The sequence below is a fragment of the Pyrus communis genome, chromosome 17 (assembly GCF_041283825.1).
Source record: "Pyrus communis isolate YQ-2024b chromosome 17, ASM4128382v1, whole genome shotgun sequence".
Classification (NCBI taxonomy): Eukaryota; Viridiplantae; Streptophyta; class Magnoliopsida; order Rosales; family Rosaceae; genus Pyrus; species Pyrus communis.
In genome coordinates this window covers 12,608,618-12,680,706 of record NC_142581.1, presented here as the reverse complement: position 1 = coordinate 12,680,706, position 72,089 = coordinate 12,608,618, and the positions used below count along the sequence as shown (strand labels likewise).

At 37.6% G+C, this 72,089-nt stretch overlaps 1 long non-coding RNA gene and 1 pseudogene across 3 annotated transcripts; both read right to left on the bottom strand.

Annotated features, from left to right (window-relative positions):
* Positions 1-38,364: 38,364 nt before the first annotated feature.
* LOC148689489 (uncharacterized) lies at positions 38,365-45,025 on the bottom strand. Of its 2 annotated transcripts, XR_015958287.1 has the most exons (4): positions 44,778-45,025; positions 44,139-44,591; positions 43,579-43,655; positions 38,365-38,682 (listed from the first exon to the last, which is right to left on the bottom strand). It is a non-coding gene; the product is annotated as an uncharacterized LOC148689489 (long non-coding RNA). The 2 variants fall into 2 exon arrangements; XR_015958286.1 differs by having other exon boundaries at positions 44,139-44,868.
* Positions 45,026-61,926: 16,901 nt separating this feature from the next.
* On the bottom strand, positions 61,927-68,609 carry LOC137707445 (beta-amyrin synthase-like; annotated as a pseudogene). Its single transcript, XR_015958590.1, has 14 exons — positions 68,375-68,609; positions 66,411-66,596; positions 66,168-66,256; positions 65,668-65,865; positions 65,054-65,138; positions 64,766-64,932; positions 64,373-64,678; positions 64,120-64,239; positions 63,727-64,014; positions 63,471-63,527; positions 63,153-63,343; positions 62,880-63,057; positions 62,611-62,775; positions 61,927-62,404 (listed from the first exon to the last, which is right to left on the bottom strand). The product of XR_015958590.1 is annotated as a beta-amyrin synthase-like (transcript).
* Between the last annotated feature and the right edge of the window lie 3,480 nt (positions 68,610-72,089).

The following is a 72,089-nucleotide window of genomic DNA, read 5'->3' as shown; positions in this document are numbered from 1 at the left end:
GCCTTCTTTGGAGGAGTAGGTTTCTTTTTGGCTGCAATTGTCGTGACCGTGTTGGCCCGTTTTATTGGATGACCCACTGTAAATAAACTTAGGTTAGGATGATAGTTTTGAGTGAGAAATAGAAATAAATAAAAGACGTATACCTTGGGCCACTTCTTTGGATTTTGGGGGGAGAGCTTTTGGGCGATCGTCGAAAATCTTTTTGACAATATCCTCGACCGGTATGCCAAAGAATTTTTGGATGTATGCGTCCCACCAGTCAGCAAAGGTGCTAGTGCTATAAGTTTTAGGGACGTTCGGCAGGAGGCGAAGTTTTGTGCACCGCTCTTGAAATTCTCACTCAGCTTCTTTACACTCTCTCTCAAACGAACCATGGAAACGTTCTCGACTTAGAAGAGAGTGGGAGGTAAGTAGAGGCACAGGGCAGCCGCAAAGGTAGCTAAGTTGCCGAGCAGTAAAGTGGGGGTAGTAGACTTCCCAACTCACACGCCGAGCATCACAACTAAGAGGAAGGTCGCGAGCTAGCACTAACACCTCCTAGTTTTGTAGAAGATCAGCATCTTCGGTCTCATCCCATGCCGAGGATGGAAGCTTGATGGAAGAGGGGTACTCCAGACGACGACAGATTAGGAATTCGGCGTCAGAAAGATCTTTTAGGCAGAAGAAATACTTGAAGACTTCTTCGACCAAATGAGGAGGAGTTGGTTTAGAGGCCAATTGGAGACCTAGCGCTTTGGAGGACTTGAAGCTAGGGATTTTTGGCCTCAGGGTGGCAAAGTAGACTTGCAGCCAGAGCTAGAAAACCCAGAGTGGGTCGTTCTGGTGCGGTAGGCGACGGTCGTTTTGACTAGGCAGTGCATGAGGTTGGCGAGGATGGCCAAACTAAGAGCTAGGGTATGACCACTGGCCAGGGCTTCAGCCACTAGCATGTTTTCGACCAAACATTTATTTGACTTAATGCAAATCATAAATTTGGTATACCAGTAGAATATGAAGGCTTCATTTTCCCTCTTCCGTAGGTCTTCCTCCCCTCGGCCAGCAAAATGGTGGATGAGAGTGTTATAGTTGAAGAAGTTCTTGTGGAGCTTTTGGACTTCCTCTTATGGGGCTTATTGTTTATTCTTCTTTAAAGCTTCGACAGCACGTTCGTCGAATAATGATTTAAGGTCTAAGTCGAATTGATACCCAAGAAAGACGACATCAACTGGAAGACGAGATAGAGAAGTGCCAATGATGGCTGATATGTCGAGCACGGTAGGGCTAATGGGGCCGAGAGGGAGTATCATTGTGTTGGTGGCCGAGCACCAAAAACTCAAGGTTACTGTGAGAAGCTCATGGTCCATGGCAATCTCAATAGTCGAGAGCTTGATAGCATCATAAATGCCAAGAGTTTTCCAGTTTATGCTGAAGAACTTCTTCATTTGTTCAACCCAAGCTACCCAGGTTGTAATGGTCGAATGCCAAGCTCCTTGAGGCCTAGCCGAATCCCACTTCGACCAATCATACACTTGGAGCATGGGCTTCAAGCAGTGGGTCTTGAGCATTTCGATAATGGCCTTTGGGATGACGTCTTTGAAAAACAATCCCATGATCTGGTGGGTAGCATTTGAGTCTCCTTCAAACTGTAGGGTCTTGATGATGTTTTGATGGATGAAGTCTTGCACTTGGAGCACTCATCAGAAAGCTTGGTAATAAAGATGTTGGAGGCCATTGTTGAAGATTCGAGGAACTTTCTGGGTTTTGAAATCTTCTGGGTTGTGATAGCAAATGGCAAGAGGTTTAAGAGTCCTAAAAGCGTAGAATATGAATGAAGAAAAGTCAGATATTTATAGGCATTCTGGGAAGAAGATCAACCGTTTGGTTTTTAAATGGGGGGTAGAATTGACCAGAGAACATGATAATCATGATGGATATTCAGAGAATCCAGGTGAAGGGACTGAAGATCTGGTGGTTTGAGGATGCATGTTTGCGTATGACAGCAAATTTAATGGTGAATAAACATTTCAATGGTTGCACATTTCGAGGCGGATGAGTAAGCTGAGGAATTGCCACACGGCAGAGTATCTGACAAAATTAAGATCGTGAAATCATGCTTCATAAATACGCCTAAGTGGATGGAATATTCGAGACTTTTCGTTGTCTTTCAAAGATACTTAGGTATAATTTTGCTCTTAAAGGTCGAAGCTCAACCAGGAGTTTTAGGCCGAAGACCTCAGAAGCGAGGGGGAAGGTTTGGGCCTAAAATAATATCATTAGGCCGAGCTCAGGTTTGTTCTCGGTCTAGTGCCCTTCCAGAAGTGCTATGAGCTGTCTAGCTGCCATAAGTCGCTCAATCAAATCGGCCGAGTCTTATTGTAAGGAGGATTAATTTGGATAAGGGTAAAGAAATTAAGTTCTGGTGCAACAAAGGGTTTCAGAGTTGAAGCCGCTGAGAACTCGGAAATGAATTTGATTCGTTATAGAGCTTGGTGTAGAAACCTATTAAAACTAGGATTGGCCGAATCTTAATTAGATTAGATTTGAGAGTTTTAGTCAGGATACATCTCCAGTTCGGCCAGGGGTAGGTTCACTGCTATATATAGGGGGAATGCATCATTCAAAGCCTCTCTAATTCAACACAAAAACTGCCCTGCGCAAACTCTTACTCTATGTGAAACCTCTCAACAACCTTGAGATTTTTATTTTCTTTTTCCCGCCAACACATCTTCAGTTTGGATAAACAGCACTGTGAAGGCAACCAGCGACATCTTCAATTTGGATAAATAGCACTAGAGCCATAGAATCAGCCGATCAATGAGCACCTTCAGTTTGGATAAACAACACTACTTCTCGGCCAACTAATTACCTATCCAAGTCTCGATCAACAAGGATTTTCAAGTCCTTGTTGGTAGAGATCATCTCATTAGCCTTCTCGGCGAAGTGAGGTGTTACCAGGTTACTACACTCGGCACATTGAAAGCGGAATCTAATATTGAACTTCGCAAAACTAGCAACCTTGTCTTCAAGCTCTAGAACCTGAAGGTCGAGACGTGTTCCTTTCTCGGCTGCAATCGCAAGATCAAGAAGTCAGCAGATCACTCAACGTGACATCATCATATTTTACTCCCTGGCTGAGCTCGACGGGCGAGTTAGCATGCCCCGCACATAACCAAAGGGCATGGTTAGCTTATTAATTACTCGGTCTATGTGTCACGTAGGCTTGGTAGTTTTTAGGGTCAACAGGTGTCTACAAAAATGTTAATGAAGGGTGGAAGTGGTGGTTAAGGAATTAGTCATTGGTAAAATAGAGAAGACCATAATTGACGGAGACGAGTTTTGATTCGTAGGAGGACAACGAAATAAACAAGTTTGAGTGGTGAATGGGAGTAACTAAATGGGTAAGATTAATCGTGTAAATGCAAAAATAATAGATGTAGAAGCTTGTGATTCATTTTGTTGTTGAGAAATTATTATGTGGAATTGACTTTGGATTTAACTACCAAGTTGTATCTATTTGGAATATTGAAATCACTTACCAAAACAGTGTTCCAACCCTTTCATATAAGGAAGAAAGTATAATCCAACCAATTTTTACAATAGAGGTGAAGGAATTAATAAATTAATATCAAAATAGTCATCACAAAATTCAAATCTCACAAATTTTTTTCACTGAAAAAAATTACTAAATATCATTAGACAACAATATTAAACAGCAGTACCCAACTAACTTAAAAGTAGACAGCTCATGTGTTGTTGCATCATTAGCCAAACGGAAAGTCTGTGATACATCAATGTCTCATGCATTTATTGGGCTGGTACTCGCCCATATCAAGCGGAAGAAAATCTTCGGATTTCCTTAGAGGCAGATTGTTTGCCCCCTCCTGTTTAGATGTTTTTCTCATCTTTTTTTATTTGTATGGTCATGGTTAAGTCACGTTAACATTTTATATTCCTATTGCTTTTGTCTTATTATCTTTATAAAAAAATCAATATAAAATGTTGACATGGCTTAACCGTAACCGTACAAAATAGGATGAGATGGGAAGGGCACCAAACAAGAGGGCAGACAATTTGCCCCCGATTCCCTTTGTGGGAATTTTAAGGATCTCTACATTCTAGCAGTTCATCATACATCGTGCAGTCAATTTTCGTCAAGTATTATTTGTGTTTAATTTTATTAAAAAAATGTCAAATGATTTTTTACCACACGATGCACGATGAATGATCACAATTTGGATCTGGATGGATCCAAATCTATATCAAGCATTCATATGCTTGTGCTTAAACAAATTGATTGAAAGTTGATTTTGTTTTTTTTTTTTTCTGAATAAACGATATTATCTACGCTGACGGGGAGGGGGTGGACTTAGCCTCACAATGGGTTAGCAATAATATGGTTCAAACTTATCTTTGGCGATAATCGAACCTAAGATCTCTCACATATAAGTAAAGAGGAATACAATTAGTACATAATACTAAGTGGTTGATCTAAAGTAACTTAAGGGACACGAAGAATGCCTCATTAGGAGAAATTGTCAAAAACAAGCAATTCTGTGTGTTCAACGTGAAGGGAGGTAGATGAAGGGAGTTAGTATGATTTTATTTTATTATTTTTTTCTTTTTGAATAAACGATAGTATCTACATTAAAGAGATGGGGGGTGAACTAAGTCGTACAATGAGTTTGTCATAATAATGTGGTTCAACCATGCCTTTGGTAAGAATGAAACATAAGACATCTTACTTACAAGTGAAGAAAAATATCATTAAACTCTAGTACCAAATAACAGGATGCTTTAATTATTTGTTCGCAATAGTTTTCATAGATCCATTCACATGGGTTTCATGTTTAAGTCTCACAATATACAATAGATGGTGATTGATCAAATATTCAAAATTGATAATTTTACGTCGGCTTCCAAGTCGTGGGAAAAGTATGCATCGATCGGAGGCTATTGTTCTATATAAAAATACGATGTGTATGCCTATCAATAGTTGGACAATATGTACTACTTTATTTTTATTTTTTATTCTTAAATTTCTGTTTAGTGTATGCCTCAAATATAGTTATCTTTACTAATTAATAAAACATTTATTGTCAACCAAAATCTTATGAAATTATCAGTTTAACTCTCTAATTAAAACAGAATATGAAGAAGTAATATGGGGCAAAAATGTAATTTTACACAACCAAATTTTTTTTTTTCTCAAAAGTCTCATCTACATGTAATCCTAACATATCCCTAATTAAAATTAAAAAAATTAATAAAAAAAACTTTCCACTTCCACATTCTCTACCACTTTCTTCCTCTCTCCTTCTATTTCAAAAACAAAAATAAAAAAAAAATTTCTCTCTCACTTTATGTGTGCCCATATGCTAGTATTATTTACATCATGGTAATGCTACCAACTACAATTGTATGAATATTTAAACCTCGGTTGAACATTTTTGTTGGACAATATTTTTATTTATAAAAGAGGTTGGATGGCCCCTTCAATTCATCGAACCTAGTAATTCGCTTTCGAAATTTATTCTTCCGTTTAAATAACAGAAATCTTTTATTTTTGTTCTAAAGGCAAACAAAAAATAATTTAGAAAAGTCTCATATTTTTTCATTTGAAATATATTTGTTTTTCATTTTAGTCAAAATAGTCTCTGAAATTTGCTTAACACATCACTTTGGTCCATGAGATTGAAAATCAATAGAACTAGTAATGAGATTGTTCACCATCCATGATTTCCGTTGTCTCACTCAGTCTCTATCATGTCATTGTTTATTTGCACACAATATTCAAATCTTTTATCGTATGCAGATCCGTAGCCAGTTTGCAATCAAATATTAAAAGCCTATCGGCTAGCATAAATAAATATATATATATATATATATGAATTTAGATTTCATCTAGATTTAAATTGTGGGGATCCTAAGAGCATCCTTAATGTGGGCTTTATCTTTCTTGTGGCTATCACATTTGTAGCTCTAATGAAAAATTTCATCCCTAATGAACCGAAAAATAAGGTTACATCCATCACATTGGCTAACAACTTTAATTTTTGGACAGCAAAATGTTAAACTACCTCTAGCCCCAAAAAGTAGGAGGGCCCACACCAAATAAAGGCCCCAATCTTAGTTTTTTGTTTGTTTTTTAGTTTAGAAATGGGTAAGCCCCATTTTTAGTTTTAAAACTTGATTTTAAGGGTTTATTTTTCAAGCATTTAGGATTTTAAGGGTTTATTTTGAACCGCTTGTTTGATTAAGAAAACATATACAAACAATGACTATTTTTTGTGTGATTGATTAGGGAAAAATAAAAAAAACATAGTGCTTTGTGTTTAATTTTCTAGATTGAAAAATTCATAAAAAAAGAACAAGTGATGAAATTAACATTGGTAGTTTAGAGACCTAAACCGAAAATATAAACAATAACATAACTAAATTGTGATAAGATAATCCAATCTAATAGTTGTTATGAAATGAAAATCTTGTTTGATTTCGGAGAATGTGTTAATAAGAGAAATAAACCAATTGATAAGATTGAGATAAGATAATCAAATCCAATGGTTGTTATGAATGAAATCTGATCTTGTCTGATTTCATAGAAACAAACCAATTGATGAGATTGAGATAAGAGAGCCTACAATAGTGCATAAGTGATGAAATCTAACTTTGTTAGAATTTGAATTTTTTTAGGTTAAAAAGTTCATAAATTAAATTTAAAATAACACTTCCAAGAATCAAGGTAAGAAAAGTTAAACAAAAATAAATTCATCACGTAATCAAATTACTACATAATTAAAATATATAGCCCCATATAGAGCTTGAAAGATATATAGCCCCTCATTAGGAGAAATTCTTTTTTAGAGCTCCAAAGATTCCTCAGAGCTCTAAATTGGGCTATATCCACCACTTTTCTAGCCCTATATAGAGCCCCTCATTGGGGATGCTCAGGATCCTCACATCCTAACCGTTTATTGTACATCGTGCAGTCATAAATTATTATAAGTTTTTTTATTTAAGAATAAACACAAATAGTATCTAAGGAAAACTGACCGCACGATATACAATGAATAATCATGATGTAATGATTTCTAGAATACCCACAAAGAAGATCCGGAGAAGATCCTCATCCTATATATATGTATGTATGTATGTATGTATGTATGTATATGCTCCTTCTTGGACACAACTTTCTTATCATTTGTCAAGCAATTTCATTGATGCTCGGAACATGCTGAAATTACAGACTCCTGTACTTGTTATTTTTAATTTTTTCGATGGATCTAGAATTGATTGTTCATGATCTTGGGTGATCGATTATTAATTCATATTATATATTATAATTTTGGTCCGTAGTGTGACAAATATATTCCATTTTTTTGAGAGATTAAAGTGAGACGATGTTCCCAACACATTACAACCCAAGATGCTGTGCAATTTCACCAAAAAACAGAAAAAAGAAGTTAACGTGCTCTTTGGTACTACAAAATGGCATCTCTGTAAATGGCAAAATAACCCTTTTAAATTTGTTTTACAGTTAATTTTAAGGCCCAAATCATTGTAGCTAATTGTGATGAATTAGGTGGAATTACTGCAGGAAGCAATTCCTCCTCAACCAATTCAAAATTGAGAACCTAGCCATATTGATCAATATGAAGATGGAGATGTAGAAATAAATTTCAACAATGATAGGTTAATATGGCTAAGTTTAGGTCGTCGAAGGAGTGTTGATTCCTTTAGGCCTATCCCTTTCAGAACTAATTATTTCAGAAAAACAACACCTGAATCAAGCTCGTATGAGCAAGATCATGAAAAAGACTATCCTAGAAGGCCTTAGAAAGACCCATGAACAAGCACACTACCCATTTTATAAGGTTGACATTACTGGAGCCACAACTCTCTCTAGGAACTCTAGGAATCCACCTCAATTAGAATTCACATGGGATGATGTTGAATCTAACATTTGTGTCAGCAAAATTTAATCCAGATAAGGAAATTATTGAGAAAGATTATCTCAATGAAGAAAATGCTATGAAAAGAAAAGGGCTAGAAAAAGCGTACAGTCAAGAAAGAAGAGTTTTATTGGAGAAATGTCACTACACCTTCATGATTGAAAAAGAAATTAATACAAGATTCTCTCCTTGGTATGAATGGTGTGTTAAAAGGTACAAATTTTCTGAATACACTATGTACAAGTACTTTCGATAACCCATTTAAAACTTATACAACGAAAAAAGGAAAAGCAGAAATGGATATACATCCACCAGATAAATCCACAAAGAATAATTGCTTCTCCTTATAAGGAAGTCCCATAAGGAGAAGAGAATGCTTCTCTACAAAATTGAGTTGCAGATTTGATAGCAAAATAATTATACAAATTTGTTTGTCCAATCCTTAGGTCAACAAGCTTCTAGGATAGATAACTCATTAAAGGAAAATGATTCTCTCAAATCTAGAACTTGGAATCCAAGAGAACCAAGAGCATATTTTAGTTCTTCTGAAGGAAAGAAGAATAAAAATGAAAAGGATAAGGTCAGCCAAAAACTCTAACCAATGACAATTTTGTTGATGCTTTAGGCAAAAGATTAAGCTCAATGAAAATAACTGAGCCAAAAGCATCAATCATTACTGAAACCCAAATTGCTGATTTAGCAGATGAATTTACCAAGTCAACCTTAGACCCACAAGTGAATAGGATAAAACAGGGCCGCAAGGTCACAAGAACACTCATTTTAAAAAATTATTATCCTAGGCCAACTCTAATAGATCTTCAATTCCATGATAATGATACGGGTGAAAATGTGCCATATGATGGATGATCAATTGTTGAATGGAACATTGATGGGCAAACAAAATATCAAATCATGAATACTATGAGATAAATGATGATGTTCCCATCTACCAGCAAATTACAACGAAATTGTGATAGAGCTGTTGCACACACAATTGTCACATGATTTATTTGACAACTTCACTGATTGTTGGATTTTCACCTGGCAAACAAGCAAAGGGACAACTTTTTGCTGCTATAAGGACATTTGAAAACGCTAATGGAGAGCGAGTAGTTCATGAGGACGCAGTGAATAGCTTGATTTATACCATTACCCTCTATTTTGGATCTACTAAGCTCCAATGTGATCGTGAGAACTCCTAATGAACCTAAAATGGGCGACTTTGTCTCATTTTAGGTGGTATAAAGATGTTTTTTATGCCAAGGTTTTCACTATATCTGATTGTAATGCTGATTTATGGAAAGAAAAGTTTCTTTTTGGATTACCTTCCTTATTTGCCGAAAAGGTGCGAAGTTGTATAAGGGCAAAGTTCAGAGGAGTTATACCTTACGAACATTATGCTTATGGAGAGCTTACTTCTTAAATATGTGCTAAAGTTTTAGAACTTTATAACTATGTGAAGCTAAAAAGATAGTTTGATAAACAATGATCTTTGGATCAAAATAAATGGGAGATTTTTGTGAACAATTTGGGTTGGAACCTAAAGGCCAAACATCCTATAAAAAACCTTTAGGAAAACCAAAAAATTTCACAAAAATATTCAGAAGATAGTTCACATGGATCCTCAAAACCTTTCAATGTTTCGTAAACGAAAATTTCAGTCTTGCAAACAAGAAGGGGGAAGGAAATGATTGTTTGCTATAAATAAGGAAATGTTGGATATATGAGACCCCAATGTTGAATGAAAGAAAAAAAATTCAATAACCTAAATCTCGATGAAGGTTTGAAGAAACAATTATGCCAGCTAATGCTAAACTCTTTTGATTTTGAAGAAAGCGAAAATGATGTTGCAGTCCTCGAAGATGAAAAACTGTTTACTTCAACAACCGAAGCCAGTAATTTTGACTTGGATGAAGAATGTACTTGCAAACTAGACCTATGTGACATCACTAAAGAAGAAAGTTTGATCTTAGACTTAATAGATAGGTTAGAAGGTCCATCAGAGAAAAGAGAACCTCTACAAAAGTATTTAGATTTAGCTAGAACAAGGGAAAAACCAAAGCTTAACAAGAAACGGCCAGTTGAAGCTTATAGCTTCAAAACAATTGTTGACAGGATAGCTAAAAAAACAGCTTGGAAAGAACCCACAATATCTGAAATATAACATGAAATTAATGCTACGAAAGGTGAAATCAAGAGATTAAAACATAAGGTTCAAGTTCTAAAACTCTTATCATTTCTTGCATGAAGATGAGGTTTGGAGTTTTAAGATAGTAAAATTAAAACTGAAGGCGACTTTCAACATTTAATGGATAACTTTGTAAAAAAGAAGAAGAATAAGCTACCAGAGGATCAACTAGTCATGGAACTAGCTGATCCTAATAGCAGCATCTCCATCCTAAAGTATGTTACTAGCATGGATAAGGTAATTTCTCTAAAGTGGTATTCTATAATTACCTTCGTTATTTACAAAAGTTTCAGGTTTTCAATAGAAATACTCGTTAACTTCAGAGCAGACCTAAATTGTATAAATAAAGGAGTTGTACCAACAAAGTACTTCTCAAAAACTTCTCAAGACCTGCAAAGTGCAACTGACCAACTTATGAAAATTCAGTATAAGGTGTCGGGTGCCGCCTTAATTCAAGACGAGGTTTGTTTTGAAACCCCTTTTGTATGGTTAAAGGACTAGGCCATGCTGTGATTTTAGGTACTCCCTTTATCGATATGCTTGACCCATTTAAAGTCTTTGAAGAAGGTATTGAACCTGAAGTTGAAGGAACAAAGATAAAATTCACTTTCTCAAGGGAACCCCAAATACAATATGTAAATACCGTGCAAAAGAATATTCAAAACAAAAAATCTTTGTTCTTTAAAAGAAGAAATGTATTTTAAAAGGACTGAATAACAACTCAGCACAAAATTAGTAAAAGAAAAAGTTGAGTCCATTTAAAAGGAATGTGAAAAACAAGTTTGTGCTGAAATTTCTAGTGCCTTTTGGGATCATAGAAGGCATATTGTTGAATTATCATATGAGCCTGATTTTGATTAAAAGAAAATCACCACTAAGGCTCGACCAATTTAGATAGAATAGCAGACTGATGGAGATCTGGAAAACAGAGATTAACGGACTTCTTGGAAAGAAGTTATCTCGAAAGAGCTATTTTCCTTGGAGCTGCTCAGCATTCTACGTAGAAAATGCCACTGAACTCGAACGAGGAGCACCCAGGTTAGTCATTAATTATAAACCTTTAAATAAAGCTCTCAGATGGATTAGGTATCCTATTCCAAATAAGAAAAATTTATTAGATAGGCTGACTCAAGCCATAATATTTCTAAATTTGACATTGTGGATGCAAATTTCTTCTTCCTTGTTCTTGGACAAAATTGCACCTACAAAACAAACAACACCTTAGGTCAAGGCCAAGAGCCTTACTCGCCCATGATGAATGGGGGAGCTTTGGCTGAAGAACCTCCGATGCTAAAGTTAGAATTTTGAGGGAAAAATGTTTGGAGAATTTAGAGAATTTACCAAGAGAATTGGAATTGAGTTTTGGAGAGAATAAGGTAGTATTTATAGGGGTGTGGTTGGCCCCTTTAGGAGGAAAAGGACAGGCCACTTGGTTGGTATTTTGGGTGAGGTTCATGATTTGTAGCTAATTAGGAATAATGGAATAAAAAATCAATTAATTAGCTAATTAATATTATTAAAAAGGAATGATTTGGGGGTTACCTTGTGGAGAGGATTTGATGAGGATGGATAAAATAGGTTTAAAAATAAACACCTATATACGTATGTGGACATTTTTGACTTGATTGAAGGATGATTGTCCACTGCTCGCGCAGAGGAATTCAAGTTAGCCTCGAGGGTAATTTTATCATTTTCACACAAAAATCCACGTGTCGCTATTTTTTGCTTCACAAATGTCCCCAACACGTTGGGCTGCTTGTAGGAAATTGCAGCAGGTGTAGAAATCTTCTTGCTTTAGGAAACGTAGGATTGTTTCCTATCTTGATGTTGATTCCCTCTTTAATTGGAAATTAGATCCTTCTAGGAAAGGGAAATATATTTATCTCAAAGCCTATTTAAGTCCACCTTAAGTGGATTATTAAATTAATTTTGGAGAGCAATTTATTCTACCCTACAAGAGAGAGAGCTTAGAAGATATTTGTTACCCATCCTTTAGCAATCTTTTACATCATGCCCATGCAAATGATTGTCTTTTGTTGCTTGCTTCGTCTTCTCCGCACCACACCAAGGTAAGAAAAATTTAATTTTTCTTGTCTTCTTCTTGGATAGTGCTGTCATGGGGCAACCATTGGGGTGGTACAACACGTCGGTTGGCAGAGGCCAAGAGTCGGCTCGGCATGGGTTGAGGAGGTGTTGTAGCAGGGACCACTGCTTGGGCTGCTTGGCTTGGTTAGAGCCAAGGGCAGCTTATGCGATTGAGGATGTGGATTGAGGCGCTGAGGCGAGCTGCATGGCTCATGTCCTTTGGGCTCTTAGACCTGACGTGGGCCAGGTCGACGATTGAGAGAAATGAGGAGGTCGTGGGCTTTATGGGCTACTAGAATGTTGGGCATGTAGGCCTCCTGCCTACTGGTCCAAAAGAAAAAATGAAGGAAAAACCAGTATATGTTGAGCTCCCCTGCTCAGTACCATGAATGACGTTGGTTGCTTAGTTCTCTTCGCCGGAAGAAAGGTGGGCTTCTCCTGAGAGATGAGGTAAAGACGATCAAGGTGGATAAATTGGCTCGTCTGATCGTTGTTGTAAAGCCTACTATGAATGAAGGTGGAAAGAAGAGATTTTCCTTGCTTGCTCTAGAGATGCCGGTTGAAAACAAACTGAAGACTTCCTCCACTACTCGTGAAGGTCGCCTGCTACCGAGAGGTCGGTAATTGATATGACTTCTTCCGATGGGAAGAAAAATAAGGTTGCTAGATCTTAGCCTATAGTGTCTGCCATGTCGAGAATGGCTAATACAATTGCTGATAGGTTTAGTTAGCATAGAGGTTCTGTCATGCCCCCAATGCCCAAGTCTGTACTAAGATGTCCATTAGGAGTTAAGTCCGGTTCACCTTTGGAGAAGCTTGCTATTATTAAGAGTGATAAGGTGGACTTTGCTACTAAAGTGGCGTTAAGGCTCACTCCTTCTGCTGCTAAGATTGATTTGCCTGCTGGAATGATGAAACTGCTCACGTGGGCAGCTGTGAGGAATCCACTAAGCCTGCTTCGAGGGAGGCTGCTGAGATTTGTGCATTTTTGAAACCAGATCTACTTGAAGGCATAAATACTTGTTTCTTTATTTCTCTGAAAGGCTTGCTTGCCTTTACTTTTGAGGCTTCTATTGGTAATGTATTCGGAGAGATTGGTGCCCAGAATAAAGCAACCGAGGTTGAAGTGCCAGATGGTGCCGCTGCTGAAGGTGTGGCGACCGAGTAGTCGTGGAGTGTCCAAGTTGCTAAAGAGTAGTCTTCTAGGTACCTTTAGACTTTATAGACCAGTGGCAGACGTGCTACTTTTCTATAAGCAGACAGGCAACATAGCCTAAGCAACAGTAGTTGTTGGTGTAGAACTTTGCAAAGTTATTAGCCATAGGGTTGGCAACCAGACGCCTTACTTACAGAAGCAGACAAGTCTGCGTGACCACTAGGCTGTTAACCTTGGCTGTCTCCAATTCCGTAGGTTGTGTAGCAAGTATCATAACACTTTAGGACTTGGTGTAGGTCGTTCCACGCTTGGCAGAAGTGAAGCTTATCAACTACGTAGCATATTGGCAGTGAATAAAGCTTCATATATGCACGTTAGCTTGTTTAACCTTTCATAAGAATGTGCGGTTGTATAAGTCTAGTGTGGCTTTACTGCTCGAAGGGCAAGCCGTAGACAGTCTTCTAGAAACTATAGGCTATCTTAGTGTACTTGGTAGTAGCTTTAAGGTTCCAGGACAGCCATCTATAGGGCATACTGTGTGATGTTCCCCCTCCGTCTCTGGGGCCGGGTTCCCCGCGGATTAAGCCAAGAGACCCAAAATCTTTCAGCTAGCTAAGCGTTGAAAAAGGCCATTGTGGCTACTTCTAGGATTCCCAACGCAAACCATCGTGCACCTATTTATACCAGGGTAGCCCGTCTCATCCATGTCTAGATATTCGGAGTGTAAGCTTATCTTTCCACCTTAGATAGCAAACCCATATAGGTGTCGGGGAATTGGTTTACCTTCTCATACTGGAGAGCAATTAGTTTATCCTCTCGCACTAGAGAGCAGACCCATGGTGGGTGTTAGGGAATTGGCTTACATTTTTGCATTGGAGAGCAATTAGTTTATCCTTTCGCACTGGAGAGCAGACCTATGTGGTTGTCGGGGAATTGGTTTACCCTATCACACTGGAGAGCATGGTTGGTTCCGTCAAGGGTGTAATTCATGAAATGAGTCCCTATGAAGGGTGTTGTCTTCTTTTGAAGTAGAGGAGTAATCAGTTGTTGTAAGCATGCAGCCGAGCCAATTTGAGTCTTTGGGCTTTGATGTAGTAGAGTACTTCCTCAGATTGTAGGCGTTCTACTGTTTTTCGATCTCTTTGTCGTTCATGGTAGAGAAGGTGTAATTTCCTTTGCCGCCTACTCTACTAATCTTGTACGGACCTTCCCAGATGGGATCATCTTTTTTTAGCCTTTTCTGTTGGCAGTGATGAAGGTTTTCCTTAGGACTAAATCTCCGGGCTGGAACTGCCGGATCTTAGCCCTTTTGTTGTAGCTAGAGAGGAGTTGCTGCTGGTAAGCTGCGATGCTGGTGATGGTCTGCTCGCGTTTATCCTCTGGCAGATCTAAGCTTGTGGCCATTTCCTTAATGTTCTGTTCGATGCTTGGCAATTGAGTACTGATACTTGGCATGATGACATTGAGAAGAATGATCGCTTCTGAACCAATTGTCAAAGAGAAGAATCTCACCGGTGGCTCGTCGTTTAGTAGTGTGATACGCCCTTAGATATCCAGGGAGTTCATCTAGCCATTTTCCCTTTTTGTTGGAGATGGACTTCTTGAGGCAGTCGAAGATTGTCTTATGGAATGCTTCAGCCTGCTCATTGCCTTGAGGATATCTCAGTGCGGACATGTGCTGCTTGATGCCATACTTTTGGAATAACTTCACTAAATTTTTTTCCTACGAATTGCAGGGCCTTGTTTGTGATAATGGATTGAGGGATGCCAAATCGGCAAATGATGTTCCTTCATATGAAGCACTCTATGTCCGTTTGTGTCATGGCAGTCATGGGCTCTGCTTCTATCCAGTAACAGGCGACATTGGTCCTACCAAGTCGATTGCCCATTGCATGAACGGCCAAGGACTTGTTTACGGGTGTGATTTGCTAACATGCAGTGCTGGTACCGATTGTAACGTTAGCGACGGTCATAGTTTTGTACTAACTTCATAGCATCTTAGCGCATGGTAGGCCAGTAGTTGCTTGCGTTTAGAACCTTTTATGCTAAGGATTGGCATTTGGAGTGATTTTCACAAACGTCTTTATGCATTGTGCTTAAACCTTTAGGTCGTTAGGAGATGCTAGGCAGCAGAGATGTGGCTCAGTGTAGGATCTTTGGATGAGAATGTCGTTCCACATATAGTAGTGTCCTTCCTTTATTTGGAGCTTTCTAGACTCCAATCTTTCTATGGGGAATGTGCCATTGATTAGGTAGTCTATAATAGAAATTTGCCAGTTTGGGGTGGTACTAATCTGTGACACTTCGGCTACTGGCTCTGCCTCTATGCTTGGCTTGTCTAGATACTCCACCGGAATAGAGCGTTTAAGTTGGTGGTCGAAAGGGAAGCCTAGGTCGACTAGTGCATCCGGGTAAGCGTTGTCTGCCCGCGGAACTTGAGTGAGGGTATAAGTCTGAAACGCCTTAAACAGTCTAGCTAGGGATTAGGAATCAGAATGAATTACAAGCTTTTTCACCGCCAAGTCTTTTGAAATTCGGAGGCCAGCTAATAGGATCCCGTACTCTGCTTCGTTGTTGGATGCTTTAAAGCCTAAAGTGATCATCTGCTCAGGGATCAAATCGTCTGGGGTGACAAGGACTACGCCTTTTCTCGAACATTTGTAGTTGGATGCGTCGTCGACATGCAAATGCTATAACTCTCCATCGAGTAGAGAAGGCGCGGCTATGGCGTACTTGGCTACCTCCGGGGCATCGTTAGGCCGCTCTGTTGCATTGCTTAGGCTAGGCGTGAAGGCATGGTAGGGAGCTATGGAGCTGGGGCCATGCTACATACAGCAGGAGATGCTCAGCTGCTGGTATTGGGCCACTTTAGAGTTGAATTATGGAGAAAGGGACGGCTGAGGCCATGTGACATGTAGCAGGAGGTGGTGTTCGACTGCCGGTACATATTGCTCCTATGTAGAATGTTTTGGGGCAATAAGGACAAAGCTTGCTTCCAAGTATGTCCTTTTAGTGTTTGTCTGCCCTTGGCGCACCGTTGGGCAGAGTTGTTGTGTTCGTTAAAAAATTTTGCTTACATCAGTGTCTACACCTTTATCGTCGCGTGTCTGGATTGGGTGGAATAGTGCGTCATGAGGATGATTACATGCGTCTAAAGGTAAAACTTGAGCTTCTCGGTTGCAACAACTATCACCAAAGTTAGCTTTTGAATTTCTGGTAGCATCAATAAGAGCTTTTGAACTGTGGAATACAGGTAGTCGGGCCCCTAGCTTTTTTCGTATGATGGTAGAGCTTATTGCTGCTTCAGATACCATCAAACATACAAATATGTCCTCCACTACTTCTAGTTTGGATTGTAGGGAGATGATGTCAGGTCCTTCAAGTCTTTGCATCTTGATCCGCGAACCTTGTCCCAAAGTGCATGCTTGTCTTTCAGAGCGAAAAAGTCTACCAGAGTTAGATCTTTTTTCATGATCAATTTTTCGAACAACGGGTGATCTGCTAGAAGTCCATTTTGGAAAGCTGCTATGTTTGCTTCATCTTGTCCGTGAAGGGTGACCTGCTTATGTTGGTCATGTCCCATCGTAGTGCATCGTCGGTGACCTCGTTGCGTTGGAAATCGCACAATCGCTTAGTCAAAAGTTTCTCTACTTCTTCCTGAATTTGCCTTTGTTGGGGTAGTGGAGCTCTTGGCTGCCCCTAGTCGTGACCTGCTGGTCTGGGCTATTTTTCCATATATTCAGCTCGTTTATGCCGCAGCTACGATGCATGTGTACGGTACTAGCAGACGAAGAATTTCTCGTCGGTTGCCGATTTAACTTAAGCCAGATTGAGTGACTGCTTCTCTCCATCCGTCATGCTGCCTACTCCAATATGAGGTAGAGAATGCTCCTTACGGGCTTAGCTGCAAATGAACACTTCGCTTGAAAGGTTTCTCATGTTGACTATTGGAGTGTGACACTAACCATGACTGTACGCTCATCCGTGGGCCTAGTCGAGAATGCATGCTCCTTCGTGCGCTAAGACGGGAGTATATGCTACCTTGAGGGCCTGGTCGGGAGTGTACACTACCCGAACGCTCGGTTCGTGGTTGGTTGAGTGATTGCTTGTAGGGACGTTGTTGGAAAGGTTTTTTGCTTACCCTTGTCCTACTTTAAGACACCTCGTCTGGGGCACGTTGCATCTTAGTGCGCTGCAAGAACTGTTCAACAAGGGCGTCTGCTGTGCGAGGGCGCTCGTCAACTCTATGACTTGTGGAGACAAGTGTTGTTCTCCATTTAGGTTCGAAGAGCTTGGAAATAATGTATCTCATTAAGCAGTGAAAGTGTGGTACACTCCAAGCGCGAGATTTGAGTTGGGAAACGTGCTGAAAATGTTCCCAGTTTGATCATCGATCTGAAAATTTAGAGCTGGGACGGTTGAACTAATCTTGGACCGATTTGGGTTTGGAAAGCCACGGAAGCAGATTGGGCCATGGGAGCAGGTTAAGCCGCAGGAGCAAGCTGGGCCACAGGAGTGGGCTGCTCACGGGAGCAGGCTAGGCCATGGGATTGGGTTGCTCGGCTTATGACACACGTGGGTGCGAGGCTAGGGCACGGCTCAGCAACACGTTGGGTTCTCGTCGGGTTTGAGTGCCTCGGGCCGTCTCACCTTGGGCTTGGGCCTGTGTGGGCTTCAATGGCATGGTTTGGGCCATGGTTGTGGAGCCGTGGGATTTGCCAAAGATGGCTATTATGGTGGTCACCAGGGTGGTTACCATTATGGTGCCTCATAAGGGTGCTGCTCAACTCACTGCCATGTTGAGCCTTGTAGATCGTCGCGGCCCTAATCCTTGAACGTTGGAATTTCCGTTCGTCGAGGTTTCCGAATCTCTTGCCATTGTACTTTTCTTTTACGTTTTATCAATTGATTTTTAGGAATAAAAATTCCTAGAATAAGAACATATGAATAATCTACAAATAGGCAAAGGAACAAGAAACCTTAGATGCGAGAGTCTTCTACGAACGTGTGACTCAACTCTCAATGAAAGCACCAATTTGTGGATGCAAATTTCTTACTCTTTGTTCTTGGATAAAATTGCACCTACAAAACAAATAACACCTTAGGTCAAGGCCAAGAGCCTCACGCTCCCACGATGAATTGGGGGGCTTTAGCCGAAGAACCTCCGATGCCAAAGTTAGAATTTTGAGGGGAAAATGGTTGGAGAATTTACAAAATTTAGCAAGAGAATTGGAATTGAGTTTTGAAGAGAATAAGGTAGTATTTATAGGGGTGTGGCCAGCCCCTTTGGGAGAAGGAGGACCGGCCACTTGGTTGGCATTTTGGGTGAGGTTCATGATTTGTAGCTAACTAGGAATAATTGAGTAATAAATCAATTAATTAGCTAATTAAAAAGGAATGATTTGGGGGTTACCTTGTGGAGAGGATTTGATGAGGATGGATCAAATAGTTTAAAAATAAATACCTATTTGGGCATTTTTGACTTAATTGAGGGATGATTGTCCATTGCTCGTGCGTAGGAATTCCGGTGTGCCTTGAGGGTAAGTTTGTCGTTCAACCCAAAAATCCACATGTCGCCTCTTGATTATTTTTGGCTCCACAGACATGAAATCTGGATATTGGCATATTCAAATTGCTGAAAAAGACAAGTACAAAACTACATTCAATGTGGAATCTGGATATTGGCAGATTCAGATTGCTGAGAAAGACAGGTATAAAGTTGCATTCAATGTACCATTTAGAAATTATGAATAGAATGTAATGCTATTTGGGGTTAAAGAATGCTCCTTTAGATTTTCAAAATATAATGAATGATATCTTTAATCTTTACTCCATTTTTACCGTTGTTTTATATTGATGATGTTTTAGTTTATTCTAATTTGTTAGAACAACACTTTAAACATCTAAATATTTTCTTGAAAGTGGTAAAAAATGTAGGTTTGGTTGTCTCAGCTTGCAAAATGAAACTCTTTCAAATAAGGTTCAATTTTTAGGTTATAATATTCATAAAGGAATTATTTTGCCTATTTATTGAGCTATGGATTTTGCTAACAAATTTCCAGATGAATTCGGATAAAAACAAACAAAAAAGGACAATTGCAAAGGTTTTTGGGAAGCCTTAATTATGTAGGAGATTTTTACAAAGACCTAGCGAAGGATAGCAAGCCACTCTACAAAGGCTAAAGAAGAACCTTGTTCCTTGGACAAAAGAACAAATTCGAGCTGTAAGACTTTTGAAAAGAAAGTCAATGAACTAATGTGTTTAGCATTAGTAAACCCAGAAGCCTTCAAAATTGTGGAAACTGATGCTTTTGATGAAGGCTATAAAGGAGTCATGAAGCAAAGAACTCAAGAAGACAAGGAGTCTTTAGTCAGTTTTACTTCTGATGTCTGGAAACCAACCTAGAAAAACTATTCTACTATTAAGAAAGAACTTTTATTAGTAGGTCATGATGTGACAAAATTTGAGAGTGATATTCTTAACAAACGTTTCCTGATTAAGGTGGATTGCAAGGCCGCCAAGGATATTTTATTGAAAGATGATAAGAATTTAGCATCAAAACAAATATTTGCTAAATGACAAGAGATTTTGCCAACTTTTGATTTTGATATTGAATTTATTAAAGGTGAATCTAACTTTTTGCTTGATTTTTTAACACTTCAATTTTTGCAGGGCACACATAAAAAGAATGAGTAGGATCTAGCTCTCTCTAAAAGGGGCTCCACCTTCATCTAAAATGGTTTTGCTTCGTCCTCCTAGGCAAATCCAAATCCAATTTCAATTGCTATCCTTTATAACAAAGATAGGGAGAAAGCCATCGCCGACAACCTTTTTACATGGTCTATTGCAATTCCTCTGATAAACATATAGGATTCAGATTTATCACCATTTCCGAGACAATTTGGTAAAAAATACTATCGTGAAATATCCTTCCTTTTTATAAGCAAAGATATTAGTATGAACAAATTTTAATTGAAACTAAATTAGTTGATATTGTTCACAGATATAGAAGTGAATCAAACAATATGATTTCTTTCTCAAAAATTTAGATACTGAAAGTTATCTCCCTGGAAGCATGGGATTTAGTTTTATTTTTCAAAACATTACATATTCCTGATAGAAGCATATTTATGCTACTTATCTATATTGTTTCCTTGCATTTAGTGAGCTAATTACTACTTATTATAGTCTTTTAAGCTATTTTCGAGTGTTTTTAGGTCCTAATGGTAAAGTTGGCAAGAAAGTGCATTTTGGAGCCATTTGGAGCAGTTTTGGGCATGGAATGGATAGCTTGCATATAGAGCAAGATGGATGGACGAAATTGAAGTCAAGAGAGGCTAGGAACATGCTACAAATCTAGAGAAACAAGTTCAAAGACAAAGAAGATAAGGAAAGAGCAAGAAATAAGGAACATTATCAAACCTTATCTTATCCAACTTTATCTTATCTTATCATATCCTAATCTTTTGCTATCTTAATTCCAGCTGCAAAAAGGAATTAATTTCACATTAGAAGACCTAGATATATGGTTCTAGAACACCCTATCTGTTCCTACAAAGGTACTGCACCTATTCCCTTCTAGAAACCCCAATCCCTGCCGTGTATTCCTTATCCCTTTCCCCTTTGGTTTCTGAAAGCATTAACCCTTTCCTCCTAGGATTGTGCAATCCTTTTCCTTTCAAAAATTGTGCATTCCCTAGCCCTATAAATATAAGTGTTTGCCACACCATTCAATCCATCCATTCACTCATTCATTCATTCATACATTCAGCCATCAAACACCATAATTCACACCACATCACCCTAGTGTCGCAAGCAAGGAAGGAAGGAGAAGAGGACTTGTGCAATCTGCCATCCAAGGGAGTGCCATGCATGCCATTGGAGTGTGGAGCGTTTCTGGGTTCTTTCTATCCTTAGTTTTTAGTTTGATGTTTGTTTTAATTTGGTTTTCAATTATGATGAACATGTGGAACTAATTTCTTTTTAGTTAGAGGTGAATTCGAAGCCATGATTATATGTTTTATATGAATTGATTACATCCAGTTACTGTTTCTTGAGCCTTGAATGTGATTTTCTTGTCTAAGTAATAAAAACTTGTTTATGTATGTTGGTTGAGGGTTGACACTTAATTTGCATACATGAATTTGATGCTAGAGTATAAGGGAGTTTCACGTAATAGTTATTCACTTATATTCACAAGTAGTGGAGGTTGCTAGCCACAATCGTGTTAAGTGAATCCTTGGCATAAGTCTCATTCGTTTCATAGTGATGAATGCCTTGTCAATGCTTATGATTTTCATAAAACTTAATGACTTTTGATATGTATCTCTATCATGCGTTTCATATAGAGAACTTGAGAAAGATAATTTGATTGTAATGCATATTCATTCAATTCAATGAAATAAGGAAAATCTGAGGGTTAGTTGTGCGATGCAATTACCTTAGGGCATTGTCATTCATAGTCTAAAGGAATAATAACTGGAAATTGGTTGTATGCATATATCATGTGTGGAGAATGACCCTTTAACTAGCCTTTCACCCTTTTAATTCACCAAATTCGTTTTTACAAAGTGTGGTGAAAGGCCAGTTAGAGGGTCCTTCTTCACACATGATATATGCATACAAACCAATTTCCAATTATTATTCCTTTAGATTATGAATGATAGTGCCCTAAGTTAATTGCATCGCACAACCAACCCTTCTTATTTCATTGAATTGAATGAATACGCATTACAATCAAATTATCTTTCTCAAGCTCTCTATATGAAACGCATCACAGAGATACATATCAAAAGTCATTAAGTTTTATGAAAGTCATAAGCATTGACAAGGCATTCATCATTATGAAATGCATGAGACTTATGCCAAGGATTCACTTAACATGATTGTGACTAGCAACCTCCAATACTTGTGAATATAAGTGAATAACTATTACGTGAAACTCCCTTATACTCTAGCATCAAATTCATGCATGCAAATTAAGTGTTGACCCTCAACCAACATACATACACAAGTTTTTATTACTTAGATAAGCAAATCACATTCAAGACTCAAGAAACAATAACTGGATGTAATCAATTCATATAAAACATATATTCATGGCTTCGAATTCACCTCTAACTAAAAAGAAATGTTCATTATAATTGAAAACCAAATTAAAATAAACATCAAACTAAAACTAAGGATAGAAAGAACCTAGAAATGCTCCACACTCTAATGGCATGCACGCCACTCCCTTGGATGGTAGATTGCACAAGTCCTCTTCTCCTTCCTTCCTTGCTTGCAGCACTAGGGTGATGTGGTGTGAATTATGTTGTTTGATGGCTGAATGTATGAATGAATGAATGAGTGAATGGATGGATTGAATGGTGCAGCAAACACTTATATTTATAGGACTAGGGAATGCATAATTTCTTAAGGGAAAAGGATTGCACAATCTTAGGAGGAAAGGATTAATGCTTTCAGAAAGCATGGGGGAAAGGGATAAGGAATACACGGCAGGGATTGGGGTTTCTAGAAGGGAATAAGTGCAGCACGTATGTAGAAACATATAGGGTGTTCTAGAACCATATATCTAGGCGTTCTAATGTGAAATTAAGTCATTTTTGCAACTTTTCTTGCTCTTTCCTTGTCTTCTTTGTCTTTGAACTTGTTTCTCCAAATTTGTAGCATGTTCCTAGCCTCTCTTGACTTCAATTTCGTCCGTCCACCTTGCTCCGTATGCAAGCTATCCATTCCATGCCCAAAACTGCTTCAAACGGCTCCAAAATGCACTTTCTTGCCAACTTTACCATTAGGACCTACAAACACACGAATATAGCTTAAAACACTATAATAAGTAGTAATTAGCTCACTAAATGCAAGGAAACAACATAGATAAGTAGCATAAATATGCTCCTATCAAATTCCCCCACACTTAGCTTTTGCTAGTCCTCGAGCAAAACAAAACAAACAAAACATAACCTAAACCTTCCAACAATTGCCTCAAGGATTTCCAATGCAACATGACATATTAAAGATCACCACTCACATAGATTTTAGTTATCCCTACCCTCGAGCATATACTTAACCATAGCCACCACTCACTAGCTCGCATTTAATCAATTAAACATGATTTTGAATGTAGTAATATGTCTTAGAGAATTCCCTCAATTCCTCACTGGATATACTCTCTATTTTCACACAGATTTTCTGACTACACTCCCTACACTAGGTATATGTGAGAAGATTGATGTAAACATGTAGACTAGTACTCACATATGTATAATTAAAGAAGGCACTTTCTGGAGTTATTAACATGTATATGATCTCATGAATGGAATGACACTACTTAGACGCAAGAACCAGGGATACCATATGCTTAAACCAATTTTAAACTCCACATATTGAAACACATAACAATCAAGATAGAAGTCAAAGGGTTGTAACAAGGCTAGGGTATTGGCTAACAAAGAAAGGTAAGGATAAACAAAAGTTCTTAAAGCAATACTAAGCGAAGTAATGAAATAAGCATTAGAATTCACTTTTGAATGCAGAAATCAACTCTAAGCATGAAGGGAAACTTCACACAACACTTAGGGCCAGATTCAAACTTTTGGACCCTTTCCTCAACAACCAACGCTTGTGGGTTCATTCTCACTTATTTTCAACTCTTTTTCTTTCTTTTCCTCAACTTTTTCTTCTTTTTTTCTTTCTTTTTCACGTTTTTTTTCTTTTTTTTTTCATTTTTTTTTCCGTGCCCTTTTCTTTCTTTTGGCACACTAAATACAACTTCATAGATTTTAAAACGAAAAACCCTTTCCCCCACACTTGTTTTTCTGCAAATTGTAAATCAAAAGGAATTCCCTCTAAGTCATGCTCCACTATACTTTAAGAACAAGGGTACGGATAGTCCTATTCTAGGCTAGGTAAGGTTAGTGTGGCTAACAAAGACAAATAGGCTAACTAATGCTCAAAGGGGTTAAACCTACAATACATATGCAAACGGTAAGGCTTTTAGGCTCTGGTTTAAAGTAGGCAACTTCATCTTATTGTATGTTATGCACTCAATTTTATGCTTTGAATGAAATGGGCATGAGTTCTAGTATTTGGAACTATAGTGATGAAACGCATTCTAAGTATCAACCAAGCAAAGAATAATGCGATCAAGCAACGACTTTAGAAAACAAAAACATCAAGATTAATAACTCTCCAAATAAAGTATGGGCTCAAGTTTCTCAAGTTTGTAGCGTTAGTTTGAGTTCCTTCCTTCAAGCATGTTACAAAAACTGATTTTTTTCCTTTATGATTACATGTGAATTCATAAATGTCAACTACAACTAAGCATAAACCAAAGAGCATATCAAACTGCCACCCCTGTTTGTAACTTTCTTTAATAGTCATGCAATTAAAAACCAAATCTTCATCATTGTGTTGGAAGGTATCCTAAGACACAAACAAACATAAAACAAAAACGACTCTTTTTTTAGGTTTTTTAAAGGCTCTTTTTCGATTGGATTTTCTGTTTAAGACACATAAAAACACTTCAAAACACACTAAAAATACTTAAAAACAGTGAATAACAACAGTAGAAGTGATAGGTGATAAAATCCCACGAAAATCATGTAAAAACAACTTGTTTACCCCCCCCCCAACACACACACACACACACACTTAAACCAAACATTGTCCTCAATGTTTTAAGCATAGACTCACAAACAAACAAACAAATAACACAACTAACAAGCATGGCAATGTAAAAGAAATAAAGAGTAGGGTTTAGGAACGCAAATCTAGTTGTGGAGTGTTGGAGATTCCTAGGTCTTCTTTATTCGCATGCATGGGTTACCTCCCAAGAAGCGTTTGCTTTAACATCTTACAGTCGGACGATACTTCCACTTAAGCTTCATTGGAGCCCACGGCATGGAGGGGTATATCCTTCACTACATGCTCCTCAAAGTGCTCATAGTATGGGTCAATGAATGGGAGTGGATAGTGATTCTCCCTGATTGTGGTGTTTTGGTTCCTAAAGTCCATGTAAATGCTCCCACCACCTTAAAATCGATTGGGTACCTACATCAAAGAAGGTAACAACCTATTAGTTGAAATGGGAATTGGAATTGGAATTGGAGACTTACAAACATATGGTGATGGAAGCTCAAAAGTGGCAGCACTATCAACAATTTCACTATGGCTCTTTTCGGCCAAATTAGGTGTTTTTGGGGCACCCACTCCAATTTCCTCTTCGATGGTGGTTTTAGATCCATCCTTCTTGATTGGTGTTGAATGTTCTTGCCCTGTATTTTTAATTACACCAATGGCAAAACAAGAACGAACATCATTAGGATTCTCAATAGATTCAGAAACTTTAAAGTTAATCATATCGCCACCAAACTCCATAGTTAAGGCTCCCTTGGCCATGTCAATCTTAGTGTGTGCTGTTTTCATGAAAGGTCGTCCAAGTAAGATTGGCGATGGTTGAGAGTGGGATGAATCTTCCTTGTCAAGCACATAGAAATCTGCAGGAAAAATCAAGTAGTCTACCTGCACCAAAACATCTTTCAAAACTCCTCTCGGGTATACATTAGATCGATTGGCTAATTGAATAATAACACCATCATTTTTAAGCTCTCCTGGATTCATAGATACATAAACAGAATATGGCATGACATTAATTGATGCACCTAAATCTAGCATAGCATGTTCAAACCTTGTATTATCAATTACACAAGGGATAGTGAAACTACCTGGATCTTTTCATTTAGGTGGCAGCTTTCTTTGCAACATTGCAGAGACATTCTCACTTACATGTACCACCTCTTTCTCTCAAATCCATTTGCTTGTTGTACAAAGCTTCTTCAAAAACGTAGCGTACTTCGGGATTTGCTTTATAGCATCAAGGAGCAGGATATTGACGTGCACCTTCCTAAACGTCTCCAGAATGTGTTTTTCATCCTCCTCTTTCTTAGATTGCATAAACCTGCTAGGAAAGGGCACATTTAGTGGAATAGAACTAGAAAATTTTGAATTTGGACTTAGCTTGGTGGTTTGGGACGATTTTGGTGCACTAAGGGGCTGCGGCAAGGTTTTGGCTTCCCTTGCCGTCGCCTTTGTTCCCTGTTCTTCTTCTTGCATCAGCTTTTCCTCCTTGTTAAGGCCTTGTTTGAATGGTTTTGGATGATTTCCAATCTCCTTATCACTTCTCAACGTAATGGCCTTGGCGGTTTCAAAGCTTCCCTTTGGATTCACAACGGTTGAACTAGGAAGTTTGCCTTGCTCTCGAAACTACCCAAAGAACTCTGAAATCTGCCCTATTTGCTTTTTCATGTCACTCATCTCCTTTTCTTGGTTCGCTATTCGATTATTTTGATTTTGTAACCCCGGCGATATAGAAGTTAGTAATTGCATAGTTTGATCATTATCAATTAGCGAAAACTCAGTTTTGTTGGGCAGTTTATGATTGAGGTTGAGATTGTGTGAATGGCCTTTGATATATCCCAGGGGGTGGCTATCGAATTCCTCCTTGTTGTTGAGGTTGTTGAGGCTCCCTCCACTTAAAATTTGGGTAATCTCTCCATCCCGGATTGTATGTATTTGAGTATGGATCATTCCTTTGTTGATTTTGGCCTTGATAACCTATGGCATTGGTGCTTTCCCATCCTCCATTCTCTATCAATTGAGGACATTGATCATTGAGATGCCCTTGCATGGAGCACACTCTACATATTGCCACACCTTGCACTTTGGATCTATCGACAACCTGTGACATAAAAACAATGAGATTAGCCAATTGAGATTGAATTTTAGAAATTGCACTTACCTCATTCACTTGTTGTTGCCGTGGGGGGTCTCTTTGTCCAACTCCCTCGTATTGTTGTGCATTTAAGGCTCGATTTGCAATTAAGACCTTGGCAGCCACTGGTGTTTTGTCAACCCCCTGCCAAGGCATCTAGCATTTGTCTCTTAATTAGAAGGAGTCCCTCGTAGAAATATTGAATTAAAAGCTTTTCCTTTATTTGATGTTGAGGGCATGATGCAATTAGGGTCTTAAAGCACTCATAATACGCTGGAAAAAACTCCCCTTGGTTTTGTTGAATGCCACTAATTCTCTTCCTCAAGAGAATGACTCTCGAAGTTGGGAAAAAACTTCTCTAAGAATGCTCGCTTCATGCTTTCCCAAGAAGTGACGGTTCTGGGTGCCAATTCGTATAACCAATCTTTAGCCTTTTCTAAAAGAGAGAATGGAAAGGCCTTCATCTTCAAAATGTTCCTATCGACATTGATGGGTGTCATGCTTGAACATACCACTTCAAACTCCTTAAGATGCTTGTTTGGATCTTCCATGGATAGCCCATGGTATTTGGGAATGTGATGCAACAAGCTAGACTTCAATTCAAATTCATCGGTCTTGCCTTGAGCTACCATAGGATATTGAATGCATAAAGGCACATCATTGTCTAATCTCGAGGCTAAAACTTCTTTGATTATTCAATTATCAACGGCCATGGCTTGTTCTTATTCTTCCACTACTTCTTCTTCAGATTCGGCTTCAGAACTAGATGGACTAGGTTCTGGATGCCTCATCTTTCTTCTCAAAGTTCGTTCAAAATCGTCGTCAAACTCTAATATGTTTGCACGAATAGGTTGAGAACTACGAGTCATAAACTAGTACCTGAAACAAAGAATCAAAACAAATCAGCAACCACTCTTAAAGGGCACGGCAAACACAAACACAAAGAAACACACAACACACTTAACCTTAAGACACACTTTGACATGACCCAAACAAAAGGGATTAGCAAGTTTGCTAATCCCCGACAACGGCGCCAAAATTTGATGTGAAAATTAACTTGACACACAAATTAAACCTTATTGTTGACAATTGTAGTATATATGCAAGTAGGGATCATTCTAGACCGGGGATTAACTAGGGATGCTAATCAACACAAATAAGACTCAAAAACACTAAACTAGACTCTATAAACTCAAAACTAACTTAAAACACTCAAAACACACAATCAAATAGACTCAATTCTAGACCTAACAAGTGATTTTACGAAAATAAAACTTAACTTGACTCAAAAGACTAAAAGAAAACAGATTTTGACTCAAATAACAGGACTAAATGAAAAGGGGATTGTTTTTGACGAATTTAAAACATAAAACAGAAACTTTGCATAAAACACTTTGTAAAAATGAATTTGGTGAATTAAAAGGGTGAAAGGTTAGTTAGAGGGTCCTTCTCCACACATGATATATGCATACAAACCAATTTCCAGTTATTATTCCTTTAGACTATGAATGACAATGCCCCAAGTTAATTGCATCGCATAACCAACCCTCAGATTTTCCTTATTTCACTTAGTTGAATGAATACGCATTACAATCAAATTATCTTTCTCAAGTTCTCTATATGAAATGCATGATAGAGATACATATCAAAAGTCATTAAGTTTTATGAAAATCATAAGCATTAACAAGGCATTCATCACTATGAAACGCATGAGACTTATGCCAAGGATTCACTTAACATGATTGTGACTAGCAACCTCCACTACTTGTGAATATAAGTGAATAACTATTATGTGAAACACCCTTATACTCTAGCATCAAATTCATGCATGCAAATTAAGTGTTGACCCTCAACCAACATACATAAACAAGTTTTTATTACTTAGATAAGCAAATCACATTCAAGACTTAAGAAACAATAACTGGATGCCATCAATTCATATAAAATATATAATCATGGCTTCAAATTCACCTCTAACTAAAAAGAAATTAGTTCCACATGTTCATCATAATTGAAAACCAAATTAAAATAAACATCAAACTAAAACTAAGGATACAAAGAACCCAGAAACGATCCACACTCCAATGGCATGCACGGCACTCCCTTGGATGGCAAATTGCACAAGTCCTCTTCTCCTTCCTTCCTTGCTTGCGGCACTAGGGTGATGTGGTGTGAATTATGGTGTTTAATGGCTGAATGTATGAATGAATGAATGAATGAGTGAATGGATGGATTGAATGGTGTGGCAAACACTTATATTTATAGGGCTAGGGAATGCACAATTTTTTAAGGGAAAAGGATTGCACAATCCTAGGAGGAAAGGGTTAATGCTTTCAGAAACCAAGGGGGAAAGGGATAAGGAATACACGGCAGGGATTGGGGTTTCTAGAAGGGAATAGGTGCGGCACCTTTGTAGGAACAAATCGGAGTTCTAGAACCATATATCTAGGTGTTCTAATGTGAAATTAAGTCCTCTTTGCAGCTGGAATTAAGGTAGCAAAAGATTAGGATAGAATAAGATAAGATAAGGTTGCATAATGTTCCTTATTTCTTGCTCTTTCCTTATCTTCTTTGTCTTTGAACTGGTTTCTCCAGATTTGTAGCATGTTCGTAGCCTCTTTTGACTTCAATTTCGTCCATCCACCTTACTCCATATGCAAGCTATCCATTCCATGCCCAAAACTGCTCCAAAGGGCTTCAAAATGTACTTTCTTGCCAACTTTACCATTAGGACCTACAAACACACGAAAATAGCTTAAAACACCATAATAAGTAGTAATTACCTCACTAAATGCAAGGAAATAACATAGATAAGTAGCATAAATATGCTCCTATCAATTCCCACACTTGGTTTAATCGGTTCCATCCTAGATCTCTGAAAGAGGTCCAAATTGATTTCGAACTTGGTTTATTGTTTGGGGTCTTGATATGGATTACTTAGCTCAAACAATTATTGATTCTTTTATAAAAAAAAAAAACTTTAGAAAGGAAAATTTATGATTATCCTGAAAAGAGGAAACTTTTTCTATATTTCATGATAATATATGAACTTCCCTAGATCTTGAAATAGGATTATGGTTTTGTTGATGATGATGGTTCATGGGACTTTGTTCTGCAACTTGGAAGGAAAATATTTTTGCTGGTGGGGTAAATTCCATCTTAATCATCTCAAAGTAGCATCCTGTAAAGCCAAAGAATCCTGCATGATAGGTAACCTATAGCTGAATTACCCTGTTCTACCCTTGAATCATCTACAAATACTAAAAAACTTAAGTCTTTGATCGATTCTTGCCCTTCTTGTTCTAAGAAGGATCTGAAAGAAAAGGTTCTTAAAATTCTTGAACTCGACGGTTTAGACGATGAAGAAATGGAGTTTGAAGCCGCATCACCCAAGTATCACATGGATAAAGACTTCGTTGATGATAACGAAGATGACTGTTATGGAATCTTCCTCCTATCTGTCCAAAGAAGTAAAGCATGAAATGGTTTTTCTCTAATAAAAGAGAGAAAGTGTTAAAGAAAAGAAACGATGTTGTTTGATATCTAGACACCAACAATTACTCCTTCCTCGAATAATTATCCTTGGTTCTTATAGTTATTTGTCGATGTGCCTTTTTTTTTTAGAATCTTTTTGTGCAACCACATTAAGCTGAGTCAGATCCACTTTATAAAGTGAAGATGCCGCCTAATGTGCAAGGCTACTTTATGGTGCTCATTTGCTTGTGCAACACCTGGTCTTTAAGTTTGCTTTTTGTTTTTTACTTAAAGAGCTTCCTAGCTTAGTTGTTGTACACTTAGACATTCCACTTTGTAAAATATTCTCTTGAGTGCGTTCTTTGTTGAGTACTGCCTTTGTATCAAAACTTTGGAGTGCTTCCCTATAACCTTGAAGATCAATAAATTGATGTGAGTTTACTTTATCTTTATCTATTTTATGCATATCTCAATCTTTAACTATCCTTTACTTCATCTTTGTTTATTCCAATTTTTAATTATAGTGTTTTTATCTTTATACATATATTCTATGCCTATTTATAAATTAATTATAAATTAAAGCAAGATTGGACATTTTTAGCAATAATTAGCTACTTGACATCTCTCGGCCATATTTGGTATCAGAGCCAAATTTGCTAGTTATAAGGCTCTTAATCAAGGAAAAAATTAAACTACATCATTAGATCAAGATACTGCAAGAACCTCTCACTGAGGTGGAGGGAAGTCGTTAGAAGGCTGTATCGCATCGTGAAGCCAAAGTGAGGCATGTTAAGGTTTCGGTAGTAAGTTTGTCGATACAATTAGCTTCTCTGATGTCTCTGGGCCAAGTTTTTGCTGAAATTCCTAGATTGGCATAGAACAAAATTATTTGTCCCTTGCCATCCATAACTTTAGCTCTGGGTACAATGGTTCATCATCTTATATGCAATCTGATAAATCACATCGAGATTCTGTGATCCAGGGTCCATATCATTAGCCTTGGGTATCTATGCTTAAGGTAAGGGTTTTTAAGATTCTTAGGTAGGATAAAGACACTGAAAAGTTTGGGTAACAATTTAAATTAATTGGCCCTTCACTTAAGGAATACTTTACTAATCCTAACATGGAATTAACAAAATTCCTATGACGTTTATCCCGAAGACAGAGTATAATTAAGGTATCTAACTCTGTTATGGTTAACAATTTCACGGCAACCTATATCAAACTTATATGCAAATAATTATGACCCCTTTGCATATGCTGATCTATCTGGTGTTGAGAGAGTAGTTGAAAATATGCACTAGTATTAGTGACTGAAATGGTTTTTTCAACTGTTTTAATTGAATAATCTAACTAAATTCGAATGTCCCTTCTGATATATGTCGTATGTCGGAAACTTAGGGATAATCCATTCTAAATCCTTTTTTATATTTAGGATGGTTACTTCATCAACATTCTTAAATTTCATATTTCTCGAGCTATTACTGATGTTCGAATCACTACTACTACCTACAGTTCTCTTACTTAAGGATCTAAGTAAACTAGCCATTAGATGAGAGTTTCTCTACTTCTCTATTCCATAAGTGATGTATGGACATACTTACTACCTACGCCTTAACACGCCTCGCTTCAGCTTCACATGACGACACGACCCGCTGACAACTTGCCCCACATTCTGATACCAAATATGGCATAGAGACATCAGAGTAGCTCATTGTAGCTAAAAATGTCTAAGCTTTAATTTATAATTAAATTAATAAACAGGCAGAGAATACCAAATATGGCCCAGAGACATCAGAGTAGCTAATTGCGTATAAAAATGTCTAATTTTGCCTTAATTTATAATTAAATTTATAAATAGGCAGAGAATATATGTATAAAGATAAAAACACTACAATTTTTTTTTTATAAACAAAGATGAAGTAAACGATAGTTAAAGATTGAGACTAAAAAAGATAAAATAGGCATAAAGTAGAAAAAGATAAAGTAAACTCACATTAATTTATTGATCTTCAAGGTTATAGGGAAGCACTCCAAAATTTTGATACAAAGGCAGCACTAAACAAAGAAAGCACTCAAGAGAGTATTTTACAAAGTGGAATTTCTAAGTGTACACACAACTGAGCTAGGAAGCTCTTTCAATAAAAAAACTAAAAGCAAACTTAAAGACCAGGTGTCACACAAGCATATGAGCATCATAAAGAAGCCTTGCACATTGTGGGGCATCTTACTTTGTGAAGTGGATCTGACTCAGCTTTACGTGGTTGCACAGAAAAATTTCGCAAAAAAAAGAAACACATCGACAAACAACTACATGAACCAAGGACAATTATTCTAGGAAGAAATAATTGTTGGCTTCTAGATACCATATATCTTTTCTTTTCTTTAACACTTTCTCTTTTATCAGAGAAAAAGCACTTCATGCTTTACTTCTTTGGATGAATAGAATGACAGATTCCGCAACCATCATGTTTGTCATCATCACCAAATTCATTCATCCATGTGATGCTTGGATGACACAGCTTCAAACTCCATTTCCTCATCATCTAAGCCGTTGAGTTCAAGAATTTTAAGAACCTTTCGTTTCAGATCTTTCTTAGAACAAGAAGGCTGGACTTGATCAAAGACTTAAGTTTTTCTGTCTTTGTAGATGATTCAGGGGTAGAGCAGGGTAATTAAGCTACATGTTGTCTATTAGGCAGGATTCTTCGGGCTTTAAAAGATGCTGGTTTGAAATGATCAAGATGGAATTTATCCCACCAGCGAATAAATATTTTCCCTTAGAGTTGTGGAACAAAGCCCCACACACCATAATCATTATCAACAAAATCATAATCTCATTTCAGGATCCAGGGAAATTCATATATTATCATGAATCATAGAAAAAGTTTCCTCTTTTCAAGATAATCAAAATTTTCTTTTCTAAAGTTTTCTAGAAACGAATCAATAATTATTTGAGGCAAGTAATCCATATTAGGACCCCAAACAATAAACCAAGTTCGGAACCAATTTAGGACCTATTTTAGAGATCTAAGATGGAATTGGATAAACTAAGTGTGGGAATAGCGAATGTTTTGAAAACATTAAACTAAATCCCATGCTTTTTGGTAATCCCAAATATTTGTCTTGATGCTAAATTCTTAACATTTAACATCTTTCAACAAAATATCCTTAGTGGCCATACAATCCACCCTAATCAGGAAAGTTTGTTAAGAATATCACTTTTGAATTTTGTCACTGCATGAACTATCGATAAAAGTTCTTTCTTAGCAGTAGAATAGTTTTTCTAGGCTAGTTTCCAGACACCAGAAGTAAAACAGACAAAAGACTCTTTGCCATCTTGAGTTCTTTGCTTCATGACTCCTCTATAGCCTTTATCAGAAGCATCAGTTTCCACAATTTTGAAAGCTTCTGGGTTAGCTAACGCTAAACATGGTAGTTCTTTGACTTTTCTTTTCAAAAGTCTTACTATCGAGTTTGTTCCTCTGTCCAAGAAATAAGGTTTTTTTTTTTTCCAACCTTTTGTAGAGTGGCTTACTATCCTTTGCTAGGTCTTAGTAAAAGTCACTTACATAATTCAGGCTTCCTAAAAATCTTTGCAATTGTTTTTTTTCCAAAATTTCATCTGGAAATTTGTCAGTAAAATCAATAGCTTGATCAATAGGCAAAATAATTCTTTTATGTATATTATGACCTAAAAATCGAACTTTAGTTTGAAAGAGTTTCATCTTTCGAGCTGAGACAACCAAACATGCATTTTTTTACCACTTTCAAGAAAATATTTAGATGTTTAAAGTGTTGTTCTAACGAATTGGAATAAACCAAAACATCATCAATATAAACAATGATAAAAATGGAGTAAAGATTAAAGATATCATTCATTATATTTTGAAACATTAATGGAGCGTTCTTTAATACCAATGGCATTACATGCCATGCATAATGTCCAAATGGTACATTGACTGTAGTTTTGTACCTGTCATTCTCAGCAATCTAAATCGCAAATATCCAGATTTCATGTCGAATTTAGAACATATTATGGCTTGATTCAGCTTGTCTAATAAGTTTTTCTAATTTGGAATAGGATACCTAATCCATCTGAGAGTTTTATTTAAAGGTTTAAAATTAATGACTAACCTGGGCGCTTCTTGTTCGAGTTCAGTAGCATTTTCCACGTAGAATGTTGAACAACTCTAAGAAGAGTAACTCTTTTGGATTAACTTCTTTTCAAGAATTTCATTAATCTTTTTTTGCAGATCTCTATCGGTCTACTATTCATCTAAATTAGTCGAGCCATAGTGAAGATTTTCTTTTCAACAAAATCAGGCTCATAGTGTAGTTCAACAATATGCCTTTTACAATCTCAAAAGACACTAGGAATTTTAGCACAGACTTGTTTTTCAAATTTCTTTTGAATGGACTTAACTTTTTTTTTTATTATTAATTTTGTAGTGAGTTGTTCTTGAGTCCTTTTAAAATGAATTTCTTCTTTCAAAGAACAAATAAATTTTTCTTTGTTTTGAATATTCTTTTGTATGGTATTTACATATTGCATTTGGGATTTTTTTTCTAGTTGTTTTTCAGCTATCCTATCAGCAGTTGTTTTGAAGCTATAACCTTCAACTGGCTGTTTCTCGTTAAGCTTTGGTTTTTGTTTCTCATTAAGCTTTGGTTTTTGTTTCTCATTAAGCTTTGGTTTTTCTTATTCTCAAGACAAATCGAAATATTTTTTTTTAAATTTCTCTTTTCTCTGATAAATCTTCTAACCTATCTATTAAGTCTAGGATTAAACTTTCTTCTTTGGTGATAATGTGTATGCAAACTTCTGTCTTCTTCTTCTTGAATGAAAATGCACTTGCAAAACAATCAACACCTAAGATCAAGGCCAAGAGCCTCACATGCTCACGATGAATGGGGGCGGGCTTTGGCCGAAGAATCTCCGATGCCAAAGTTAAAATTTGAGGGAAAAGTGTTTAAAGAAATTTAGAGAATTTTAGAAGAGAATTGGACTTAGGTTTTTGGAGAAATGAGGGGCTATATATAAGGCATGGCCTGCCCTATTTGCAGAAATAGGGACCGACCACTTATGGTAGAAATTTGGCCCTAATTGCTAGAAATTATGTCGAATAATATCTTGCAATTAATTTGGTAATTAATCAATTAATCCTAATGTGAAAAGAATAATTAGGAGTTCCCTTGTGGGTAAGGATTTGATGAGGATTGGTGAAAGGGTTATAAAAGAGTACCATTTTGATCACCTTTGATCTTGATTGAGCCATTATTGTCCGTTGCATGCATGTGAGAATCCTAGTGTGCCTTAAGGGTAATTTTATCTTTTTCAGCCAAAGTCCACGTGTCACCTCCATATTTTTCCTGATTATTTTTTGCTCCACAAATGCCCATACACCCATTAGGCTACTCGCAGGAAATGGCAGCAGGTGTAGTAAAGATCTTCTCTTTAGGAAACATATGATTGTTTCTTACCTTGACGTAGATTCCTACTTTAATTGGAAATTAGATCCTTCTAGGAAAGGGAAATAAATTACTTCTAAAGTCTATTTAAGTCTACCTTAAGTAGATGATTAAATCAACTTCAGAGAGTAATTTATTCTACCCTACAAGAGAGAGAAAGCTAGAGGATATTTATTCTCCCTGGCCTAGCAATCTTCTGCACTTGCCCATGCAAAGGACTGTCTTTCGTTGCTTTCTTCGTCTTCATGTTGCACCAAGGTAAGAAAAATTTAATTTTTCATACTAATCGTAATTTTTGGGAGCCTTAGAGCTTGAGATTTGTGATGAGTCAATATTATATTATATATTTCACCATATTCTTAGTATAATTTGATAATTATTCTAGTAGAATTTTGATGCTTTGCTTTATAATTTCAATATAGGACATTCAATTTCCTCTGGAGCAAAACATGATCAAACAGATGAATTTTGGAGTGGTTCAAATTGAACGACATTCGTGTGTCTTTTGGCTTGTTCATGTCAAAATTTGGGATTTTTCTACCAAGCGGTTATTTTTTGGCGATTAAATAAAGGAGCAGTGCTCGTTGCTGGAAAGTGACGTTTTTGGATTTAAACTGTGTTTTTGAACCCCAAGATGACCTTAGATGGGTTCATGGCCTTCTGGAGAAGTGTTCAGAATAGTCCAGGCTTTAAATCCAGCCATTTTGGGCCAGTTTTAGAGCTGATATGGGTCCAAAACGTGGTTGTGCAGAATTTTGGGCGAATTTACCAAGTCAATTTAGGATTATGTTTCCTATTTTATTTTAATTTATTTAGTTACCTATTCTCATTCTAAGACCTTTTATTAGGAGGGTTTTAATGAGGGTAGTATAAATAAGCCTTTTGGTAGACCTAGGGTTTCTAGAGAGGAGAGAACGCATGCAATTTTTGGAGAGAACATTTGGGGCAAAGCTTAGAGGTTTAAAGACTTATATTTTCAAGGTGTTTTCATTCTTTTTTTATTTCAATAAAGACTATGATTTTTAGTATGAAAATGCGTAACTAATTTTCTTTTGCTAGGGTGAGGCCATGATACTTAGCAAGAATATGTATTCTCTTTTTAATTTGCTTATGAATTTATGCATGCACATTTTGGATTGTTAATCACTGTGCTTTAAACTATCTATTTGTCTTAGTGATTTGCGACCATTAGGATATTTAGAAAAGTTATTTGATGTAATTTTGGCGAAGGGTTGTCCCTAAAATTGACTAAGGCTTCTTGTGGTTAATATGTGTAACCTCTTAGGATGGACGACACGTTTTAAGGGTTATATGGTTTTTCAAAAAGTTTTCATAAAACTTAATGAGTCTCACATGTTCACATTCGATCTAGACACCACAGACGGATTGCATGTTAGATACACGTTCTATGTTGGAGGTTCCAAGTAGAATATACTCTAGGAAAACCTAACCTTCAAAATATGCATGTATGGTTCTTAAGTAATTTAGACGAGCTACATAGGATTGTTAGGATGACGGTGGAACCCTAGTACTTTCTCACTTTGAATTCTAAAAATTGTTTCCTTTATCTTTCTTTAAAGTTGTGGTTTTTAAGTAATCTTTTTAATTAAATTCATTTTTCTTAATTTAGGTCATTAAATCACCTCTTTCAAAAGAAAAACTTTGTTTTAATTAATTAGTTGAGAATTGATTTCACTTTGATCTCTTTAAATTAATCCTTGCGAAGAACAACTTTGCTTGAGCCAATTATATTACAATAACCTTGTTTCTCTTGCAAATATTTTAGGTGTTTTTAACCCTTTTACGCAGATGATAAAAATCCTATCAAGAAATTACCACCGTTACCTGAGACAATGGGAACCTTCACTGTAGGGAACAATTTTGCATAATCTGTTTACAGGGGTTTTGGATAGCAAGGAAGCTATGGCATTTGTTCTACCAACAGCGGGACAACCACTGAGGGAATCCTTGGTAGCATTACCTATCCTGAAGTTGAAGATGGGTCTACGTTTGAGATACGGCATCATATCTTGGAGATTCTACCTTCATTTCATGGTTTATCAACAGATGATCCTAACATGCATCTAATTGAATTTCTAATGGAATGCAAAAACATTTTGTTGAGAGAATTTTCAGCAGAATCTATCAAACTCAGACTTTTTCCGTACACTTTGAAGGATGGTGCAAAGAGATGGTTACTCACACTTCTATCTGGAAGCATTACTTCGTTGAACCAACTCATTGCTGCATTTTTAAGCAAATACTACCCAGCTTCAAAAACACTTGATATGAGTACTCAAATTTTAACATTTGCTCAAAAACCTAATGAAGTAATTCATGAAGCATGGGAACGTTACAAAGATCTGCTCAGGAAATGTCCACGTTTAGGCATTAATGGTGACACTCAAATGAATTTATTTTACAAAGGGCTGAATTTGACTACTAAGACTCTTGTTAATGCTTCTTATGGAGGAACGTATTCAGACAAAAATGCACTGCAAGCGTATCAATTGTTTGAGAACATGGCAACAGAATCTCAACAATGGGCAGTTGATATACCTTAGACCAGGGGTGTTTTTGAGATGTCCAGTGGGTCACCTCATGTATCTGCACAAATAGAAAAGATGGAGAAGAAGTCAGAAAATTTTGATGAAAATTTGACATGCTTTTACAAAGAATGGCAGCACCTGTCCAGCAGCCTACTGCAGCCGTATGTACCATTTGTGGCATCACAACACATGATTTTATGGGTTGCCCACATAGGGACGCATACCCAGAGCATGTTATAGAGTAGATTTAACGCATTCAATAATTATCAAAGGCCTAGAAATGGATCCATACTCAAATTTGTACAACCCCGGGTGGAGAGATCACCCAAATTTCAAGTGGAATAGAGATCAACAGGTTAAACCACAGTTTCAACAACAAATACAGCAACTTGATGCTCAAGCTAAACCTTCTTGGGAAGTCGCAAACGAAAAATTGGCAGATCATACAAAGGCATGTTTTCATGCAGCAAAACAAGAAATTCAGAAAACCTACCAAAAAATTCAGAACATACAAGCAACAATGAAAGATCTACAGCAGCAAATGGGGTAGCTTTCACTCCAGTTTTCGAGCAGAGAAACAGGAAATTTCCTAGCCAAACTATCCCGAATCCACGTGGAAATGCAGATTGTAATGCTATCAGAATATTGCCTTGTGGTAAAATTTATGACAACCGAGATGCAAAAAATAAAGAACATTGTTGGAGCTTCACGGGCAGCACCTTTGCAGTCACAAAAAGGTTCTGAAATTTCTGCAGAATCTGCCCAACCATTGGACAGATCCAAAAATACTGCAGTACTTGCTACAAAAATGCAGAAAAGTCAGAACGTGTTTATGTTCCACCTATGCCATATCTCGAAAGATTGAAGCCACATGCAAAAGATCAACAATTAACAGATTTCATGAAGACATTAGCTAAAGTTCAGATTAACCTACCATTAATTGATGCAATCAAGAACATTCCCTCATATGCCAAGTTTTTGAAAGATGTGTGCACAAAGAAAAAGAAGATTGTGGACTTTGAAAAAGTGATTCTCACAGAGTAGTGCAGTGCAGTTCTATTACAAAAGCTGCCACCAAAGAAAAAATATCCAGGGAGTTTACAATTTCATGCACAATTGGACATTCTGAGTTTAAACGTGCTTTAATTGATTTGGGTGCTAGTATTAATTTAATGCCTTTTTCTATTTTCAACAGCGGGGACAAGGCGAAATCAAACCAACATCAGTTATTTTACAATTAGGGGATTATTCGGTTGCTTATCCTAGGGGTATTATTAAAGATCTTATTATCAAAGTGGATAATCTCTACCTTCCAGCAGATTTTGTGGTCCAGCACATTGACGCTTACAAGTACAAGAACAATCTGTTATGTTTAATTTATTTGAAGCAACTAAGAGGCCTAGTGATATGCAAGATTGTATGAGAGTTTTACATGGTTTTGAAGACACAAAAAATGAAGATGATGAGGCTTTTGAGTATGTTATAGCTTTGGAAAGTGTCCCTTTACACCAGCCAAAGTGGAGATACGTTTTTGAGAGTTTGGGAGAACCAAAAACACCATTACAACCTTCAAAAATACAACCACCTAAGCTGGAATTGAAACCATTACCAGAACACTTAAAATATGCTTATTTGGGTGCTAATTCTTCGCTGCCAGTTATTGTTTCTGCAGATTTATCTCCAATTGAGGAAGAGAAATTGCTGCGTATTTTGAGAAATTTTCAAGATGCCATTGGGTGGACAATTGCAGATATTAAGGGGATCAACCCAACACTCTGTATGCATAGAATTTTGATGGAGGAGGGTGTGAAACCCACCATTGATGCTCAACGCCGATTGAATCCGATCATGAAGGAAGTTGCTCGAAATGAGGTTATGAAGCTTTTAGATGCTAGAATGATTTATCCAATTTCAAATAGTAAATGGCTAAGTCCTACTCAAGTGGTACCTAAACGCACTAGAATTATAGTTGTAAAAAATGACAATAACGAGCTTGTGCCTACACGTTTAACTACTGGGTGGCGAATGTGCGTTGACTGCAGGAAGATCAATACAGGTACTAGAAAGGATCACTTTCCGTTACCCTTTACTGATCAAATGTTGGAAAGATTGGCTGGTCAGGCTTTCTATTATTTTTTAGATGGGTATTCAGGCTACAATCAAATTCTAGTTACACCAGAGGATTAGGAAAAGACCACATTCACGTGCCCTTTTGGTACATTTGCTTACAGAAGAATGTCTTTCGGATTATGCAATGCACCTGCAACATTCCAACGCTGCATGATGAGCATATTCTCAGGTTTGGTTGAACAAGTTGTTGAAGTAGTTATGGATGATTTTTCTGTTTTTGGGGATTCGTTTGATCATTGTTTGTAGAATTTATCTTTGGTTCTTGAGCGTTGCAAAAAAACTAATCTGGTATTGAATTGGGAGAAGTGTCATTTTATGGTTAAACAAGGCATTGTTTTAGGGCACTTGGTATCTAGCAAAGGTATTGAGGTTGATAAAGCTAAGATTGATGTTATTGCTAAGTTACCCCCTCATACTACTTTGAAGAGCATTCGTTCGTTTCTTGGACATGTTGGGTTTTACAGATGGTTTATCAAGGATTTCTCCAAGATTAGCCGACCTTTGTGTAGCTTATTGGCTAAGGATGCACAGTTTGTTTTTGATGATGCATGCTTGGAAGCTTTCAACAAGTTAAAAACACTCCTAACTTCAGCACCGATTATTGCAGCTCCGGACTGGAACTTACCATTTGAACTAATGTATGATGCATCAGATTATGCAGTTGGGGCAGTTCTTGGACAGCGAAAAGACAAGATTCCTCAAGTCATTTATTATGCTAGTAGAACTCTCAATGATGCACAGCTGAACTATGCAACCACTGAGAAAGAATTGTTGGCAATTGTTTTTGCATTAGAGAAATTTCGTTCTTAGTCTACACAGATTATGTTGCTTTGAAGTATTTATTATCTAAAAATGATGCTAAACCTCGACTTATTCGATGGATTCTTTTACTTCAAGAGTTTGATTTGGAAATTAAGGACAAAAAGGGCAGCGAAAATGTGGTGGCTGATCATTTATCAAGATTAATAAATTTTGCTACTGCAGAAGAGGACACATTGCAATTTTCCTAATGAACAATTGTTGGTTGTCCAACACAAAACACCATGTTTTGCAAATTTGGTTAATTATTTGGCGAGGGGAGTTATTCATCCAGATTTTAGTTATCAGCAGAAAAAGAAATTTTTGGCAGAAGCAAAATTTTATTTTTGAGATGAGCCGTATCTGTATAAATACTGTCCAGATCAGATTATTCGCAAATGTATTCCAGAAGAGGAACATAACAATGTTTTAAAGTTTGCACATCATTATGCTTGTGGTGGCCATTTTGGGCCTAAAAGGACAACAGCTAAAATTCTACAAAGTGGGCTGTTTTGGCCTTCTCTTTTCAAGGATGCTAATAATTGGTGTAAATCTTGTGATCGTTGTCAGAGAGTGGGAAATTAGTCCAAACGGAATGAGATGCCACAACATGGTATTTTAGTTGTTGAATTATTCGATGTTTGGGGTATTGATTTTATGGGATCATTCCCATCTTCACATGGCAATCAATATATTTTGGTGGGGGTTGAGTATGTTTATAAGTGCGCAAGGCGATTGCAGCACCAACTAATCAGGGATCAATGGTTCTGAAATTCCTCCAAGGGGTCATATTTCCACAGTTGGGCATCCCACGAGTTATACTTAGTGATGGGGGGAAAGCATTTTATTAATAACCAGTTTGCTGCATTACTTGCAAAGTATGGGATAACTCATCGTGTTGCCACTCCTTACCATCCACAAACATCAGGGCAGGTTAAGGTTTCAAACAGGGAAATAAAGCGTATTTTGGAGAAAACAGTTGGCTCCACTCATAAAGACTGGAGTTTGAAATTAAACGATGCACTTTGGGCCACAGAACAGCATTTAAAACACCGATTGGGATGTCCCCGTTTCTTCTTGTGTACGGCAAGGCTTGTCTTTTACCTATGGAGCTAGAGCATAAAGCGTTTTGGGCTATCAAGGAGTTAAATTTTGCTTACGATTCAGCAGGGGAAAAGCATAAGCTGCAGCTCAATGAGCTTGATGAAATTCGCCAGAAGGCTTATGAAAATGCACTCATATACAAAGACAAAACACTGGCATTCCATGACAAACAAATTGTCAGGACATATTTCTAGCTAGGGCAGAAAGTTTTGTTATTCAGTTCCAGATTAAAGTTATTTCCAGGGAAATTGAAATCTCGATGAAATGGGCCCTACTTGGTTACTAAGGTTTATTCTCATGGAGCAGTTGACATTACAAGCAAGATTAATGGCAACACACTTAAGGTGAATGGTCACAGGCTGAAACCATACTTGGAATCACCCTTCGACAATGCAGCCAAGTCTATGACTCTGAAGAATCCAGCAATTTAATCACAGGGCTTCTGTTCAGTCTAGCTACAGACGTTAAATAAAGCGCTTATTGGGAGGCAACCTAATTTTCTAACTTTTTCATTACTTTCTGTCTATTTTATCTCATTATTTTCCATCTAGCTACATTTAAATTCCTAGGCTGTCATTTAGTGTCAACAATCATCTAAAAAAATAAAAAATAAAAACATTTGGAAAAAAAAATTCCCAAAAAAAAAAAAAAAAAAGTTACAATTTTACTTGTTTAATTTTTAGTTTATAGTTAGTATTTTCTATAATCTATCTCTGATTTCATAACGTAGGTTTTTGCAGACAACAAACAAATCAAACAAGAATGTATACACAAAGAGATTATTTTAGGCTGGAATCATGCACCCAGCAGCAAGTCTACATTACCATCACTCACATTCCTAGACTATGCTGACATATAATGCAGAAATTACAAAGCTCTTGCAAAATCACAGATCCAACCACAAAAGGATAGAACATTATACCTCTGTTTTGCTACACGGTCATTCTTCAATGCAATCCTTAGACGCCAATGAGCTGCTTTTATGGATCTCCAGTGTTCCTGAAACAAAACAAATCAAGTTGATAAGTACTGAGGAGCTTTCATTATTTTTATGCATATCTACACCTTTTAGTTTCAAAGATGCCATGTATGCCATTATTGAAGTTTGGGGGTCGGGTCTTTATCTGTCCTCCGCAAGGTTAAAGTTCAAAGAGTCCATATATGTTCATGGGTGGATCCAGGTTTTCATTCACTATTAGTACAGGAAAAGGCGTGTTCCAAGTTCAACATTATCATTCCCATATAGTTCCCAGTTATTCCTTATATTTTAGTTTGGGGGTGATCAGGTTTTTGTTAAGTTTTATGATTGGCAGAAGGTGTTCAAAGTCTGACATCATCATCCATATCCAGATCACCATTTTATTTCTTTTCGCATTACAAGTCCCGGTTCTCGGTGTTTGAAATATCACAGAATATCACACGAAAGATGCTTTACAGCCATACATGCTGAGTAAAATAAGAACCGAGGGATGAGTTTTCTACCTGTTGCAGTTTCAGGAGTTTGCCTGTTAATTTTGCCATTTTGAACCACTGACTCTGTAGTTTGGGTGTTCTTTTCTCTCGGAGCCAGAAATTTGAGATATGAACTGACATTGCACCTTATCTTTGCAGTACGTAGTAAGAACATTTCAAAACACGCGTTTGTACCTTTTGCATGATCAGATCTGTGCGGTCCGAGAGGATTCTTTTGTTTTTCTCCTTACAGCCGACGGATCCGTGAGCATCCTACACACATTTTACCTCCGATTGTCATCATCCATGCAAACCAGCAGATCCTTAACATGCAGGCATAGCACAGTCACATGCGAGAATGAATTGTTAGCTTTGGTTTTCGATCCGTGTTAGTTATGTCTGGCTTGGCTGTTTTTCGTCAAATCTGGGGTCATTATCCTTTCTTCCGTTGTTATGCCGTCATCCAAGCCTTCGAAATCTACTCTGTGCATAAATAAGAACACGGATGGATGTTATATTTTTTTCGCCCTTTGGTGTTGGTGTTGGTGCCTCACTTTCGTTATGGATCCGAGTGTCCTCGCAGAGAAAACAGTTGCATGTGTTGGTTCTTTACTTTTCCCATGCAAATAAGCTCAATGGAACACAATGGCAGCAAGGAAAGAGTTTTACCTTTGAGATTTCGGGTTTTGTTACGCAGCATTGATGTTGCAATGAAGTTGGAGGAGCGGCTAGTGTTCTCCAGTGTAGAGAAATGTGAGACCTCTTAGTTTCTATAGAGCAAAAAGCTTAGAATTCCTCAATATAATTAGAAATGAGAAAGAGGAGACTCTGTTGAAATGACGAGCTCTGAGCTCGAGGAAAGAAGAGAGCCGTTTGGCTCTCCGCTCGAGGTTCCAAGTGCAGACATGGGACAAAGGAATCTAAAGTTTTTCACAAGCCTGTGCACGTGTGAGGTGTACGAATGCATTCCGTGTGTCTCCATTTCTTTTGTTTTCTTCTTGGACCTTTGCGTTTGAGGATTGGGTTCAAACCCAAACGTTTTTCAATGGGTCCTTTTATCATCTTCCTTCTGCCCAACGCTTATCCTGCACCATGGTTTCAAAATTCCAACCTAAGACGCTAAGTCAGCCTATATAGAGCCAGTTCCAGGTCACGGGTTCGACTCCAGGTTTGTCCACTTCCTTTTCTTTTTTTTTTCTTTTGTAGTGTATCATTTTATTGGTTGCTTGTCTTTTGTTTTATTTTCTCGTTTTATTTTTCGTTTGTCTATTTCTAGTTATTTAAGGAAGTTATTTATTTTTATTTTGTTGTGTTAGTTTTTTTTTTTTTTTTTCATTTTTCTTCTATTTTTCACACCTTGAGGACAATGTGTGATTTAAGTTTAGGGGTGGGAATTAGAATTTTTAGGTTTTTAATTTTTGAGTCAATAAAAAAAAATTCATTCTTTTTAAGTTAATATCCATAGATTATTTTAACCGTTAAAACAAATGGACATGGTGAAGGTTAATCCCACTGTAGAGTCTTTTCTATTTATCATTGCTTAGACACTAATTCATGGGTTATACTTTGACAATTTGCACATTCACATCAACATGGTTTTGTGGGGAGTGAGATTGAAACACTTACTTTTAGTCTAAGTTTAATTTTAATTTTTGTTCTAAGTAAAGTTCGTTATTGTTATGAATAAAGTAATAATTGTTCCACCCGAGGCTTTGCCTAGTAACCGGGCCAGTCCTGCCTAATCAGCAGTGATTCTCGTGTCAAACGGTAGAGTTTTGGCATAGGGCAGGGTGGTTAGTTGGTTTCGTAGCCTTTTCAACTCGAGTTAATAAGTCCTTAGGGGTGTTCTACACCTAGTGCCCTAAAGCTTTTGTGGTTTGGGAGTCATTGACCTAAAGCTTGCTACATGGGTTGGATCGAAAGCTTAACTGAACTAAAATTGCACGACCACTACTGTTACTTTAAAAAAAAAATAGCTATCTTTAAAGTTAGTATGAGTGAAATAAAGAAAGACGAAAGGTAGAGATTTTAGTCGAGTCTCCTTAACCATGTTGGTTCACTTTTCACCAAAGGAAGTTCATGAATTCTTTCCTAATTGATTCTAAATGACTTAGACTCTGTGGTGGGATTAGTTGAATCTTTTGAAAAGATGTTCTGATTTTTAACATTTTCTATGGATTGCAACTTTGAAGGTGAAAATCTTTGTCATTTAGTTTTAGTTAAGTTCTAGTTTGTTAGCTTTTATTTTTGTTTCCTAGTTTAATTTTGCTTGAGGACAAGCAAAAAGCTAAGTTTGGGAGTATTTTGATGAGTCAATATTATATTATATATTGCACCTATTCTTAGTATAATTTGATAATTATTCTAGTAGAATTTTGATACTTTGCTTTATATTTTCAATATAGGACATTCAACTTCCTCTAGAGCAAAACATGATCAAACGAACGAAATTTGGAGTGATTCAAATTGAAGGACGTTCAAGTGTCTGTTGGCTTATTTGTGTCAAAATTTGGGATTTTTCTACCAAGCGGTTATTTTATGGCGATTAAATAAAGGAGCAGTGTGCGTTGTTGGAAAGTGACGTTTCTGGGCTTAAACTACGTTTTTGGAGCCCAAGATGACCTCAGATGTGTTCGTGGCCTTCTGGAGAAGTGTTCAGAATAGTCCAGGCTTTAAATCCAACTATTTTGGGCCAGTTTTGGAGCTGATATGGGTCCAAAACGTAGTTGTGCAGAATTTTGGGCGAATTTACCAAATCAATTTAGGATTATGTTTCCTATTTTATTTTAATTTATTTAGTTACCTAGTCTCATTCTAAGACCTTTTATTAGGAGGGTTTTAATGAGGGTAGTATAAATAAGCCATTTGGCAGACCTAGGGTTTCTAGAGAGGAGAGAACGCATGCAATTTTTGGAGAGAACATTTGGGGCAAAGCTTAGAGGTTTAAAGACTTATATTTTCAAGGTGTTTTCATTCTTTTTCTAGTTCAATAAAGACTATGATTTTTAGTATGAAAATGCGTAACTAATTTCTTTTGCTAGGGTGAGGCCATGATCCTTAGCAAGAATATATAGTCTCTTTTTAATTTGCTTATGAATTTATGCATGCAAGTTTTGGATTGTTAATCACTGTGCTTTAAACTATCTATTTGTCTTAGTGATTTGCGACCATTAGGATATTTAGAAAAGTTATTTGATGCAATTTTGGCTGAGGGTTGTCCCTAAAATTGACTAAGGCTTCTTGTGGTTAATATGCGTAACGTCTTAGGATGGACAACACGTTTTAAGGGTTATATGCTTTTTCAAAAGGTTTTCATAAAACTTAATGAGTCTTGCATGTTCACATTCGATCTGGACACCACGGACGGGTTCCATGCTAGATATATGTTCTATGTTGGAGGTTCCAAGTAGGATATACTCTAGGAAAACCTAACCTTCAAAATATGCATGTATGGTTCGTAAGTAATTTAGATGAGCTACATAGGATTGTTAGGGTGACGGCGGAACCTTAGTACTTTCTCACTTTGAATTCTAAAAATTGTTTCCTTTATCTTTCTTTAAAGTTGTGGTTTTTAAGTAATCTTTTTAATTAAATTCGTTTTTCTTAATTTAGGACATTAAATCACCTCTTTCAAAAGAAAAACTTCGTTTTAATTAATTAGTTGAGAATTGATTTCGCTTTGATCTCTTTAAATTAATCCTTGTGGAGAACGACCTTACTTGAGCCAATTATACTACAATAACCTTGTTTCTCTTGCAAGTATTTTAGGTGTTTTTAACCCTTTTGCGTAGGTGATAAAAATCCTATCAATTTGGCTTGACGGGGGTCGAGAAGGCATGAAAATGTGGCTGAAAAGCCATGACATAGCTGCCGTGGGTGGCTTGCTACTATCGGCTTAGTGCGGCGGCGACTGGCTGGGCCAGGAACAATTTGGCTTGGCTGAGCTGATAGGTGTTGGGAGCATTGCTTGGGTTGCTCGGTTTGGCTAGAGCTAAGGGCAATTGTATGGCTGGGGTCGCGGATTGAGGCGTTGGGGCGTAGTGCTAAGTGAGTCGTATGGCTCATGTCTTTTGGGCTCTTGGACTTGACGGGGGCCAGGCTGGTGATTGAGAGAAATGATAAGGTCATGGGCATCATGGGCTGCTGGAACGTTGGTCATGCAGGCTTTCTGCCTGCTAGCCTGAAAGAAAAAATTAGGGAAAAACTAGCATAGGTTAAGCTCTCCCGCTGACTACCATGAATGGCGTTGACTGCTTAGTCCTCTTTACTGGGAGAAAGATGGGCTGCTCCTGAGAAAATAGATAAAGAGGATCAAGGCGGATGCATTGGCTCGTCCGATCGCTGTCGTGGAATCTACTCTAAATAAAGGTGGAAAGAAGAGATCTTCCCAACTTGCTTAAAAAATGTCGATTAAGAAAAAACTGAAGACTTCCTCCGCTGCTCATGAGGGTCCACCTGCTGCCGAGAGGCTTATGATTGACTTGACTTCTTCCGATGGGAAGAAAAATGAGGTTGCTAGATCTGAGCTTATGTCGTCTATCAAGCCCCTGATGCCGAAGTCTGTACCAAAACGTTCGTTGGGAGCTAAGTCCGATTCACCTTTAGAGAAGCTTGCAACTATGAAAAATGATAAGGCGGACTCTACTCCTAAAGTGGCACTAAGGCCCACTCCCCTTGCTGCTGAGATTGATTTGTCTGCTGAGAAAGAGAAGACTACTCACGTAGGTAGTTGTGAGAAATCCACCAAGCCTGTTTCTAAGAGGCTGATGAGATTTATGCGCTCTTAAAACTAGATCAACTTGAAGACATAGAAGCATGTGCCAAGCTTGTTGATAGCGTTAGATGGGATACCAAGGCTGCCAAGAAGGTGGCAAAGGCTATAGCAGCTGAAGCTTATTCCTCTGAAGAAAAGATCAAGAAGTTAGAATATGAGTTCACCGCTTTAAAAGGGTCTAATATCTATGCCTCCACTTCTCTGTAGCTTGAGACCGCTTGCTAAGAGATCATGGTCCTGAAGACTAGGCTTGACACAATCCAAGTTAAGTATGAAAATGTAAAGGAGGAGATCAGATGTTACACACCTCAGATTCAAGATCTTGAGCATGCCATTTATAAGCTTAATTCCGCTACTTATGCAAAGGATGAGGAGTTAATTGCTTCTTATAACCAAGTGATCCACTTCAAGAAGGTCATTGATAGGTTTGAGTCCCAAGTGTTTGAACTCCAAGGTGTGCTGAAGATTAATGAAAGTCTGAAGAAGGAAGTGGATGAGCTGCAGCACGTCCATGTTGGTCTGCTTGAGGAGAATGAGCAATTGAAAGGTGATAAGGTTGGGCTCGAGGCTTCACTTGTTTAGAGTCAAGCCGATTTCTACAAGTTAGATCATCTTATTGGTAGACCGTTTGACTTTGAGTTTGTTGGGAAAGACTTTGAAACCTTATCTATTTCTCTGAAAGACTTGTTTGCCTTTACTTTTAAGGCCTCCATTGGTGAAGTAGTCAGAGAAGTTGATGCCCAAGATGGAGCAGCCAAGGGTGAAGCATCGGATGATGCCGCTACTAGGAGTGCTATGGTTGCTGAAGATGTGGCGGCCGAGTAGTCGTGGGATGTCCAAGCTGCTAAAAGGCAGTCTTCTAGGTAACCTTTAGGATTTTCTTTGTTTTCCTTGTTGCTTTTGTTTTACTTGAACTCCTTCAACCTTTGTTATTTGTTTATCAATTTTGCTAGAAAATTTAATAAACTTGCTTCTTTCGTTTTTCTTCATCTTCACTTCTTTTGTTTACACTCAACCTTTAACTTTTAGACCAGTGGCATGCGTGCTACTTTTCTATAAGTAGACAGGCTCACATAGCCTATGCAGCTATAGGTGTTGGTGTAGAATTTTGCGAGGTTGTTAACCATAAGGTCGGTAGCTGGATGCCTTACTTACAGAAGCAGACGAGTCCGCATGACCACTTGGTTGTTAACCTTGACTTTCTTCAATCCTTTAAGTTGTGTGGCCTGCATCACAACATACTAAAGATTTTTGGGTCATAAAATTCGCTAACCTTTTGTATCAAAAGCGCACGGTTGTATGGAATTTCATAAGCAAAGGTTTAAGAGAACTCCTTGCTCTTTCTGTAACCAATTATGTAGGTTGCATAGAAAGTATCACAACACTTTATGAATTAGTGTAGATCTAAATGATCATTCAACGCTTGGTAGAGGTGAAGCTCATCGATTATGTAACATGTCGGCAATGGATAAAGCTTCGTATCTGCATGCTAGCTTAATTAACCTTTCACAAGAATGTGCAGTTGTATAAGTCTAGCATGGCTTTGCTGTTTAAAGGGCAAGCTGTACGCAGTCTTTTGGAAATCGTAGGCTACCTTAGTGCACTCGGTAGTAGTTTTAGGGTTCCAGGGCAATCGTCTATGGGGCGTACTGCATAATGTGCCTCATTCGTCTTTGAGGCCCGGTTCCCCGTAAATTAGTCCAAGAGACCCGAAGTCCTTCAGTTAGCTAAGCCTTGAAAAATGCCATTGTGGCTACTTTTAGGAATCACGACGCAAGCCATTGTACACCTAGTTACACCAGGGCTGACTGACTGATCCATATCTGGATATTCGAAGTGTAAAGTTTATCCTCCCGTATTGAAGAGCAAACCCATGTGGGTGCCGAGGAATTGGTTTACCCTCTCGTACTAGAGAGCATGGTTGGTCCCTAGCAGGGCGCAATTCCTGTGATAAGTACCGAAGAGTAACGTAGTCTTCTCTTGAAGTGCATGAGTGATCAGTTATTGTAAGCATGCAACTAAGCCAAGTTATAGATTACTTCTAAATTCCTCATTGAAAAATGAGTGAAACAAACGAGAACTTAGCTGTAAGGTAGGAACTATATAGCAACTCGATAGTCCTCGGCTTGCAAGGTGGTGCCCCTCGAGCTGCTTGAGTTTTCAAGCTTTGATGTAGTGGCAGGTCATGCATGGTACTTCCTTATATTGTAGGAATTCCACTGATTTTCAATCTCTTTATTGTTCATGGTGGCAAAGGTGTAACTACTCTTGCCGCATACTCTGCTGATCTTGTACAGACCTTCCCAGATGGGATCCAACTTTTAGGACTAAATCTCTAGGCTGGAACTACTGAATCTTGGCCCTTTTGTTGTAGCTGGAGAGGAGCTGCCGCTGGTAGGCTGTAATGCTGGTGATGATCTTCTCGCGTTTCTCCTTTGCCAAATCTAAGTTTGCGGCCATCTCCTTTTCATTATGCTCGATGCTTAGCAGTAGAGTGTTGATACTTGGCACGATGACATTAGGAGGAATAATTGCTTCTGAACCAAATGCCAAAGAAAGTCTCACCGGTTGCTCGTCGTTTGGTTATACGATATGCCCATAGACATCCGGGGAGTTCGTCTAGCCATTTTCCCTTCTTGTAAGAGAGGGATTTCTTGAGACAGTCGAGAATCGTCTTGTTGGATGCTTCAGCCTACCCATTGCCTTAAGGATACCTTGGCGTGGACATGTGCTGCTTGATGCCATATTTCTAGAAGAACTTATTTTTGCCTGCAAATTACAAGCTGCTATCTGTGATGATGGATTGAGGGATGCTAAATCGACAAATGATGTTCCTCCATATGAAGTGCTCTATGTCTGTCTGAGTTATGGTTGTCATGGGTTATGCCTTTACCCACTTGGTAAAGTAATTAGTCGCCACAGTCATCACGCCTCTACCTCTAGTAGCGGGCAACATTGGCCTTATCAAGTCGATAACCCATTGCATGAATGGCCAATGACTCGTATGCGGGTGTAGTTCACTGACAGGCAATGCTGGTACCTACTTGTAACGTTGGCAGTGGTCGCACTTTTGTACTAACTCTTTAATGCCTTGATGCATAGTAGGACAGTAATATCCTATGTTAAGAATTTTCTGTGCTAAGGATTGGGCTCCGAAGTGATTTCCACAAACGCCTTCGTGGATTGAGCTTAGAACCTATAAGCCGTCGAGAGGCGCTAGGTAGCGGAGATGTGGTCCAGTGTAAAATCTTCAAATGAGAATGCTGTTCCACATATAGTAACATGCTACCTTTGTTTGAGCTTTCTAGACTTCAATCTTTCCATGGGGAGTGTGCCATTGACCAGGTAGTCTATAATGAAATCTTGCCAATTTGGAGTTATACTAATATGCGACACCTTGGCTACTAACTCTACCTCTATGCTTGGCTTGTTTAGATACTCCACCAAAATAGAGCGTATGAGTTAGTGGTCGAGGATGAAGCCTAGGCCGGCCAACGGGTCCACATTGGCATTGTCTGCTTGCAGAACTTGAGTAAGGGTGTAAGTCTGAAACACCTCAAGTTACTTTCGTACCTTTTCTTGGTATTGCGCCTTCTTCAGATGCTTTGTCGTGAACTCCCTAATAGTCTGGCTGATGGTTAATTGGGAATCAGAATGATTTGCAAGCTTTTTACCGCCAAGTCTTTTGCCATTCCGAGGCCTGCTAGTAGGGCTTCGTACTTTGCTTTGTTGTGGATTGAAGCCTAGAGTGATTACCTGCTCAAGCATCGAACCGTTTAGGGTGGCAGGACCATGCCTGCTTCCGAGCCTTCTGTAGTTGGATGAGCCGTCAACGTGCGAATGCCAGAAGTCTTCATCAGGTGAAGCAGGTGTGGCTAGGGCGTGCTTGGTTGCCTCTGAGACGTCCTTGGGTCACTTTGTTGTGTCACCTAGGCTAGACGTGAAGGTGTGGTAGAGAGCCATAGAGCTAGGGCCATGTTTCACGTCACAGGAGATGCTCAACTGCTGGTATTAGACCACTTTAGAGCTGACTTATGGAGCAAGGGTAGGTTGGGGCTGTGTGAAGCGCAGCAAGATGTGATGTTCAACTACTGGTATATGTTTCTCCTGCGTAAAATCTTTTGCGGCGACAAAGACAAAACTTGCTTCTGAGTATGTCCTTCTAATGTTCGTCTACCCTTGGCACGCCTTTTAAGCTGAGTTGATGGGTTCAACAGAAAACTTTGCATCCACCAGTGTCTGTGCTTTTATCGTCGTGAGTTTGGAATAGGTGGAATAATGCGTCATGAGGATGGCTGCTTATGTCTGAAGGTATAACTTGAGCTTCTGGGTTGCAACAACTGTCACTAAAGTTAGCTTTTGAATTTTTGGTATCTAGTTTCCACATCGAGAAGAGCTTTTGAACTATGGAATACAGGTAGTCAAGCCCCCAGCTCTTCTCACATGAGGGTGGAGCTTATTATTGCTTTAAATATTGTCAAGCATGTAAATAAGTCATCCGCTGCTTCCGTTTTAGATAGTAAAGAAGTGATGTCGAGTACTTTTTCAAGTCCTTGATTGTGCATCGGCAAGCCTTGTCCCAAAGTGCATGCTTCTTTACCAGAGTGAAAGAGTTTGCCAAAGTTGGATCTTTTTTCATTATCAATTTTTCAAACAACATGTGGTTTGCTGGGAGTCATTTTTGGAAGGTTGCTCTCACTATCGAGTCATTGCATTCGACTATCTTTTCCTTCCCTGCTTTGAACCACTTCACATAATTGCAAACCGACTCATTTGGGTTATTCTTCAAATTGAACAAATGGTCGGACTTCTTCTTGATCGAGCAATAGGATGAATATTCTTTGGTGAAAACCAAAGAAAGTTCGTTGAAACTCCGGATAGATTGTTATGGCAGGGTGTAGAACCGATCTTGCACCTCATCTTGTAGAGTAGTGGCAAATATATTGCACATGAGATCGTCGTTGTTTCGATAGAGGATCATTGCGCTTCAGTAATGGTTTAGGTGTCTCTCCAGGTCTCCATCTCCTTTGAAAGATGTGAAATGTGGCGTGCTAAACTTGCATGGAGGCTTTACCTGCTCGATCTTATCCGTGAAGATGACCTGCTTATGTTGGTCATGTCCCCATTATAGTGCCTTGTCAATGACCTTGTTGCGTTGGAAATTGCACAATCGCTCAATCAAAAGCTTCTCTATTTCTTCCTAAATTTGCCTTTGTTGGGGGTAGCGAAGCTCTCAACTGCCCTTGGTCGTAACGTACTGGTCTAGGTTGTTCTTCCATGAGTTTGGCTCGTCTATGCCTCGACTGTGGTGCATGTGGTACATTCCTAGCAAGCGAGTAATTTAGGATGCTGGTTGAACTTGAGCCAGATTATATAACTGTTTCTCGTCGTCTGTCGTGCAACCTACTCCGACGTGAAGTGGAAGATGTTTATTACAGGCCTAGCCGGGAATGAGCACTTCACTTAGAAGGTTGCCCATGTTAATTATCGAAGTGTGACCCTAACCATAAATGTATACTCGTTTGTGGGCTTAACTTAGAGTGTACTCTCCTCCACACGTTAATACTGAAGTATACACTATCTCAGGGGCTCAATTAGGAGTGTACACTGCCCGAATGCTCGATCTGTGGTTGGTCGAGGGGCTGCTTACCGAGACGTTGTTGGAAAGGTTCGTCGTCTGCCTTCGCCCTAATTTAGGACACCTCGTTTGGGGCACGCTACATCTCGGCTTACTGTAAGAGTTGATTCACCAAGGTCATCTACTACGCGAAGACGCTTGTCAACTTTATGACTTGTCGATACAAGTGTTATTTGTCACTTGGGTTGGAAAATCTTGGATGGTATGTATCTCCTTGAGTGGTGAAAGTGCAATGGACTCTAGGCGTGAGATTTGAGCTAAAATAGGGTAAATCTAGATAAAATAGGTAAAAAACATTGAAAAAATGGGTCTGGATCATCCAAAAATGGGTCGGCCCAAGCATAAAGAGGTACGGATCTAGATCAGGGAGCGCATGTGTGGGTCTGGAACACGGGTCAACCCGTTGGGCTGCTAGAGTACACACGGATTGGGCTGCTTCCACGTGGGCTGTTGTTGCAGCCGTTGCTGGGCTCGTGCGTGGGGAGGCCTGTTGCGCCTGGAGCTTGGGCTCTTGATTCGGAAAATTGGGCCAACTGGAAAAGCTTCCGCCTACCGCCAAGTGGGATCAGTGCCTTGGGCCTCCAAGTGTGCTCCTAGATCCTGTATTTTTTATCTCCAAATGGGGCCAGCATCTCGGCCTATTATGAATGTCTGCTTCTGTTGGTTGGCTCCTTGCTTGGCTAAATCTCGCGGCTTGAGCCGTATCATTGTCTATGGGCCTCATGGTTCTAGGCTTGTGAATGGGTAGCAAGGGCTACATGGATAGAAATAGCTTAGGAGGCTTGCTGCTACACACTGCCTCCATGTGGGCCACTGTTGGCAGCGATGGTGGCTGCCATTCCTTTATTCATCAGTCCTCCGAGTGAGCGAAAACATGTAGAGAGTACCATTTGTCGTGGTTTTCGAATTTCTAACCATTGTACTTTTTTTTACGTTTTATCAAAGAATTTTTATAAAAAATTATAGGAATAAGAATGTACGAAAAATCTACAAATGAACAAGAAATGGGAAACTTTGAATGAGAGAGTCTTCTTCGAGCGTGTGAATCAAGGCTCTCAATGAAAGCACCAATTTGTGGATGCAAATTTCTGCCTTCTTCTTCTTGGACTAAAATGCACCTGTAAAACAATCAACACCTATGACCAAGAGCCTCACGCGCCTACGATGAATAGGAGGGCTTTGGCCGAAGAATCTCCGATGTCAAAGTTAGAATTTAAGGGAAAAGTGTTTAGAGAAATTTAGAGAATTTTAGAAGAGAATCGTACTTAGGTTTTTGGAGAAATGGGGGGCTTTATATAGGGGTGTGGCCGGCCCTATTTGGACAAATAAGGACCGACCACTTATGGTAAAAATTTGGCCTTAATTGCAAGATATTATGTCAAATAATATCCTGCAATCAATTTGGTAATTAATTAATTAATCCTAATTTGAAAAGAATAATTGGGAGTTACCTTGTGGGTGAGGATTTGATGAGGAGTGATGAGAGGGTTTTAAAAGAATACCATTTTGATCACCTTTGACCTCGATTGAGCCATTATTGTCCATTGCATGCATGTGGAAATCCCAGTATGTCTTAAGGGTAATTTTATCTTTTTAACTCAAAGTCCACGTGTCGCCTCCATATTTTTCTTGATTATTTTTGGCTCCACAGATAACACAGAGGTCTAGTTTACAAGTACATTCATCATCCAAGTAAGAATTGCTGGCTTCAGTTGCTGAAGTAAACAGTTATTTATCTTCAAGGAATTGTAACTTCATTTTCACTTTCTTCGGAATCAGAAGAGTTTCGCATTAGCCAACATAATTGTTTCTTCAGACCTTCAACGAGATTTAAGGTATTAATTTATTCTTTCATTCGACATTGAGGTCTTATATGTCACATTTCCACAATTTAGCAAACAAGGGGTTTTCTTTCCAATCCTTTCTTCCCCTTTCTTGTTTGTGACACTATCCTATAAGGTTTTAAGGATCTATGTAGACTATCTTCCGAATTTTGTTTTTGTTTTTGAAATTTTTCAGTTTTCCCAAAGGGTTTTTTTTAGAGGATGTTCGACCTTTAGGTTCAAACCCAAATTGTTTACAAAAATCTCCCATTTCTTTTAATCCTAAAGATCATTGTTTATCAAGCTGTCTTTTCAGCTTCATATCATTACAAAGTTCTAAAATTTCAGCACATATGTCAGAAGTAAGCTCTCCATAAGTATACTGCTCGTACGGTATAACTCTTCCGAACTTTGCCCTTATATGACTTTGTACCTTTTCGGAAAATAAGGGAAGTAATCCAGAAAAAACTTTCTAACTAGAAATCAGCATTACAATCATATCTAGTGAAAACCTTGGCATAAAAAACATCTTTGTACCACCTAAAATAAGGAAGAGTTAGACATTTTTAGGTTCATTAAGAGTTCTGTAGAACGATCAAGTTAGAGCTTAGTAGATCCAACGAAATGGAAAGTAATGGTATAAATCAAGGTATTCACCGCATCCTCATGAACTACTTGTTCTCCATTAGCATTTTCAATTGTCCTTGTAGCAGCAAAAATTTGTCCATTTGCTTATTCGTATAAGTGAAAATCCCACCATCTAGAAAGTTGTCCAATAAATTCGGCTACAATTGCTTGTGTATAGGCTCTATCAGAATTTCGTTGTAATTTGCTGGCTAATAAGAACATCATCATGTGTCTCATAGTATTGATGATTTGATATTTTGTTTGTCCATCAATGTTCCATTCAACAATACATCGTTCATGCATCTCTTCACCCATATCATTATCTTCAAATTAAAGACCTAATGGACTTGGCCTAGGATAATGATTTTTTTTTAAATGGGTGTTTTTGTGACCTTGTGGCCCTGTTTTATCCTATTCACTTGCAAGTCTAAGGTTGACTTGGTAAATTGATCTTCTAAATTAGCAATTTGGGTTTTAGTAAGGACTGATACTTTCGGCTCAATTATCTTCATTGAGCTTAATCTTTTGGCCAAAGCATCAACAAAATTGTCATATGTTAGGGTTTCTCCTAACTTATAGTCTGTAAGATCAAGAGTTGGCTTGAACATGAGTTGGTTGACCTTATCCTTTTCCTTTTTATTCTTCTTTTCTTCAGAAGAACTGGAAGATGTTCCTGGTTCTATAGGATTCCAAATTCTAGACTTGAGAGAATCATTTTCCTTTAATGAGTTTTCTATCCTAGAAGCTTGTTGACCTAAAGATTGGAGAAACAAATTTGTATGATTATTTTACCATATCATAGCGGTGACTTCGTTTTGTAGAGAAGTATATTTTTCCTTATTCTGGGACTTCCTTATGAGGAGAAGCAGTTGTTCCTTGTGGATTTATTTGAATAGTCTTTTTTGGTGGATGTATTACCTTTTTTGTTTTTCCTTCTTTCGTTATATAAGTTTTAAATGGGTTATCTAAAGTACTTACACATTGATGTATTCAGGAAATTTGTAACTTTCAGCACACCATTCATACCAAGGAAAAAATATTGTATTAATTCCTTTCTCAATCATGATGGTGTATAATGAAGCTTCTTCAATAAAACTCTTCTTTCTTTACTGTAGGCCTTTTCTAGCCATTCTATTTTAAAAGTATTTTCTTAACTGAGATAATCTTTCTCAATAAATTACTTATCTAGTTCAAATTTTGTTATGACGTAAAAGTTAGATTCAACATCATCCCACGAGAATTCTGGTTGAGGTGGATTCCTAGAGATCTTAGAGGAAGTTGTGGCTCCAGTATTCTCGACCTTATAAAATGGGTAGTCACTTGTTCATGGGTCTTTCTAAGGCCTTCTAGGATAGTCCTTTCATGATCTTGCTCATACGAGCCTGATTCAAGTATTGTTTTTCTGAAAGAAATAGTTCTAAAAGGGATAGGCCTAAGGGAATCAACATTCCTTCGATGACCTAAACTTAGCTTGGTTAACCTATCATTGTTGAAATGTATTTCTACATCTTGGTTTTGTGTTGGTTGAGGAGGGATTGCTTACTGCAGTCTCCATCTATCAGGTAGAGTAACTTCATTTCATCTGATCATTTTTGGTACCACAGTATGTGCTTTTCCTAGATTGGCTTGGAACAAAATAGTTTGTCTATTCCTATCCAACTTTAGCTTTGGGTACAATGGTATTCATAACCTTATATGAAATTTGATACATCACAACAAGATTCTATGATCTAGAGTCCATATCATACCCTTGGGTATCTACGTTTAAGGTAAGGGCACAAACACTAAAAAGTTTAGGTAACAATTAAAATAAATTGGACCCTCACTTAAGGAAGACTCTACTAATCCCAACATGGAATTAACAAGTTCCTATGACGTTTGTCCCGAAGATAGAGTAGAATTGACATATCTAACCTTGTTTAGGTTTACAGTTTCACCTCAACCTATATCAGACCTATATGCAAATAGTTATGACCCTTTTTCATATGCTGATCTATCTGGTGCTCATAGAGTAGTTGAAAGTATGCACTGACATCAGTGACTGAAATGGTTTTTCAACCATTTTATTTATAGATTCTTGACTTGAAATGCGACTTTGTTTTTTCTACCCTTTGTGTTTTGTCTTCATTATTGACATGTTATCATAGTAAGTAAATAGTAAGACTGTAAGAGGCATAGTTGAAGGAGAACAACTTATATGTGGTATTCTGTACTAATGAAGCAAGAACATGTGGTGTGCACAAGTCATGCAAAATCGTTCTCTATTTGAAGAGTTTTATGCCACCACTGCTGGAGCCAAGTTCAAGGCTTCGGTGGGATATAGCATAGTGAGAATTTGAGTCCTTTAAACTTAAAAACACTAATCATTTAGGCTATTTTATAAATTTTAATTGTCATAGCCCACATGGCAAGTGAAAAGTCTGAAGCTTAGGGCTACTTTTAGAGAAAATAAGAGTTAATAAAGGTTAAAGATGATTTTATTAAATTTAATAGTATTAAGCCACTTAATATTGCGGTCTCGTGATATTCCTCTTCACTTGTATGTGGGAAGTCTTAGGTTCGATTATCGCCAGAGGCAAATTTGAACCACATTATTATTAGCTCACGAACAGAATTGATCATGTGTAATGCGCATGGATCACTTAAGTGACTCATCCAATATGACAGACTGTGAGCTTCTTATAATCCTGACCATCCATTTACAAACACTCAAACTAAAATACAAAATTAAGCTTTTCAAATGAATCAAAACATTCTTTTCTTCATGAACATGGTTGCTAAGCTTAGGCGTCAACACTCCCTCCTACGCTTGCAGCTGATTTTATCCGACCATTTGTTCCCCAATTTTGCAGCATACCAACTCAATTTCATTTTGTTGGATTGCTTCTTTGATGAAGTGAAGCTTTCTGTTAACGTGCCTTGTCTTTTGGTGAAAGACAGGGTTCTTGGCAATGGAAATTGCTGATATATTGTCACACAGCAACATAGTAGGCTTAATTTGTTCTTCTCCAAGATCCTTCAATACAAATCTCAGCCATTTAGCTTGTGATGTTGCCTCTGCACCACTAACCTATTTTGCCTCTACATTTTAAAGTGCAACAGTATTATGCTTTATTGAAGCCCAAGAAAACACACCTAAACCGAGGTTGAATGCATATCCAAAGGTACCCCTCATAAGATCTTCATTACCATCCCAATCATTTTCACAATGGCCTATTAGTAAAGTTGATTTCCCTTTGATATACTTAATTCCATGATCCACACTTCCTTAAATGTATCTCAACACTCTTTTGGTTGTTCCCATATGTTTCTTTGTGGAATTCTGCATGAATCTAGACAACAAACTTGCAGCAAACATAATATATGACCTCATGGCAATCAAATACAACATACTTCTAACAAGATTATTGTATTCAGATTCATTTGCTGGTTCAATGCCATCATTTTTGCTTAATCTATCATTCACTGCAAGTGGTGTTCTCACTGATTTACAATCCTTCAAGCCAAACTTCTCAAGCAGTTTCAATGCATATTTCTTTCGATCAATGAAAATGAAATTTTCAGTTTGAACAACTCCCATGCCCAAGAAATGATGCAACAATCCAAAGTTTGTCATATTATGGTGGTTTATCTTATCATTTTTAAATTTCTCAAGCGTTGATGGACAATTTCCAATGTAGACAATGTCATCAATATAAAGAGACACAATGATGATACCTAAGGCCCCATTTCTTTTGATATAAAGTGTAGCTTCACTAGGACTCTTCTAAAAGCGATCATTGATAAAATGGGCATCTACCTCATCTTACGATGCTTTAAGTGCTTGCTTCAATCCATGAAGAGCCTTGTTCAGCTTATATACTTTGTCCTCCTCATTTTTAATCACAAAACCCTATGGTTTATCCACATACACTTCCTCTTTAAGTACTCCATTTAAGAATGCAGACTTCATATCAAGTTGATAGAGACTCCAACACTTCTGAGCTGCTGAGGCAATCAAGGTCTTGATTGTGTCAAGCCTTGCCACAGGGGCAAAAGTTTCATTGAAATCCACTCTAAGCTTTTGTGAATATCCCTTGGCTACCAATCTTGCTTTGTTCTTCTGTATAGTACCATCAAGGTTGAGTTTTATCTTGTAGACTCATTTCAGACCAATAATAGGTTTATCTCATGGTCCATTCACAAAATCTCAAGTGTAGTTCTTCTCAATCATGTCAATTTCAACTTGCATAACTTTTTTTCCATGAATCATCTTGTGCAGCTTCCTCATAGTTATCTGGTTCAATAATGCATACATTGCAATGTGCACGTACATCAATCAAATTCCTCCACTTTGTGGAGTGAAGTCATAACTTTGTGATAACTCCACATTTCTCTGTGAGCTGGCACCATATGCATCTTGAATATCCTTACTTTGTTCAGTAAAAGGAGTTGAAACTTGAGTATCATCAGCTTCAATAGTACCTTCAATATGTTCACTGGTTGTTCCTTCCTCCTTAGGAAGGATTGGAACACTAACATCTCCCTCAGAGTTTTCACTCCAATTCCAACAGCTATCTTCATCAAATACAATTTCTTGAGAGTACGATCTTCTTCGAGCCGTTTTTCGGCCAAATCAAAGTAAGTTAGCCATCGAGAAAGGTAGCATTCTCTTTGTCTCATCAAGAAGTATGATTTTTGTTTTTGAATCACTCGATTATGTTGAGTATTGAACTTATGAACGTTTAAAGTTTATACAGTTTCCGGCGAGTTTTCTTTCCCGGGAACCAGTCACCTTTCAGGCTATTTTCCGGCCATCTCTAGCAACCATTGGGCTTCCAAATAGGTATAATCTTGTTGTACACTTTCCTATCTTCATTTTGATATATTATGGGTCGAATTTGGTTAAGAATCGATTGAGTTACGAAACTTTGAAAATTGCCAAAAGAGTTTTTAACGGAAATGACCAAAATCATGGATAGTGAACAATGTCAGAGACCATTTATATTAATTTTGAATCTCAGAGACCATTTCTATTGATTATGCAAATCTTAGGGATCATTTTGGATATTTAGCCATTCCTTAATTCTCTGTAATGCATTACGAGCATGTAAGGTGTGAGAGGCCATAGTCTTATAGCCGTTGGACTTCCGCTACCGAACAAACAGAACTGATCATGTGCAATGCACATGGATTACTTAGTGACTCATCCAACAGGACAGATTGCACACATCAAGCCTGTGAGCTTATTATAATCCATTTACAAACACTTAAACTGAAATACAGGCTTTTTAAAAGAATCAAAACATTCTTTTATTCATGAACATGGCTGCAAAGCTTAGACATCAACGAACGGAACCCACCTGCTGTATTCGGCAAGTGCCCACATGGGAAAGATATTTCTATAAGCTGCATAATGTAGCATGCAGTTCTTCAAGAATCCTCCAGTGATTTCCTACCATATATAATTAGTGCTTAGAAGTTATACAATGTTTCAAGGAAAAATTTGAGCATGCGTATAAACAACACAACACAACATGATATGCTATTTTGTGTTTCATATTTGTACTCGTCAAGCTTGCAATGCAAGTAATACTAAGGCAATTTTTTATTTTTTCTTATTTTTTGTTTCGGTTGGAACTAATGTGGTAAGCAAGATACCTGCTGAGGAAAATCACCGTTTTCCATCTGAGAACTGATTATCAACTTTGCTGCACGATGAAGAGGTGTGGGGTCTCTTTCCGCCTGCCCTGCATGTATCAAACCCATCATAACCCAAGCTGTGTGCGCTAAATTTGATCGGTTACCTTCAAGAGGAACGTACTCCTGTATCACCCGCCATAGAGTGAAATACTTTAGTCCTAGACAATGAGATTAATTAAGAAATACTTGCAGCTAGCTTCAATTATAATCCATCTCTCATATTTTACCTTTTTTGGACATGAAAGGTAGCTCTCTCCCCAACCACCATTCTCTTTCTGGATTGCGAGTAGAAAACTAATAGCTTTGCGCATGGCTGCACAATTGTTGAAGGTCTTACCAGCAGCAGTTAGCCCCCCAAGAGCAAACCAGGCACTATATGTGAAGCAAACTCCCCAACTCCCGTACCTGTGCAAACGTTTCTTCACTAAGTTCTTTTTCTTCTCTAGTTTTTAATCAAAGAAAATTATATAATCAAATTTTAATTTAATCATATGATATACCATGAACCATGTGCCATTTGTACATTTTCAAGGTACAGTGCAGCAGCGGTAATAAATTGATCAATCTCTTCCTTCCTGTGGCCAGGGTATAACTTCTTAAACAAAACTAAAGCCTGGATTGCAGATGAAGTGCACTCAACGTATTCGTGCTCAACCACAATGTCCGCTAAGAATTCTGTGGGATTGAACATCTGAGGGGAAAAAAAAGGACAATATCCTAGTACGTATATACTAAATAATAATGATTTAAAAAATTTTAGTTTGTTACGCATCTGACTAAAGTTCAACAACATGACTCCAATTCTTTAAAATTCTTACTTCTAACCATTCTGCTGCTCCTGCTGGTTCCCAGGCTGTTAAGCCCCCATTCTTACTCTACAATGAGACATATAGTGAGATTTGGAATGACTAGAGAGACCTAATAGACCATGCGCTGAAGAAAAAATGTATTGAAATGTTAAAAGTTTTCAAAACTTTTAAAGTAAGGCAGCCATGCATTAGATCCAAATTTGATTGCGGCAACAAAATGCAACTCAAACTCATATCTATGGCAGTCAGAAATAATATTTGTCACCTGTAGGGAAATTAGGACATTGACAGCATCGTATAACCGCTCAGGCTCCATTTTTTCACCAACTATCTCTGGTGGCATCATCGATAAAAGCAGGCAACAGTGTAGAGAGGGTTACGGTGAGAAAAATTGAGATAACATTTTAGACAACTAAGTTGAATTTGTTACCTTTAAACCCTCTGCAGTGCAATCAGAAACTTGCCATCCATGGTCTTGATCAGAGAAAGTCCACGATCCTTTGGAAATGTGGCGGTACATGCTTTTGAAGTCACCCGACAGATTGTCCTTGACCTATTAACAATTTCAATCCAAAACAGTCACTATTTAGAACAAAATAATGGATGCACATTTACATATTACAAATATGAAAGTTGAATTGACTATATAAAAACGAGCCTGAGATTTCTTGACGAATTCATGTCCTCTAGCAAGCGTGGGTGCAATTTCATCGGTTAGATTGGAAGCAAGCAAAGCTTGAATGGCAAAATCAGTATCCCACTGTTGACTGCCAAAACCCTGCATGTATCAATAAAATGTATCAATTTATAATGTTTTCCAATGATTTAGAAGAGTAAACTTTTGAAACAGAAAAAAAGGATCAAGAACAATTCATCGTATCCTGTAATGTATTAACAATATGTGTACTAACTTGCATCTTCATCCCATCCTCAGCAACACATAAATAATCTGGTATCCTGGCAAGATGCTTTTTAAAATAATCCCCATTTGGATCTTCCACCCAACAAGCCAGCATGCATAACACCTTTTCCACACATCCAATGGTAATGTATCTGCTGTTTTCATCTTCATAATGAACATGCTTCATTGTTACTTCAAGAGCCCTTTTCCTGATCAGCTTGTTAAACAGCCAGCGAGTAAGAAGAGGCTCCGTACATACGTACAGACTATCCCATAGAAAGTCCTGTATCCAAGGATGAGGGTAGTAGATGTCCACCTGCAGTCAAATTATTACCGCAATCAGTTTTTTTACCAAAACAAGAAAACATGAACTAATTAGCTAACTTAATCAAGTTAAACTCACTTTAGCGCAGTGATGTCGCACTCCCTTCCAATTAATTTCGTCATAAGGTTAAGCATACAGTTCTTCCCTTAATTGTAGTATGAGAGATGTGATTGGACCAACAAATCTTTTCCCATATAAATATGACATAGGCATGTAAACCATCATACAGTAGCACCACATTTTTGCTGCATTTGCATGATGTAGAACAGATTAAAAAAGAAGACTATAGATAGAGAGAGTAATTAAATCAATTAACATGTGAAAGTTTGAATTATTTGTACTTGTGGTGTCTGGAATTGTGCCAACCTAGATGCATAGGAAGAAATGAAGGCAGAATCCAAAACTCTGGGGGCATTGGGTTGCTTCCGGACCACTCAAACACACCAAGTATCTACAAGAATCAATTAAGCAAGATTAATTAGAAAGGAAAATGCTCTTACATAGTACTAAATTGAAGCAACTAGTCACGTTTTATTTTCGATAAAAAGAAAGTAAAGAAAGTATCATTACATCGATAAAGTAAACGCAATTTAGACACACAATGCAAAATAGGACTCCATCATTCTTCAACATACCGAAATAGTCAGGGTTAATTAAGATTTTTGGTGTGCTACATGTAAAGTCATATTTGAGTTAATCTATTGTTAATAGGGGCCCATCATTATTGTAGAGTGTATCAACAATAATGTTAGTTTTGTGTGTCTAACTAATATTATTAAGAATTAAGAGTGATACATCTTTATACGTTGTCGGTATTGCCCCGTTATCGATAGCAAATAATATCATGTAATTCAACTATATATGGTATAGATAAGGTATCAATATGCTGTTGACGATTTGCTATAGTGATAGTGCTATTTAAGAACAGTTAACTGAAGCCTAATAAAAGCAATTAGTCTTAGTGTTGCACATAGGCATACCGAAAGCCAAGTTTTACCCCAAGAGGGGATGTGGGTAACACTGCCATGATCAAGAATCCACTTTCTAGCTGTTGCACAAGCATTGTCTTGGCCACCATCAGGGCCTTCTCCAAGAATACGGATACAAATGTAGTTGAGAGCTGTGCAGAACATGGTGCTGTGTCCTTCAATGTGTAATCCCCAACCACCATCTTGGTTCTGAAATACCCGAAAAAGTAATGCATATTAATTAGCATTATTTATTCAGTTTTTTTTTTTATACGAGCAGGACTTCGGATGTAGAAGTGAAAACTCTTGGCCAACTTAACTGCAACCCTTGTTAGTAGTTTAACACAAATAAGCGCATTTTGAAAAATTGAAATTTGATGCAATTTGTGTGAACAAAGACCAGTAGACACACACACACACACACACATATATATATATATATATGTATGTATGTATGTATGTATGTATGTATATATGTATGTATGTATGTATGCATGTATGTATGTATGTACCTGATGATAGTATATGTAATGCAAAATTTCTTTGCAGTGTTCTGCAGGAATACAGTATTAAGATGTCCCGTAATGTAAGTGTACATGACCTGCAAATTTTGAGTAGGAATTTCTAAAGTAATTAGTAACCCCCTAAAATTTGAACTTTGGTAAAAACTTGAGAATATATGTGCTATATATTTTTAAGCCCCAAAACGGGAACATGAGATTCAAATAACATGATAGTAAATAGTAAATGCTCACCAAAGGAGGAAGGAAAAACAACACACCGGCATTTTCAGCCGGCCAATGGCCATCACTAGCCTGCAAAGCTGAAAAGAAGTGGACAAACCTTCTCAATGTAGCGGTGGCCTTTTGATATGTGATTTCCCCTCCATCCTCAACTTTCACTGGGGGAATTGTCTGTTTGAAGTTCTTCTCCCTTAAGAACTGCCGGTTAGTGAACAGAAAATTAAGAGCGATACTAATGAGAGGATTAAAGTTATGATGATGTTATTATTACTAATTAAATGTTATTAAACCCTAAAATTTTAATGGTGTTGCCCATCAGATAGGAAATGAAAACTTGTAAGTACCAGAAACAAGACAGACAAAAAGTAGTTGTTTGATTGTTTGTTTGGTGGTTTGTTCTTTTTACAACTTGCTACGCACCTGCCGAACAAGGCTCCTTTCTTTTCCCCAACTACAAATAAGATCAAGAGAAGCCCAAAAGCCCCCAACCAAGAACGGCCGGGTATATTTATATTAAGGGGTGGGGAATAAATTGGTATCAAACTCGACATTACAAGATTCAAACATAAGTACGTGAAGAAGAATATCATTAAACCCTAATACCAAGAACGAGTATATTCATCCTGAGAATGTTACTTGTTACCAAAACCATTGATCATGTTCGATGAACACAACTTACAACTTTCATCATACTATGCTCTCCTACATATGGTTGACTAAACGATCTCTAAATTTAAATTGATTATTTTTTTTTGCAAACATAATCTTTAGATGACGTGAAAAAGTAAAATAACGTCTCTGATTATGCAATTTATATGGTACGTTAATGATAAGTAGTGGATAAGCAGGTGCACTTATAGCGTGGACACATGTATTGTTTCTAAATAAAAACTATATGGGTGGAACGAAGATAACTAGAACTCACATTTAGATGAAACATGATCAAATAAGTATCATAGGTTCATATTGGTGGGAAATGTTATTCTTGTCAAATTGTGGCTTATATTTGAAGGGCTTTTTAGCCAAAATGGTCCCTGAGATTTGCATAACACATCACTTTGGTCCTTGAGATTTCAAATCAATAGAAGTGGTCCCTGAGATTGTCCACCATCCATGATATTGGTCCTTACGTTAAAAACTCCGTTAAGTGTCTAGGAGCTCTTAGCCGGAAGTTTGGGCAATTTTCAAAGCTTCGTAACTCACTTGTTTCTTAACCAAATTCGACCCATAATATATCAAAATGAAGTTAGGAAAGTGTAAAATAAGATTATATCTATTTGGAAGCCCAATGGTTGCCAGAGATGGCCGGAAAATAGCCTCAAAGTTGACTGGTCTGAGGGAAAACTGGAAAACTCGCTGGAAACTGGGTAAACTTTAAACGTTCGTAAATTCTTCAATACTCAAAAGTGGCTAACTCGAGACCAAGACAACCAATTTCGAGCCATTTTCCAGCCAAACCATGGCGAGTCAATTGTTGAAAAAGGTAACATTCTCTTTGTCTCATTGAGAAGTATGATTTTCATTTTTTCATCACTTGATTTCGTTGAGTATTGAAGAAGTTATGAACATTTAAAGTTTACCCAGTTTCCCTTGGACCAGTCAACTTTGAGACTATTTTCCGACCATCTCCGGCAACTGTTGGTCTTCCAAATAGGCATAATCCTATTCGAGACTTTCCTATCTTTATTTTGATATATTATGGGTCGAATTTGGTTAAGAAACGATTAAGTTACGAAACCTTGAAAATTGCCCAAGCTTCCGGCCAAAAGTTCTGGGACACCTAATGGAATTTTTAACGGAATGACCAAAATGATGGATGGTGGATAATCTCAAGGACCACTTCTATTGATTTTACATTTTAGGGACCAAAGTGATGAGTTATGCAAATCTGAAGGACCATTTTGGCTAAAAAGCCTATTATTGGTGGTAAACTAATTGACAACAGTATAAGTTTGGACGAACTAATTAAAGTATACCTGCATTCGCCATAGGAGGTCACTACTGGTCTTAACCTGATAGCGATTATTGTAGAAATGAAGACAAGCTTCTTCCACCTCAACTCGCTCTATGGTAGTTCCTGCTTCAGGGTCAAACTCAAATATCTGCCTACGCACGAAGTTGTTTGTGCTGTAGATGTATGGATCATTGCCACCATCTACGACATTAAGCTTCCACATTTTTCAATATTCTTTATTTATTTCTTCTTATCAAGCACCTGTTGCATGCATGCAATTTATAAGTCACAATGTATCTTCATAGGAAGTATTACTCGCACACTCATTTTTACCTCCTACATACCTTGTTAATTTTTAGTCAATGATCTTCTTCAATTTATTTGATCTGACAGTCGAAAATTAAAAATGGTGTGTAATAAGCAAAAATGGATGTGTGGATAGCATTATCCTATTTATATCATCACTTTTTGAGAGAGAGAGAGAGAGAGAGAGAGAGAGAGAGAGAGAGCTGTACATAGAAACGCAACCATGCTTTCAATGGGCGAATGTACAAGTGAACTTCCTTTCTATATATAGAGATAGAAACTTAACTGTTTTCTTAATGTGATCACCTTCCTTTGGATATATATAGACAGAAAGTTAACTGTTCCCTTAAATGGTTTGTTATTAAGAAGTTATTGTGTGGAAAGTAAGTTTACTTTGATTGCAATAAAATAAATAAATTAATTGAGTTTGTTTTCTTAAATCTTACGCATCCGTAATAATAATTTTGACGAATATTAAGAATTTGATATTTACGACCAAATTCGGTTATCATTCCAAAATCATATGATAGTATACTAATGCTAAATATAATTATTTTTTTAATATAAGTATAACCAAAATTTTATCAAGGAAAGAGATTAAAAAAATAACAAAAAAAGAGTATCAAATATTGATTTTAATTTACTGAAAAAATAAAACAAATTCAATACACAGATGTGAATAAATCAGAAGATTTGAGGCAATGGATGAACTGTCTTGCACCTTTAAAGCCAAGTTGTTTGGACTAAAAACATTTGTTAGGCACGTTCTAGGCCCAACCCACCAAACTTTAACTAATGACTTAGTGGGTATTTAATTATGTTACAGGTGAATAGTGTGTGGTCCAGGTTTTCAAAAGTACTTTATGACGTAGCAATGTGGACAACAAAGATACCCTCTTTCACATGAAAAGAAGGTAATTCAGTTGATTTTTTTATTTTCACAAAGGACAATTGCTATTTGGTGGAAAATTTGTAGTTTCAGAGGGACAAAAGCGACCTGCGAGATGAAATCTCATCCTCTGACAGCAGTTAAATTAGCAACTTATTGGATCATAAGGAATGAACTGAGAGGAAAGGGCTGTTCTATAGAAGGCAACATAAAGAAGGAAGAAAATGATACCCACCCAACAAAAAAAGACTTCAAAGCTTTGCAAACCTACTTTTTACAAATTCTTTTTCTTGTTCAGACACTCATTTTCTTTATAGCTCTGCTATATCACTTGTAGAATCGATTTTACGTATTAACTTCCTTTCTAAAAAAATCCTTGCTTGTAACAATTTGTCTGACTGGTGGCCAATTTTGCCTGAATAGGTTTAAACTTTGCCTGGATGCTTGTATTTGTCTTTTCTTTTCAAATTATTAACCTTATATGCAATTTACTTTCTTGTTAATTAGCATTTGATGAACATCAAACCATCCTTTACTTCCCTATCTTTCCTTTCTATCATTACTTGCATTCCTTTTTGTCTTTCAATTTACTTTGCAGTAGCAAACTAAGATCCGAATAGTTTAGGATTGTCTCTTGGCATAAACACAAAAAAAATACAAAGTCCTTGTTGACAAGGCATAGGAAAAAACTTAACTATAGATTAAATCCCAGGAAAACTAATGAAAAGGGTTTCAAAACTTTGAGTTTTAATAAAAAAAACCACCCACTAACTTTATTTAATGATAAGGACAAGAGAAAGAAAAGGAAAAAAAAAAAAAAAAAACCTAACAAAAGCGCATGCAAGCGTTGCACCTTTGTCAATACGGGATCCACCACTTACAGAGAAGAACAATGTGAGGAAGGATTTTTTCAAACCGTCAGTTGGTAGATTTTTGCCAATCAAAGGTCCATCTCTCTTCAAATCTCTTAGAATTCAACTCTATTTCAATCTCCAATTTCTGAACATCCAAACAGACCTCAAAGTCCTATTGATTCAAGCAAATGAAGTTGAAGATCAACAAAGCCTGCGATTTCCATACACGTGTCAATACGTGATCCACCCCTGTGATGACAACGATGATGATCTTTCTGCTTATCAGATTGATCTAAAGGGATGGACCTCATTATTCGCATCCTCATGTTGTAGTTAGACATTATCATCTGGTGTTGGTGGGGGTATTGGGGTAGTGCTAGGAAACTCTTGTGATGTACTCCTCCTCCTCCATGATTTAATAAGAATTTCATACTCCCAACTCCAACCGCCGTATTGATGGTATGATGGAAATTATGATCCCAAGAGGAAAGATGATGCTGCTGCTGCTCACCTTTAACTTCTTTTCTGTGGAAGTTTCTGTGGTAGTTGCAGGTAGAGCAGTTAAGGCCCTTGAGGGCTTCGATGGTGCCCTCTTCTCCATTGGGCATGAATTCACCACAACCATCCATAGCAGTCCCTCCTATGGCTACTGCATGGTTCTTGAGGCACTCCTTGTACCTCACTCCATTGTGCCCAACTTTTTTTTTTATTAAAACTGTTGTGTTTGTAGGGCACAACATTTGCATTTGGTGGAGGAGAAGAGGAAGCCGTAGATGGGCGGACAATAGAAGAAAATTAAGTAATTGGTGTAGAAAGTTAAGAAATTGAAGAGATACAGAGAAAATTTGATGTGTATCGAAGAAAATTAAAAGGAGAAAATGTGTTTAGAAGGTGAGAATGTGCCAAGAAAATTCAAGAAGAGGATAGAAAAGAATGTATTACTATTATTCATAAACAATCTTGTATGTTTCATAAACAGTGTAATAAAATTCAGAAACAGTGTAGTAAGTTTCTTAAATAGTGTCGTAAATTTCATAAACAGTGTCGTAAGTTTCAAAAACATTGTAGTATCATTAAGTTTCATAAATGGTGTAGAAAGTTTCATAAACAGTTTGTGTGAGGACGCGTGGGTATGGGCGTTAGATTGTTTTTAATTTTTTTTAATATCAAAATTATGTCTTTTTCATTAAAATTTAAGTTCTTTTGTCCTTTTTATTAAAATTTAACGTTTTTTCATTAAAGTTTAAGTCTTTTTAATTAAATAAAGTTATAGCATAGTTTTTTATTAAAATGAACTTAACCCCAGCACTTTTCATGAAAGTTCCCTTAAACCCCTTTATGTCACAATCTTATGATAAAGAAGTTCGATTTATTTGTGGCGCAAGCAAATGATCTATTACTTATTTTTTCAATATTGAAAAAGTTCCCGAATTTAAATCTTCTTCGAATACCGATTGTTTTAAGAAAAGCACCTTTCAACTTAAAAGACAAGTCCTATGGTGTGAATATGATTTATTTTTTAGTCTATTACTTATTTTTTCAATATTGAAAAAGTTCCCGAATTTAAATCTCCTTCGAATACCGATTGTTTTAAAAAAGTAACTTTCAACTGAAAAGACAACTCTTATGGTGGGAAAAACCACTGTTCTAAAAATTCCCACCTAAACGCTACGCTAGGTGGCTGGCCA